Below are 72,089 nucleotides of genomic sequence, written 5' to 3' on the forward strand. Positions count from 1 at the left end.
TTTTGAAAATATCCGAAATAGTTAAAAAGTACAACAAAAACATATATTAATTTCTTAGAAACCAGTTCCAAACTTCTAGGGATTAACACATATTACATTTTTCTTGGGAATCCCTAGCATCCCAACCATGGTTTTAAATCTCGTCCGGGAATGAGATGACTCGTTCGTGATCGAGACGACTCGTCCAATTTGTCTTGGTATCTCCCACCAACAATACGGATAGACAAGTCATCTCAAAACTGATGTGTTTCTCAAAAGTCAGTTCATTGTCTCATTGCTGAAGGAGACGACTCAGTCTTGTTTATGGGCGAGACACCAAAACGAGTTTTATAACCATGATCCCAACAAGTGATGGAGAGCTCAACCCATGTGTTTCGAATGTGTACTAGCTATCCCCGTGATGATTTCATCGCATGTTTTTGTAATAACTCACCCTTTCGTTTATCATTTAAACATATTAATCTATAAGGGAAACAATGTCTTGGGCATCACTTGCATCATTAGTTTATGTCTTTAGTTACCTTTGGTGAAGGAATCAGAGCAAACAGTTGATGCTAATAGGGATTTGATTTCAATAACATGATGGCTCTTCATTGTCCCTCGCCCTCGCCCACCGTAGGCGTAAGCTTTGTGCAAACAGCAGGAATGAAACAAAAGGAGTGAAAAGAAGAGGAAATGTAAACAATGGAAGAAGGAGGAACCCATAACGGCCATATGAGTCTGCCCTATCAAGCCACTTCAGTCCCCTTGGTCTTGATTCCTGAAAATTATACATAGTTTCATTTATATATGGGTGAAGTGAGGGCATGGAGAGGAAGGCGTCATAGTTGCATTTATTTCAGCTTTGCATTTCTTTCCGCGTAGGGCCAAGATAGAAAGAAACAATATTCAATTATAGAAGACTTATGTGTTCATGAAGACTAAGATCATAAAACTGATATTCATGATTTGTCCCAATTATAGGATGACTTTGGAGGTATTAAAACTGGTATTAGCCAAGTCTTTGTGGACCCTTCTTGGGCACACTTAACACCACATCCACATATATGAGGGCTCCGCTCTAGACTATATTTAACACCAGTTAAAAGGAATCTTTTCTTAAATAAATAGGCTGCAACTTGTATTCGAGTTTACACCGTGTGATCGAGTCTACACCGTGTGAGACCCGCCAAATGATAGAGAATATAAAGTGCCGTGCAATTAGTGTCATTTGCGTAGTTTTAATTGGTTGTTTGTGTCTTCTACACCACGTTATTGGTTGCTTTTCATATGTTTCACGCATGCATGTGTTTCTGTTTCATATGGAGGGCTATCATTGGCTGCATGGTTTCCATCCAAGAGGACTTGTTAGGGATGCAATTGGGACAGACCAGACCCGATACATGCCAGGCCATGTAGGGCCTTCACAGCATGGTTTTAAATCCCGTCCGACACTGAGATGGCTCGCCCGAGTCATCTTGGTCTCATTAAGCAACGATACGGATTTGCACAGTGTCTCAACATTCACATCATCTTGCAAGATATCTCAGACGATATTTTGAAAATCTTGACCGAGTCAGTAAAACTTGATTGAGTCAACCAGGATTTTTGTAGATTTTGATTATAATATTTTAGATTTTAAAATTGTATGACTTTAAATACATGATTTTATGACTAAAAATTTGCTAATCTATGTTATTTTATTACAAAATTATAATTATTTTAATTTAAATATATGTAAATTAATCAATGTAAACCAAGTTTAATAGGTTGTCTTGTCTGAGACAACTCGGTATCAAAATTACATACTTTTGATGACCGAAAGACCCAATAAATTTCCCATAAAAGATTTTAGAACTATGAAAGAGATTCTCTACAGATTCAAACTAAGAAGATAAAGAGGAATTGGACGTCTTGTTTGCCAAATCGTTCATAACTCCGTTACTTTCTCAAAAGACATGACGGATTTACACAGTTGCACCACTCACATATATCATTTGCACAACTTAGCCTAAAAAGATATTATCTAAATGTAAATAAAAAATGATAAACAAATTTACACTTTTTCATTCATTTTCTATTGGAGTAACTAATAATAGTATCTAAATATATTTGTTTCATTTCTTCGGCCATGGTATCAATCCTTCAAATTCATGCAGTACCATTTGTCACAGATTACCACAATAACTAATAGAGAACAAAATAATAAAACCTTGACAAGCAAGGTGTCGATCCACAGGGAAAACGTTGATTTTAACTTTTAACTAAAAATGATTAAGATCTAACGTAACCAATAAAACATGTTTTAGTAAAGATTAAGGACTAAGTAAATATAATGAAAATAGTAAAAAAAGAAAGATTGTAATGTAAAAATTTAGATCAGTCGAATCCACCAAAAATAAACTATCTTATCAGTTTATCTATATTTGCTTTTATCTCGATTCAATCGACAATCTAATGTTGTTGGATCGGAAAGTTAATCCTACCAAGCACAAATAATAATAACTCAGAAATTTGTGATTAAACTTTAATAAGATGAAATACAAAGACTATATATGATATTTTTTAATAGGGCATGATTTAACGTGAACTTGTCCATGCCTAAATCATCAAAATCATAATATTATAAATTAAATCTAATGATCTATACTTAACAAATTATCATCACATGAAAATAATGAAACACAGATGCAAAATAAATAAATTGATTAAGATAATCTTGCTTGTGATTTTATTGAACTCTCTAATGGAGGTCTAGCCACAGATCATTACAAGAAATATAAAATAAGACAAAAGAGAAAATATAGAGGATAAGAGATAAGAGAAAGGAGAAAATGTCTTCTTTTATTAACATTGGTATGAACTATGGCAATACTACTTTGGTTAAAAAGTTGGAATACAAAGCAAAACTAAAAGCCTAAAACCAAAAAATATAGAAGAGAAGTAGAGAGAGATATTTTTCTGGCTTTGGTTTGGTCTTTATTTATAAAGCTGGATTAAAGTTTCTTAAATTGAAAATTTCATGTAAATAAAAAGGAGTCCAACTCTAATCCACTTCGTGTGTGATTATGTTGTCAATGCACAATACAAATCTTGAGACAAGTTAAATCGATTTCACTAGGCCGTTGTACCCCTTCATCACGCTGCCATACCCATTCACCTCATCGCAGCTATGGTGGGCCCCATGGGCCTGGATCATTATTTCGGGTCTCCAAGTGCAGTGAGCTTTAGCAATTATATAAGTTTATTCCTTTATTCCTCGTGCCTTTGATCTATCACAAATAATTAATCAAAATAAATTCGAAAATAACAAGTAACATGGACTATGAATGCATCATCTCTAATTAGGAGATTTAGTGTGTGTTATATGCTCAAAATACTCCAATACATTTTGTGTTCTTCAACTCTGGTAATCGTCTAACGGTGTTTCACTATGCTAAAAATTCAATACACAGTTGATTAGAAAATCACAGATTTATGGTTTTGTGCATATGCCATGCTAAGAGTGTCAGTTTTGCGAGTCAATTTATCATTAGTCTTTGTAGAAATCAACAAGATTTTAATACGCAATTATTCAGTATTCCTTAACAACGAATTAATTGGAAGATTGTTCTTCTCACTGCACCAATAACATATTTTAATTTACATTATGCCAATCTTGATCATCTAGTTAGAATTTATAAAATGGGAGGTCCCACACCCACAACCTAAATCTTGATTTGAAGTCCATATATATATATATATGATGTTTAATAATATTCTAGAATATTTTTAAACAAATTTTATTCTTTAAATAATTTAACTAAATTACTTCTTACGGTTGTACCCGAAAATGGTTGAAATTGTGGGTCAAATGCATTAAGTGTCAATTAATACTTTGTAAATTATGTGTTACGAGACGACTCAGGTCGGTTTTTGAAAGCAACTTCATTTTTATCTAGGGAATGCTTCAAACATCGTAGCTGAGTTCTCGACTCTGTTACGTGGCTTATTTATTATATGTGCATTTGGAAGGGAAAATTAATGATAGAATTTGAGTCTAGTTTTACTGGTCAATGCTTTAAAATGAGGAATTTTTCCATGGAGAATGGACAACTTAATAGCCAAAAGCCCACAAATTCTGAAGAATGTACAATGGGATGGCGTCAGACATATTTTTAGAAAGGCTAACAATTTGGCGGATTCATTGGCTTCCTTCGCTTCCATCCAATACTAAAAGTAAAAGGGGATTTTCATGTCTTTAGATATCTTCCTTTAATGTTTCGAAAAGCATCTACGGGCCTCTGGTTAAAGGAAAATTTATCAAAATGGTATAGTTTTTTAACTTATTTACCAAAATGAAATATTGTATATCTTATTTCTGAAAACGATAATTTATCATTTTTAAAAATATTTTATTTTATCAAAATAATAAAAATAATAACATTGAAAGAATCTTTTGACATTATATAAAATAAATTTTGATATCATATCAAAAGAATCCTTTTGACATTATTGTCTTTATCATTTTGATAAAATAAAATATTTTTGAAAACGATAAATTATTGTTTTGAAAAATATGATGTATAATATATCATTTTTGTAAATAAGTTAAAAAATTGTATTGTTTTGGTAAATTTTCCTTGGTTAAATTTACGAATCCCAAGATGAATGTAATTTTTGCATTTTTTTCATACCTTTATAATTAATAAAATCACTTGCTTGCTTTAGAAAAGAAATTTGTATAAATAGAATTTGATCAATAAACTTGTAGAAGTCAAAGTTATTAAAGAGTAAAAAGGGAATATTCTAGTTACTATCATGCTTATAATTACCATTACCGAAACACTGACTAAAAATCTTTGGATAGAGGTGAGAAAAATCAAACACAAGTAACTCAAAATACTTCAAAAAATGTGTTGGTCCCATTTTGTGTGCATTTGGCATAATTAACAAGATCCAACTACTTTATAATGGTATGACATTTGGCATTCTTAATTTTTAATAAAATATATTTTTATATTTAAATAACATCTTCGTTTGAGTAGTTTCGATTATTATTTATTTTCATTATAGTTTAAAATTAAGTTCATAAATAATATATCATTTGAATTCCTAATATTATTTGCAATGAATGATGATCAATTTGACGGTTCAACTCAAAATCAATTGGCAATGAGTGACAAGACAATGAGTGTCCAATGTGGGATTAAACTCAACAGGCTCCCACACGTGTGAGTTGGCTGGGCCAAAGCACATGGATATATGAACCAAGTGATGTGGGAGATAAAAAGACTCACTCTGATATTATGATAAATTTGGGGGTCCAACTCAAAACCAATTGACTATAATTAAAGAAGTCCAAGAACTTATAAAGAGAGACTTCAATGAGTGTCTGATGTAGGACTAAACTCAACAAATGTCAATATTGTTCCATATCTCCCATAATACCCCCCAAGAGTTGATGCTGAAAATTATATTGTGATCACCACCCAATATTCAATAATCCTGTCTTGAGTTGACTAGCACCATTGGATCAAGAGATTACAAACCCAAGATGATGTCACTATTTGGTTTTCAAGACACACATGATTGATATATATCCAAGAAATAGAACGACCTAACATAATGTTAAATGAGATTGTTCATGAAGAGCAAGCTTCCAAACAAATTTTAAGATTTTAAATGTTTGTATAATTAATACAAAGTCGGATTTTATAATAAATAATTATTTTTAAACACATACACATTTATTTATTTTACTTATGTTAAAACCTTTTGAACGAGTTTGGAAGGGTTTTAATTGCACTAGTCGAATCTGATCGACCAAGTCAAGACAAATGAAAATACATATCTGGTCCATTATGATCGAATTGGATTGATATCTCCAGCCATTTAACATCTTTTTTCTTTACTTTTTTTTTTGTTAATTATTATATTATTCTATTTTATTGGCCAAGATCCATGGAAAAAAGCACATGATGCCAACTTTTTAAACCCAAAATTCAATGGTTGCGATTTATCCTTAGAATAAACATCTCTTAGATTTGTGTTATCAAGATACACATAAATCTTAGCTGTTGGATTTTATATTTAAAGCATGGGGATCATGTGTTTTCTCACGAGTCAAGGGATCTCAATCCTGTTGAAAAAATTTGAAAATATTTTCAAAGTAATATATCATTCCGAACTAGGTGGACATAAGGATGAATATGTATAAGATTTGATTCTGCTTTAGATCAAGGGACATCAAATCTTATTCGACTCATTTTTCGGTTCAGATCCACTCGAGGTGTCCAAACCCATTAAATTCGGATATCAGATCACCCGACCCATGCGCTATATCTGTCACAAATTCTGAGGGCATTTTCGTCTAACGCTCTACAGTACTGGAACTGTATAAACAATGGAAAGACAAGAAAAAGAACGGAAAAATAAAAATGGCGGAACTTCCTCTCATCGACTTGTGCTCTTCTGATCGCGTCTCGACAGCTAAATCGATTCGTCAGGTTTCTTCTTGAAACCCTAGATTTCTGGATTTATTAGTTTGTGCTCTTCGATTAGTTGAATTTTGAAGTAAGTTTTCTTGAAGAGGCGGTTAGATTGTGTTTAAATGATTTAATGTGTAAATGTATATTTCAGGCATGTGTGGACTATGGTTTCTTTTACCTTGTGAATCATGGGATTGAGGAGGAGTTGCAAAAGAAAGTGTTTGATGGGAGTAAGAAGTTTTTCTTGCTTCCACTGCAAGAGAAGATGAAATTGATGCGTAAAGATCAGAGGTTACACGCCCTTGTATGCTGAGAACCTCAATTTTTCGGTGAAATCTAGAGGTTTGTTTTTGTAATCCATACTACTGCTACACTAAAGTCTCTCATTTGTCATTTATGGCTTCTGTTTTTTTTTTAATTTTTTTATTTTAGGTTTAAGTTTGAAGGCGGTGTTTTGATCCCAATTTTCTACTTATGGCTCCTGAAAAGGATTTATATGTCTTTGCCTTTTTATATACAAGCCATTGTTCTCTATTTTTTTTTTCATTGGATGGGTAAGATGGATTTGAACCCTTGAACTCAAAGTTGCTTTGCAATGTGTCAAACCAACTGAGCTATCGGTCTTGGCCCATTTTCTTGTCTTGTAGCGTACAAGTGTATCAATCATGACCGTCCAATTGATGGCTCTAATCTAGATGAGATCAACGCAATGAAAATCACATTTATGCACTTTAGTCCCCCTTCCCACCAATTCTGATGATCTGGATGAGACCCATCAATTGGATACTTTGGATTGACCGAAATGTGTGTCATGTAGTAATTTAAAAAGCCATTTCTATTGTAGTTTCAAGAAAATTCATGTAACTTTATGTAGCATTCGTATTTCAGAATCATGTGTTTGTTTCTTTTAAGCTAAAGTTTAGTTCTTTGTTCTTTATTTCTTTTATGTTTTTTACTATATACAAATTTGTAGTTATGCATTGATTTATTGATCACTAACCTCTTGAAGGTTAAGCATGCTATATCCCTTGTGTTGCATCTGTATTTGGTCACTTTCTTTTTTCTTCATGAGAGTACTTCACTTGTGTTTTTTCCATAGCTGAAGTCAATATTACTTAACTGCCTGAAATGAATTCTTTCTTCTTTACTCTATCACTTTGCCTAACTGGGTCTAGCTGATCAATATGAAGATGGAAGAAATTGCCTCACCTCTACTTTTGGTATTTTCGAGAGCTTTATCCTATCAGCCACCTTTATCAATTAGGGAATCACAACTTTCGAAACTTAGTTTGGAGATGAAGGATTTCATAAAAGGACAAGGCTTTTTGATTCTGAAGCTTGTCAATCCCAACATTGATGCGGAAGAGATTCCTGAGAGAAAACTGAAATAAAGGTAGTGAAGTCTTGGGATAAATGATTTCGGTTACACTCCCTTGGCATGATAGTACCACCGATCGGTAAGAAGTTCATGGAGAAGGCAGTGGAGGGTTGGTGACCTAGTAATCGGGTGGTACGGGGAGTAATATTGGACATTCATTCAACATATATAGTAGGGATTCGGATAGGTTGTTTTATCGGCTCTTGAGAGAAAGTAGTTTATTAATATATTGAAAAGGATAGTAAAACTCCTCCCTAGCCTCTCCTCTTTCGCCGTTTCATTCAACTACTTATCTAGAATGATTTCTAATAAAGAACAAACATAAAGAAATTGATCACTCTTAGTACAAGGGGAATTGTTGATAGGTGGGATTCTTGGCATTGTTTTCTTTCGTGAGATGAAACAAATATGTATTGCATTACCATGTAAGGAAAGTTACAGAAATAGGGAAAAAATTCCCCAAAGTACCAGGAAATTGCACGTTCAACGTTAGGCTCCAATACGATTACTTACATTGTCTCCTCAATACTTCATTACTTCTTTTAGCAAATAGTTGTTCACCATTAGCTAAAGATGAGAACTAGTATTGCAAACTTGCCAACACCACACCAGGCATCCTCCCAATAGTGTTTTATTTATTTATTTATATTTTTATTTATCAGTAAACTTGTTTTTAATGAATTCAGTAATTCGGTGTTAGCAGAATTTGAACCAAGGTCTCTGGTATCATCACCCAAAGACTTTACCACCTAAAATTTCCATTGCTTCTTACCTTAAATTTGGTACCCACAATTAATTCATCATGAATCTCCAAAGAAGTGTCACTTAGCTAAGTGTTAAGACGTGTGGAGAGTTGTTCCCACATCCCTGGTTCAAACCCACTTGAACCCATACTTCTTATGCTTACCACTAACCATTAACCAAGCATTTACCTATCAAAAAAATTCATCATGAATCTCCACAACCCTTTTCCAGACTTTCACACCATTCATCGTTGTGACCACTTGACTATTCAAAATTTTGATTGGGAACATCAAACTTATGTTCAATGTTGCACATTCTTTTCTTCAACAATCATTTACCAATAAGAGCATTGTTAATAATCAATCTTTTCAACCCATATGCCATATCCATAAAAAAATTATGTCTTTGTTGAGCTTCAAATCTCAAAATATGATTTCTTCACTAACTACCATTCCATAGAATTCTCTTTCAAGCATTTAAATATGCACAATAATTTTACATGCAACTTTGGGAGGATGACCATTTCTTTTATATATATTATAGATTCTCTTTTTTTTCTTTTGCATTATTAGAATCCATCAAATAATTTCTCTCTCTCTCTCTCTCTCTCTCACTCACACACACACACACACACACACACACACACACACACACATGCATGGGCACACACATAGTATTTCATTAACTATTTTTGGTCCATTTTTAGTAAGTTCAACGAAAATGGAGGGAGTAGTCAGACTTGATTGTCCTCTCTTGTGATTGTAAAATAGGTGATTTAAAGGAGGGTTTCTACATTGGTCCAATTGAAGGCGCAAAACAGAGTAATCTGAATCAATGGCCCTCTGAAGGTATTATTTGTACTTATCCTCATTACCTTACATAGTTGTCAAGATATACAAAAACTCCTTTGCATGGAGAGAACCATACTCTCAATTTGTAAACCGTTATATCTTTTCTCACCCTCAAGAATTTTCAGAAGCGTTTATGCATATGAATACATGATCAGCTTTGCATTTATAATTTTTTTGGGCAATTCTCGAGTGAAGAAAATATTCAATAATATGGCTTGTATGCTTGATTTTCTCGGCTCAATTAATCTTTTTAAACTATATTCCTTACCACTTTTATACATTTAGAATGCTAATATTATATTAACTGTATTTTATGTGAACCAGTTTTTTTTCTTAGGAAATTTTTATGTTCTTCATCCATTTACTTGTTGCGTTGCTTGATATTCAATCGAGAATGTTTGTTTAATTTGTAATACATATTTATGGATTCAGTAGCTAATTTTCCCGAGCTCAATGTTTGATGCTGTTTTGGCTATGAAATTTCTAGAAGCTTTACCATCTTGGAGATCAACAATGGAATCTTATTATGAGAAAGTCTTGTAAGTTGGATGTTCCCTTAGTTTTTCCTGTTTCTTTATTGTTGTATGTTTTGCAAGTGTAGATGAAAATTAACCAACATTCTTCTATTCACTTTGGAGTATTTCATTCTTGGTGATATCTGTTCAAACTTTAATAAACTTATGCAACAATGGTTCGAAGGTATAGTTGCTAAATCTTCATAACTCGCTCTTCATGTATAGTAACCTGATGCCTTAGAGAGGTCTGCTTCTATTTTGGTTCTTATACATGTTGCTACTATGGTAGCAGTGGGGATTTTTTTTATAGCGCGGCTTTTCCTTTTTTCATAATCGTACCTTACATGATGAATTTAATGTATTTGATTGGTATAATAACAATACTATTAAGAGCTACTTTGGCTCTTTTCATGGAGACATTAAGAAAGTTTAGCCTATTATACAGTGTCTCAATTGTACCTATGTTAGATTTTGGTATGGGGTTGTATAAAGTAGCATTGTTTCATTCGATCATTCATACCTATTTGAAAGGATCCGGATCCATTATTCATTCAATGGAAATCATTCTTGGATATTCTCAAGATAAAAGTCAAAACATGGCTCTTATGAATGGTTTAACAAAGTGTCAATTACACTCTCGAGGGTAAGTGAAATGAAACATTCGGGGTTTGTTTGAATATGTCTGTATTTTCATTGCCATTGTCTCGGTTTTCCTCATACCATTTTGGTCGATATATCTCATTTTTTTCAACTAGTGGAGACTTACCTCAAGACTGGGCCATTAATTTCTTCATTTGAGAGTTCTTTGCGATTTTCTTATTTTTATTCATTGTTGACTTTATTAGCCATCTTTTTTTATCTTTATGATTCATTTACTCCTATCTTTGAGCATAGGAAATTATTTTGGTTAAACTTATTTTTAGGTAATATGGTCGAAAGACTCATATTGTATCTATTACCTACATATTTGGATAGTTCATCTAAATAGTTTATCTAGGATAAGTTGTGAGTAGTATTTAAGCCCAAGACCACTTATATCACTTTCTAGATATCATCAGACTGAGATAAAAATACTGTTTATGCAAATGGTTCCTTCATTTGAGAAGATGAAACTTTTGTGTGTTAACAAGGTTATGGAAATAACAACTATTGGGTCTTTCTTCCTCAGATCTATTGGGAAAAGGCTAATCTCTTTGATTGCTTTGGCTTTGAACTTGGACGAAAGCTTCTTTGAGAAATTAGGGGCATTTCATGAAGCAATGGGATTTGTCCGTCTATTACGCTATCCAGGTTAGAGAGCATTATTTTGCCTCATTTCTGTTTGTTCGCCTATTACAATTTCTTTCCATACAACCATTTTGTATGAGTACAAAACAGTTTCTTGAACTTGTGTAAGATGTTATTTTGTGGAAAGCTAGTTTATTTTTTACACCCTTCTTTGTCACTTATATTGAGTCTATCTTATTAGCCTCATACTAGATGATAACTTATTAGCCTTGTACTAGAAGTATGGGCCATCTAACTTATCCTTTGTTGTCGTATATTTTTGTTCTCCTGGTTATAATATTTGATTCTTTTACCGATAAAAAAAATACCATACTTGATTATCTTATAGCCTAGATTTTCTTCCTAACAAGAAACGTTGAAAAATTTAAGTATCGTCTTTTATACCAAATGTAACTGTTTCCTTCTCCACTGCTAAACTAGCATTAAATTCCTAAACCATGAAGCAATAATTATTTCAGTGCCCAAAGACAGTAAACCATCGAGGTGTCAGCTTGCCCATAAATACACATGAAAGTAGGTGTTTCCTTTTGCATAAGTCACTTTGGAGCCACATGGTTAACATTTTTACACATTGATCCCATGTAAGTTTTTCCCTTCTTTTGTTCAACCCACCCACACACCAGATATCAAATCGTAGCCTTCGATTTGAGTGTTTTTTTTATATAAATAACCTTTGATTTGAGTGTTATCTCCCCATGAGCCTGGGTCCGATGCTTTTCATCTGTTTGTTGATCGCAAAGCTCATGAGGAAAAAAGATCAAATCTAACAATCAGCCCACTTTATAGGGATGTTATATTGCCATATGGCGGATTAAATACTTACAGGATCGGTGGGACCAAATGAATCAAGTTTCTATGACATTTTTTTTTTATTTTTTTGTTGATGACCAAAAAAAATTCCATAGAAGGACAGCAGCTCTCAACCCACAACTGAGCTGTGAACTCCATGAAAACTGGTAGAAACTTGTGTGTGGTGCTTGACTCGTCAACTTAGCTCATTAACACAATCTTTAATAGGGAACCCAGCCCTTATAACACTATCTTAAAGTTGACAGGTATTTCTTTTTCAAAAAAATGTTCCTAATTTTTGTTGACTTGTGACCTGACAAATTGAAGTTTAGGACTAAGATTGTGGTAAATTGTACTGATCAGATTCAAAACTTTATAGCATATTAAATATTTTCGCACATTTTTACTCCCATTTTCTTCAATGTTTTCTTGCTTTGGGAGGATTTAGGTTGCAAAACAAAAATTCTCTGTAGGGGTTTGAGTAAAAAAATTGTAATGGTTAAAAACAATTTTTTAAAAAAAAACCCTTATTGTGTATTTTGAAGTTGCATTTTGGTAAAACCTTTTTGTCTTTAATCTGATATTCCTTTTGTACATATAGGTTTTTTTACTATTGTAAATGCATCTTATATACAGTATTATAATGCTTTTACTGAAGATTAATTTGTTGTTATTATTAACTTGTTTTTTTTTTTGCCTTTTAGTGTGAAAATCACAGAATTTTTTAATACCCCAATTTCCTTACTTTTCACCCTAAGTACATTTAGGATCATATCAGTGCTTTATTTGATTTTTATTACTTAAATGACACAAGGCTTATTTAGCTTAACTTTGATGAATGTAGAAGTGACATGAACAGTGCATGTTGAACAGGTAGAGTCTCCATCAGTCATTGCAAATAGAGGTGTTAAAAACTAGTGTAAGGATGCCTACTCTGTTTCAACCCATATGATGAACCAAGGTGTTGAGTTTCCTATCGAGGAAAATTTCTATGTAATTGAGGATGATGAAAACATCCCTCACGGGCTTCTGAGTATTTTATTTGATGACATTACATGTAATTATTCTCGTTAGCTTATTTTGATAAAAAGGGAGGGACCCTTTAAACCCCAGCTTACCCGATAAAGGAAAAAAAAAGGTGTTGAGTTTCCTATACTTATATCTGGGTTTCAATTCCTCCCACCCCCCAAACATCAATCTCTTACTTAAGAAGCCCTGTTGACTAGCACCATTGGAGAGGTTTTAATTAGTAGACGCCAGTTCAAGCAAGTTGTAATCTGTTGATGGCAGGTTTGCATCTTAATTTTCATTTCAGGTGAACTACCTGCTTTGAACGAGGAAACATTTGGTGCTTCTGCTCACTCAGATTATGGAATGATCACTCTTCTGGCAACTGATGGAGTCGGCGGACTTCAGGCATGTCTGGCTTCATAACAATGTGATCATTTATCCCTTTAAATGTCGATGGTAGAGTCCATCTTTCATCTCTTTTTTTAACAGATTTGCAAGGAAAAGGATAAGCAACCGCATATCTGGGAGGATGTGCATCATGTCAATGGGTGAGTCCCTAACTACAAGATTTTTATGTAAATCAGTTAATGAAAATATTACTGCTGTTTGGATTTCAATAAGCGTTAAAACTAGGTTCCACTCTTACTTACCATGATCATGGACTCCAAATGTTTGAAACCTTTTAATACTAAAGGCCTGATCCGATGGGGAATCCTCCCATTTTCTCTGTGTGTGTGTAGGGAGATTAATAGTCATGTTGTTTTGGCTTTTCTAGTTCTTGTATCTTATCCTGTTGTAGGTAATCTCATTCTAGTGTAGGGCTTTCTTCTTGTTTTTTCTTCTTTTCGAAATGAAGTTATGTTTATCAGGGGAAAAAAACTATTTCCCTATGTTGGGGACTTAAGTCATACTTTTCATAAATTATTTGAAAGCCGAAGAAATATTATGATGAAGAATCAAAATTTTTGGAATATAATTTTTAAAACTAAACAATGAGATAGAAAAACTCTTTCTTATAGCATAATAGACTGCAAGGAGTGGAAAACTCGTCTAGATGGGTCCCTCCTCCGCTATGACATTGGTTATGCGTAAAATTTGATCTAATCGACGCTTCTCACATCTTTGACTTCCCATTTATAATTTTTCAAGATCAAGGATCAACTTTGAGTCCTTATTTGTTCGCTTAGTAATAATGAAATAATTGATCATGTTCAAGAGCATGTACTTTAGTGTCTATTGTTTTCAAATGATGTAGTGGAGAGGGAATCAACACAAAACTAATATTGTGGAGAGATGTCGGACCCAAGGGCTTTAGAATAAGTAGAACCAAGATTGAGTATACGAAGTATAAATTTAGTATTGACTCCCAATAGTGGGAATGTTCAACAAAACTTGATGGTTTAGAAACACCCGGAGTGACCAGTTTCATTATCTCGAGTCTATTATGCATAAAGATGGACAGATTGAAGAAAATGTTGCTTATAAAATCAGAGTTGGATGGTTAATTTGGAGGTATGGTGTGTGACAGATACATACCAATCAAATTAAAAGAATTTTTTTACCATACAGTTTTAAGACCAACAATGTTTAATGTTGAACGGTTAAGAACCATTATGTTAATAAATTGAACATAGCAAAGATGAGGATGTCAAGATGAATGAGTGGAAAGATTAGGAAAGAAAGATAAAATTAGAAACAAATGCATTCGAGAAAATGTCAGAGTAGCTTCAATGGGTGATGAACTAAAAGAAAGTCGACTAAGATGGTTAAGGAATGTTTAATGAAAGCCGATTACATGCTTAGTTAGAACTAAAAGAATATATGAAGAATGTTGCTGGAGATAGTAAAAGTAAATATGAACTCACTTTCAATAACATAAAACTTGGCTTTGGACAGAGTAGAATGGAGGAACATGATTCGTTTAGCCGAATTCAAATCTTGGGGATAAGGCTTTTTGTTGTTGTTGTTGTTGAAGGATGAGGAATAATAAGAATTGTCCAAATATCTATATGGTATAAGTTACTGTGGAGGCAAATTTGAGTTTTACCTCAATCTACTTTGCTCTGCTGTTCTGAAGGTGCTCCTTGCTCACTCCTGTTAGCACCGGTGTGGTACCTGCCAAATTCTCCGACGACCAAGTTAGAGTTGCAGAAAAGATGTTATCCTTGTTAACTCTAATCTCCAGGGCTCGGAAAAAGAATCCCCTTACCTTGGATCCTCCCTCTATTATATAGGATATCTCTCAAGATCACGGTTTCCCCCTTATTCGAGATCTGATCCTGGGGGATCCCATGATCACGGGGATCTTAAACTAAAAATGGAACCCTTTTTATCATGCTCCAAGAGTCTTGATGTTTTTCCTAGAATTTCGGAGCTTGATAAGTGAGGCAAATAATCATGCAAATGTTCTGATTTGGTCTGCCCTGTCAATCAGGGCAGATTTCGATCTATGCCCTGCCCTCCTACTGAGCAGAGCTGAATTATTGACTTCTCCTGAGTGCCTTTCGCAATCATTTTTCTACTCTCCAATTCATGTCTTCATCAGGACACGTGTGGGGTTTTGATGAAATACCGATTTTACCCTTTACAGTTACTATCTTCAGATTGTGTTGGGTTTCGATGTACGAAACATGGTCATGTTTTCTTTCACATGCATTGCAGGTACATATATGCCCTTTATAGAATCTATTTGCAGTCGATATGGCTCAGATATAACCTTCATTAATAATGTAGGACATGTGCCACTATGCACTTTCTTTTTCAATACATGTTTTTATTAGTTTATTTATGGCTCTAATGCTCTATATTAAATAGCAAGTCCAACCAACTGATGTTATGGTCATCTCTATGAGGAAAAAAAAAATTAGCATTTTATATGAAGTGTATTGCATATCCTTGGCATTGAAGCACACATTTCTTCAGGCTAAACTGCATATATGAAATTTCCAGATATATTTTTAGAGGATTTTGGATTTAGTGGGAACATATGATGTATGGGGAAAGGATTATCTCTTTTGTTTTTTCTTTTCTTTGTTTTGGGTTGGTCTCCTCGACCCCCCTTCTTGGCTCTTCTAATAAAATTATCTTTACCGATCAAAAAAAAAAAAAAATATTAGTTTCACTATTTTCTGTTTGGGCCTGTGGGCGCCCTTGAAGGCTCCTTTATATCCATTTTGTGTAGCCTTATTCTGCTTTTGAATAAGCTCTATATCAGTACTTGTCAATAAGGGAGCTTTGCTTATTTTAGTGTGTAAATGCTATTTTGTCTGACCATGACATTTCTTGTGTAAAAATATGAATCTGCAGGGCTATCATTGTTAACATTGGGGATATGATGGAGAGATGGACTAATTGTTTGTTCCGGTAATTCATCAGTCTGGAATTTTCATGTTCTCTCTGTGAGCTTTGATGCATGTGTCTTTTTAGGACAAGGTTTCTGATTTCTAAGTTTCTAATATTAATTTGCTTTCCCAATTTTGTAGGTCAACGTTACACAGAGTCATATCAACTGGACAAGAACGCTTTTCTGTATTCTCTGATTGCCACCCTACTTTACTTTTTCCTGTCTAAATTCTGAATTACTACTCTTTTATGATTTGTGCATTTTATTTAGAAAAGCTTTTGAAGCTTGGCTTAATCTATTATGTATCCACTGATTCCCATATGGGCCAGGCTATTTGCATCTGCCATTTGTGCTCACTGCACCCACCTAAGGAATATTTTGGGCTGCGTGTACTGAGCATAAAGGTGGGTGCAAATAGAACGGCCCTTCCCATATTTGGTCTTGAAGCTTGAATAAAGGATATGTATGAAAGAGCACATATTCTCATTGCTGTTTGTTATTTGGAAATCTTTAACTCCAAGCCATATAGTTCATAATATGTGATGGGTCACACTTAAATATTCGATGCAATAATTAATATTCTCTAATGATCATAAGCATCAGGTATATTGGATTGTGGATGGGGCAGAAAAACTTATGATACTTGGAACAAAACAATAACCTTTAAAATAGATGATTAAAACCATCTGACCAGATTTTCTTTGTTGCCATAGAGATCAAGGTGCACATAATAAAAAATTTCCAGTTTTAATATATCGAAATAAATAATTCAGTATTCTAGCATTCTTTCATCAAGTATTTTGTTTCACTGCAATATATTTCAGGTGGTCTTCTTTTTGGATCCAAACTATGATTGCATGGTTGAGTGCTTGGAAAGTTGCTGTAGTGAAACATCCCCACCAAGGTAAGCAATATACATCAACATAATCTTCCATCTTGCTTCACCCATTTGTGGTCATTACATGAATCATGTTAAGCCACTATTTAATCCAGAGTTGAAAATCTTCTGTTATTTAATCTCCTATTGGGGCTACTCTGACATCACCTTATAGGTACTTGTTTCTGTTCTTGTCTTCAGAATCTTACCACTTTTAACTATCTTAACATCTTTATCTTTTCCATGCTCCTTCTATGTGCTTCATTTTCAAAATTCTGCTCCTAAAAGCATAAACCACTCTTTAACATTTTCCCATTAATCTGATTGTTGTGCATTGGTTGCAAAGCATTCTGGAAGCGTGGCTTCACTTCAGCCACCCTTGCTCTAGTTTTGTGGCCAACATACTCCACCACCTCTCCGTCTTTATAGATGCTAATTCTTAAGTGATGTCTTATGTGCCTTTCTTCTCTCTGTGTTTATTTAATAGTAAAGATATGTTTTGTGTTGTTCATGCAGGTTTCCTCCAATTCGTAGTGGGGACTACCTACAAGAGCGTTTGAGGCTTACATATTCTTCTTAGGAAGGATGTACAGATGATTGTAGGGTTACATACGCTTCATGTGAAGGATACAATGTAAGGAATGTACTCTTACATTGTTGTCATTATATCAGAAACTAAGAGCCTACAATGTTCTGTGATTTCAAAGTATTATGAATCTCTAAAGTAGCTGGGACAGGTTTTCTGGACCTGCACTATAGGATTCTTTGGTGCCGTGTTTCATTTTATCCTGCTCATGAAAGCTTGTGTAGTTCCGTGGATGGATCAGTGTTCGAATTGAACTATTCCAATAAAGTTGGACAGGGTCAACCTGATATTAGATTGGCCAGATCAGATCCAATCTGATAAACACAATATCGTTATTGTTTAATATAAATCTCCATCACTTTTACACAAAATTATGTGTACAAGATGTGTGGTATTATTTTTCATATATTTACACAATACTGTTTGTCATTTTGATACATCTGATTGCATGTTGGAATAGAGCACAACCAACTAAGCCATTCTGGACAGTACGGTGATTCCTTCCCTACACTGCTGCATCATGGGGCAAGGATCGAGCACGGCTATGGGCACATTTTTTTATTTTTTAGAGTTTTCACACTTGCAGGACCAATTTGTGTAAAGATTTTCAATGAAAATGGGTGTTTCAAAGTGTTTGAGACATTTGAGCTAGTAGTTGAGACATGTCCTACCATAGACATTATGGTTTGTGATTTCCTACTAAAGAGGCAAATTTTTAATCTGAAAGTGGTTTTCAGGGAGTGGAATATTTTCCAGAACGTACAAAAACAATCTTGAATCGTACAATATGCTTTTAGAACATTGCTCGCTCATGATGATCGAAAATCTGCTACAATAGAAAGACGAGTTAATAGATCAAGCAAAAATAAAATGAGGTGTCGTATGTATAAGAGGGTTAGTTTTTGTAGAGGGTAATAATAGTACATCATCTAGACCATACACGTGTCCTAATCAAGTAAGTGGTATTTGGAATGAGCCAATAAATCCAATCCTGCCCAGTAGCAGGATAGACCAAGGTAGTAGCGTCTAGCTTGATTGATACGGTATGATAGCAAAAAGAGAGACCTGGCCTATTTAGTGGGGCAAGCCTAGTCCAAATATCTGCATAATTCTAGATTACGCATGTCAAGTCCGGAGATCTCTTAAAGATTCAAATTCCATTTAAGATCCTTCCAATCAGGGGATTCATCGTAATCGAATCTCAATTAAAAGAGAAATCCTGATCTGAAGGAATAACCTATAAATAGAGGAATTAATGAAGGAGAAATGATTTTTTGGTTAGGAGAACAAAGGTTGAAACTGTTTTTCTTTAATATTGTTATCTCTGCAACTCTAACTTGGATGTCGGAGGATTACTGACATGTACCACACCGATGCTTATAGGAGGAATTTATGAGTTATTTCGAATCAATAGAGTAGAGTCGATCAAGGTAAAATTCGATTCCGCCTTTACAATTTTAAATCTAATTAGATTAGGATTCATAATTATTGATTTTCTTTAATATGAATTACACGAGAAGACCAGCGGGCCTTTTGGACTATCGTCCAACAAAAATGGTATAATGTTTTTAACTTCGAAGAACATAATGCACGAAGGAGTTGCAGCGAGTCATTTCATAAAGCTCTGGACATCACAAAAATATTCTGGAATTAAATATCAAATCTCAAAAATCTTTTGGAATTTAATATTATATTTTCCAATTTGCAATTTTAGAAAGAGCTGACGCACAAAAAATCTTTTGGCGTGAAGTATCCTATTTTCTTGTTTATTATTTCAAGAAAGAGAAATATTTTCCTTACTTACTTAGTAAGATTTAATTCTTACTAAAGGTCGTTGAGCTCAAATGTATTATCAAATTGGAAATCCAACACCACCGCCCTCTATATTTCATGGAAAATCTTAGATCTAACCAACAAAAAAATAAAGTTTTTTGGACTTGATCCAAATTTTTAAAATGGACACCTATTAAACTCTCAAATTTAAAAGTAAATTTTAATGGTGAAAAAATAATCTTTCTGATTTAAAAAAAAATTAAAAATAAAATTTCATATAATTTTGTCCTCTACATCCCTGTGGCATTGGATTATGTTTTTGAATGCTACATGGTAAGCTCAATGACCTTTAGTAAGATTTGAAATCTTACTAAGTTAGTAAGGCCAGACTTACTCTTCAATAAATACAATGGTGATGTGAGATGATCTTTTGACACGGGGCATTACATTTTTGTTTAATGACAAACTTTTCTATATAAACTCTCTGACCATTGTAGCATTTTCTATAATCATCTGAATTGAACAAGTTTTTTTTTTTTTTTTCCATTCTTATCTTTGAAGATGGGGAAATAATATTCTCCACTTTTTCATTTCTTTAGTTTTATTTTCATGCAAATTAATGACTCATTTGATCGTTGCTCATGGCATTTCATAAGCCTTTTCAAAATTATTCGACATCTAAAAGTCCATATATGTCACAATGGGGAGAGCATAGAGTGTTGTCGATCCTCTTATGTTTGACACATATGGGTAGCAGCAGATTGGTGCTGATTGCAGCTTGATGCTGTTCAAGAGGGTTATATGCCTCGAATTCTTCTCAATGTAAGTATGTGTAGGCAATTGGTAAATTCTAGTGGTAAATAATAAATTGATTCTTTAGATGAATAATTTTATCATTTAAATCAGGTGTAGTGGTTAGGTTCTCCTTCTAAGAAGGGAAAGGTCTTGAGTTCAAGACCCTTCATTGGCCACTCACAAGGATTTATCCTGATTTACCTAGTAAAGCTTTTGATCTAGAATTATGTTTAGCTATTATCATATATGTTTTTGAGTAGATTAGAAATAAATGCCCCCAAAATTAAATTAAATGGGTCCTCTGATCAAAAGTGATGCTTCATTTTAGAAGTGTGGAGTTCTCCAAGGGAGCACTTTGAAATCTAAAATACAACATCTGAATTAGAACAAGGCATATTCACGGTGAAAAACAAGTTCAGTTGACTCAATAAATGACACAAAATCTAACGAAAGAAAATTATCCTCGAGATAAGTATCATCGGGATATATATGGTTGAGATACAAATTTTTTTTTTAAAAAAATCAGCAATTTGTATCTTTATTATAATAAATTATAACTAAGTTAATAATTTTGTTAATAATATTATAATTTTTTGAAAGGAAAAAAGATTTATAAAGATTTGAAATACTTTTTTTCTAGTTCGATTCTTGAGAACCAGAACCAATGGGTACCCGTGATTTTTCGCAGTTTCGATATCAATTCAATTTATTTTGAAACCAGATCAAAAATCGACGAGAACCGGAACTAAACTAAATATAATGGTTATGGTTCTAAGTTCCTTCGGAACAAATCCATTGACATCGCTATTCAAGACACTTTTTCCAATATTTAAGGATGGCTGAGATGAGAGGAAAAATACAAATTTTTTTTTTTTTCATATATACAGATATCGATTAGGATTTTTTAATGGATCAGTTCAGGATTCATAGGAATATCCCAATGGTTCATAATTACCTGAAGGGCATTTATGTAATTACATTCGTTTGAAATATACCGTTCCCAAGACATCTCTTCCGGCCATTCTCTTCTTCCTTCCAAAAGGTTACAACCCTTCCTTTCACAACGTTTCCACCCAAAAGCCATGTTACAAGAGTCACCAAAAGGTCCAATCATTCTCTATATAAAATGCAATCGAACAGCCCAAACATACTCATCATCTTTTTTCTATAGTTAATATTAATATATAAAGTAAATTGTAAAATTTATCAACCATGGCATCCATTAGCACCATTGATCTTCTTCGTTTTCACCTTATGGAACGCCACTTGTTTAATCGACTGGTGCAGGATATGGGCAAAGATCCCAAAACTGCAAAATTTGTCATCGCTCTTTGGCTATGGCTCGAAGAAATTGGTCATTATGACCTAATTAGGAATATTTTTGCTGACAATGATGGAACAATTGATGCCATATTCAATGAGCTGGTACTGGCTCTCAATTTTATGTCACCCAATGCACCACAGCCAACGGATGATGACGATATGCCAATTCATGCTCGACTAATTAACGAGACTATCAACAGTAGATTTTTTTGGTACTATCGAATCTTCGCATCTCAAGGGGTTGTACGTGTAATGGAAAACATTTGTAATGTAATTTTCGGAGAAAACATTGCACGTGAAATTGATGATCTTGCAATCCAACCTGTTATCCGTCCATATGGTGAAGGATCGAGTAATCAAGGGGCGGCATTGGGTGAACCAGGTGCGACATATGTGGCAAGTGGTGCTGCTGCAACTACTCGGGCTCCCCTTCGCTCGATACTTATTCCAATTGCAACGCCATTTCCATATCTGCGACCAACTAAGAAACAAATGCTTAGAGATAAAAGGACATTGTTTATAACTTTGTCGAGGGGATACCCGTTGTCAAAGGATGAAATAATCAACTTCTTTACGTCGTAAGTACCCTCTCTTTTACACCTACAACCTCTTCTCTTCTAGGAAATGAAGTATTTGATTCATTTTTTTTCTTTTTTTTTGAGGACAGGAGATGGGGTCCAGTGGTGGAGAGCTTGGGAATGGAAGTCAGGCCAGGAGGAAGGGATCCTCTATATGGTGTGATGATCATGGGATCTAAATCTGTCATTCCATTGGTTCTGAATGGGCAAACTAAAGCTATGTTCAAAGTGAGAAATCACAATTTGTGGGCACACAGATTTGTGCGTAACTAATATCAAACTGAATCTGTCTTTCCTTCTTGAGTAGTAATTTCTTTGATAAAAAATCTTAGTGTGTGATCATGTACAATATGTTGTAAGTCTAGTCCGTTTAATGAAATATATGAACCTCAATCGTAATTCTCAGTTCTTATTGGAATTAATTGTATGTTGAAAAGGATTCTTCTAAAAAGGGTATACTAGATAGTAGTGGACCCTATACCTATCATATCATATCATATGATCAAAGTCATTAATTAGATATTATTGCTTGAGATTTTTTTTCCCTTTTTGGTACTCTAAATAAATAACTTGTTACGTATAGCGCTTCAAAATTTTCCTAAAGAGTACTAATAATTTGACTTAGGCACGTGGCAATTCAATCGACTTATTCATATCATATCATATGATCAAAGTCATTAATTAGATATTATTGCTTGAGATTTTTTGTTTCCTTTTGGTACTCTAAATAAATAATTTGTGTAAAGAGTGCTGCTAATTTCACTTAGGCACGTGGCAACTCTATGACGTAATAGGCTCGAAAATCATAGATGTGTTCTCCTCGGGATATAAAATTACGGCTCCCCATAAAAAGATGCAGTTTTGTATCTTAAGGAGAGTAGATCTATGATTTCCCAACTTGTCACATTAAGTTAGTCGATTCCTAAGTCAGATTAGCACGACTCTTTGTTAAAAACCTCTCCTTTGGAGTACATGTGGTGTTTCGAACGAGGTGTCTCAAATATTAACAGATTTAAAGTCGGATTCAAAACGTAAGGAAAAATGTTGCATGGAAAAGTTTTATTGAAGAGTCGTGATAAAATAAACTGCGACCCGAAAAATGCCACTTAAAGTCACATTTGAGTGGGACTTTAATCAAGTCATTTTATCATGATTTTTTTTTTTTGAAAGGGAAGGGGTTTGATAAAGTGTTATAGTGTTCATGTATGACCCACCCTCAATTATTATGAAAACCAAATGAGTTTAAGAAGAAAGATCCCTCTGGCCACCTTCTCAATTAACATCACTATTACCCCTTGTGTATCCAAGTTAATGACATATATGCCCCTCTGACTTTATGAATAAGATCCCAGTAGTTCACTAAATTCCTATGCACAATACAATTTCTGTTATGTGAGCCCGCTTAGCTCAGAGGTTAGAGCATCGCATTTGTAATGCGATGGTCATCGGTTCGATTCCGATAGCCGGCTTTTTTTTTTCTTTGGTCTATGGTCTATTTTTTACTTTTACATGAGTAGTAATAGTAATAAATTTTTAGATGATGTAGAATACCTTTGTAATGCTCTATGTACTCTCGTTTGTAAGATCTTTCTTCTTAAACTCCTTTGGTTTTCATATTAATTGAGGTCATACATGAACACTAAACACTTTATCGAACCCCTTCCCCTCACATTTGAGTGGCTTTTATTTAGTCATAGTTTATCACGACTCTTCTGACTTTAAAAGTGTAGTTTGCCCCCCGACAAAGGTCCCCAATTTTTATTTTTTTTTTCAAAAATAATATATAAAAAATATTAAATTGCACTATTAAGATGAAAAATAGTGGTTGATAATTCTATCCCTGCTAAAAAGTAGTTATCTCAACCATCCACCCCTACTCATTGGCCCCGTAAGCCACAAATCAGGTGGACCGATGGGATGGTATTTGATAGAAATATGATCATATTTTTTCTTCTTTTAACTCTAGAATTAAGGATATGATTAAAAGAATTTCCTCACATCAAATTGTGGATGCCTGGTGACAAGACAGTGAGACATGACCAGACACAAACACATGTTTTAAAACTCGGTTTGACGTCACATCTTGTCCATGAACAACTCATCTCGTTCAACAATGAGCACCATCTCGTCTTATTGGAAAAACACATCAGATTTGAGATGACTTGCCTGTCTGTCTCTCATTGGTGAATGATACCAAGAGAACGAGCGCTACATTTATAATTGTAGACTGACAACATTATAAACCAGGAATATATAGTCACACTCTTTTTTCATAGAAAGTTAATTACTTAGATAAACTAGCACTCTACTAAGTAAGCAAACGCCCAAGCAATAAGGCTAAGCGATAAGGACTCGATAGAAAACTTTCTGACCAATAATCCTAAACAATGAACTCCTATTACATATTGTGATCACACTAACAATTTTGATAATAGTAATAATTATTACTCAACGAAACACGTACAAATCTGCATGGGGTTTCTATGAAAGAATTCACTAAATATTATTATTATCACCTCTCATAATCAATTATGACAAGGGTATGATCTATGTCAAGAATGGTTTCAAACGACCCCTAACAAGTGAAGGATACCGCAAGATGACAACATGTGAGCTAATTCTTTGTTGAATTACAATTGAGGTGGTGTTAACAACAGTTGGTGTGGCAATAGGATCTCTCTATTTGTAATTCCATAAACAAATAAGGGTATTTTTAGAAAAAAAAATCTGGAGTGATGTGATAGGAAACTAAACAAATACCAACAACACACCGTTCTCCTTTCACACGAACCACCAAGCTTCGTATTAAAATCTAAAAGAATCTCTACCGTTAGATTTTATACTTACCAACGATCGAGATCTAAAGTTATCTTCCTTCTCCTCTTTCTTAAAGAGACCGTCAACAAAGGCGGAAACCCTCTTTCGAAGAAACAAGGCGAGACGGTAAGAGTCTCTTCGTCTTCGTCCTCGTCCTCGTCCTCGTCCTCGATAAGATTCGATCTCCTCCTCGATTTTGTTGATCGTCTCTTCGTCTCTCTCTGAAACCCAGTAAGATTCGATCTCGTCCTCGATTTTATTTATTTTTGTTCTTTCGATTTGTTAGAAACAATCTCGAAACCGGGTTAATATTAGGTTTTTGTTTTGTGTTGTTTGCTGTTGATCTTAAAGCGTGAAGATTTTATCTTCTTTGATTTTATTCGATTTGGTTCGTGTTCTTTGAGAGGTTTTTGTAAGCTTGTGATCTGAAGGTTTGCTTAAATTATTAATGTCTTTATACATTTTGTTTGCTATAATTTGTACTTTGAATGGGATTGTTGAGATCTGCTCTGCTCCTTTTTGTTGATTTTAGTGAAAAAAAAATATGATCCAATTATGTGTTCTTCGAAATAAAGAAGGGGGTTTTATTTTTCTTTTGAAAAAAATCAACTTTTTATTGATTTGATTTCTAGAGAGTTTCGATGATCCGACGCATCTGCGGTGGTCTTATGAATTATTGTTTGATTTGTTCGCTTGAACACCTGTTTGAATTCTAGGTTATTTTTCTAATTAGAGTTGTGGGTGGTGGTGTTTATTTGATTTTGGTCTATGTAGCTCAATTTAATTGCTTTGATCCATGGATGGATTATATTCCCTTTAGACTTAGTCATGTGTTAAAGGTGGATACTTTGCTTTCTTTAAAGAAATTTGTGTACTGGGTTCTTTTTTTGAAAGGTTTTCCAATTGGCTCACCATGTTATACTACTATCTGTAATTTATTCAATAATATGTGTAGATATTGGATGGCAAAGATTAGAGGAGAATTCTTTTTTATATTGTTTTGTAATTTTTTTAAGAAGCGATAACTTTTATTATTGGGGAGTTAAGGCTTTATTTCTTGTTCATTCAGGATCCCCCTTTATTCAAGACTCAGGGTCTAAATCAATAACTTCTAATCATGTTTGGTCGAGCTCCAAAGAAGAGTGACAACACCAAATACTACGAGGTTCTTGGTGTTTCAAAAAGTGCAAGTCAAGATGAGTTAAAGAGGGCTTATAGAAAAGCTGCCATAAAAAATCACCCAGACAAGGGTGGAGACCCTGAGAAGGTGAGCTCGTTGCCTCTCTTCTAAATCTTGGTTTGTGTTGCTTTTTGTATATTGTCATGTCTGTGAGCCTGATCTTTTGATCAAACATTAACTAAAATGAATGGAGATTATGTAATGCTGAAGTATTGGCTTAATAGAATTTAATGATGGAAGTGCTTGCACCATAGATAATTTTTATTTATTCATAGTAAAGAATTATTCCAATTTTTCTCTTTCTTTTTTTATACTTGTATCTAGTAGGGCCATTAACTTTTTATGACTATTGGCCATATAATCCATGGAAAATGTGATCGTCAAAGTCATGATGATTTGCTGATTAGTTGTGTTTAAATGTGGAAGTAACAAGTTTGCTTGAGATGTAAGTCAAGGAATGTTCACACTATTTTGGAATGATAATATAATTTTAAGATTATCTGAAGACTTTTTAACCCCCCCCCCCCCCCCCCCTTTCTTCTTCTTCTTTTGGATGCCTAAGTTTCACCATGGTGGTCAAGATTTGTATTCACGCCTCAATTCATGTGGAACAAAGTTCAAAATGTCATTTGAATGTAGACTATGAGGTTTTAAATACATCCGTGGAGCACATTAATGATATTATTCATTCAAGTGAAGCCATGAAGGTGCAAAAGTTTGTTTGTGGTGGTAACACAGAGACCTGTGATCAAAACCTTCTTCATACTAATGTCTATCCAATAATATAAAGAATTCATTCGAATGTTAAATTTTGCTTCAATTCATTCAATTTGTTTATTACTATAATTAGATTGAATGAGAGAACAACAAGCACTTGCCGTGTGGGTTATACAAATCTGGGATCAAATGAGGATTATCACTTACAATTGCTGATTTTCTAGACTATTGAGAATTGTTCAAGATAAACTCCTCCCTTTCTGAGCACAAAATTCTCCTACTGCACATTTCAATACTATGGTGTGATCGAAGACTGATTATAAAAAGATGGATCTTCTTGTTCCTCTTTTTTGTATTCTACAACAAATGACGTGGAGGGAGCCAGAGTCCAGAACAATCTAGCTTTTTTTGGAAAGTGATTCTCCATAACCTCTAGCATATTCTTGAAGATACCCAAAATATCTCAAACTTTTGGAGGAACCAATTCTATAGCTCAAAAGACAAGTGAGAAATCAAAATATGAACACACTACATGGGCTCCATCTTTGATGCAAGTCTTAACTTAACTTTAAAAGTATTATATAAAATAAATTGGAGGGCTGAAACACACAAAGAAGCACCAAAAAGGCAAACATCCAAGGTCAACAACTAAAATAGACCTCTATATCTTTTCGTTTGGCTATGATAAAGAGATTACACACTTACCAAATCTTCAATGAGAGGACCATGATGCAAGAGAAATGATGCCTACTAAGAGAAATAGGGTGGTTTTGATACAAAATCAGAAAAAAGCGCAAGAAAATTGAAAATAGTATTCTAAGTCAAAAGACACGGAAATTGCTTTGCATATGAATCTTGAGGAACAACAATTATAATAAGGCTTCAAAAGTTATCCAAATTTTGTAGTCAGTCAAAGTCTCCGTCTACATATTCTCATAACAAACTATGTATAGGAAAATAACCCTAGAATCCAACTTAAGACCTAAGAAAAAAATCTTGGCCATTCATCTAAAATAGCATAAAATATTTTTCTAATGATATAAGAGAACTTCTATTGCCACCAACTTTTGCTAATGCCACCCCAAGATGTGTGCTAATTCTCGGTGAATTACATATGGATTAGGCTGGCATTAGTAAAAGTTGGTGTGGCAATAGAATCTCTCTACTTAAAATACCTCTAGTTTTGTTACTTCTAATGTACGAATTGACATCTACTTATAAAAAAAAAATGTTTTTGACATCCAGAACATTACAATCTTCCCAAAAGTCATGACATAGTTCTTGAAATTCTTTGAACAAGCTTTCCAGTACATCTGATGGCTTCCCAATCAGATGTATGAGTAAAAAGTTATGATCATTACAAGTAAACAACTTATGGGCTCAGTGTGGTTCGAGAAAAATGGCCCTCTTTACCTGGTTTCATCCACTAAGGCTTCAAAAAACTATCGATCTTTGATCTTCGCACGATATTTAGATTTCAACTGCATCAATAACCCAATCATTCTGGTCAAGGCCTATGTTTCATGAGATACTCTCCTAATTGATGATACAAGCTCCACTTGTTTCCTTAGATCTAATGTAAGTATAAGTTATAGGAAATTTGTCTTCAACATGGTATCACCACACCATGAGTCATCCCAAAAGCTTGCCAAAGTCTAAAGAGCCCTTGCAAATACCTCATACTGGTTCTCCTCTGAAAGGTCAATGGGATTTTTTATTGGCCTTTGTGAATCCTCTCTTTTGTAAGAGAGAAGGTCTAATAAATACATGAATATATATTTAAAAAATGATGTCCAGTACTAGCCATCCAATATCCTATATGACAAGGCCTCTTTTATGTTTAGAAAGTGGTCGCCTTGGATGCACTTCATTGAACTTGCTTGGAAAAACACTCCTACTTTCTGCCCATCTTTAATTTGTATTACTTTAAGTAATCTCTATACTAGTTATGAAACAACATGGATGTCTCTGTCTGTGTTAGGCTTCACTCGAAGGATGTTTGTGTTAAAATGTTTGTCCACTTCAAATTTTCATGTTATCATATTGGCCTACCCGCATTTTGGTTCTTTCTGTCTTATCTGTTGGTTTTGGATTTCGGATCAGTTCAAGGAGTTGGCCCAGGCTTATGAAGTTCTAAGTGATCCTGAGAAAAGAGAAATTTACGACCAATATGGAGAAGATGCACTTAAAGAGGGAATGGGAGGAGGTGGTGGTGCTCACAATCCTTTTGACATATTTGAGTCATTTTTCGGTGGTGGAGCAGCTTTCGGTGGTGAGAGATTGCTAAATTCCTTCTCATTTTTTTTCATTTATATGCATACTTGATGTGCCGTTTCTGATTATTCTAATGGCTGTAGGTGGCGGTAGCTCTAGAGGACGAAGAAAGAAACAAGGTGATGATGTGGTGCACAGCCTGAAGGTTTCTCTTGAGGACTTGTATAATGGAACATCAAAGAAGCTCTCATTGTCTAGAAATGTACTGTGCCCTAAATGTAAAGGGTATGTCTTCTGTTCTATATTATCTCTCCCCAATAATCCTTTTCTGGCTCATTTGACATATCACTTGGTTTTTGTGGGTGCATCATTGTCTTATAGTCAGATGAGCTATGAAACTGGTTTATGGTTTCTAATTGAAGCCATTTCATCTATTTTGAGCTTCAGCTATACTGTCTATATAATAAATTGGCATGAGTTATGGTTTTAGAAGCATGGACTTCTAAAATGAAAAAAAGTTGTTCAAATTTGAGGTGAATTCCCCTTATTTACAATAGACACGAGTGGGTTGCAGCATCTGTGTCTGTACAGTATATCTATGATGGGAAGGAGCTGACTTTGAGGTTTTCTACTTCAGCGTTTGTTATTAAGTTTTGAAGGCTTCCTGGAATGTTTTCTTTATGTAGGTAAGTGGGTGAAGGTGGGGTTTCGATCCCATGTTTGCTATTACCACCTGCGGACTTTTCCAACTTGCAGAGTTGACACCTTGTTAAAAAATATTTTGATGTTTCACTTGGTTGTGTTTTTGTTTTTCAAGTGAGGTGGGTGTACACTTTGGATACTTTCAGCCTTAAGTTGTCTACAATATGACTAGGAAGTTTGTTAGCCCTAATATTGAAATTCATGAATTGAAACATTTTAGCAAAGTTTTGACTTTAATTGTCTACAGACTAATATCACAAGGTCCTTCGGTTTGAAGGCCATGGTGAGACCTGTGTTCTGCGCATGCTTTCTTTTTTATTTTTTTTGTTTCAGTTTTAATTTGATCCATTCTTTCTGATAATTAATTTTTACTAATTGATATTTAAGTATATACATTTACCATATACATGAATCACTCAGTTGTTCATGTTGATTTGTCAAAATTCTCATGGCTTACTTATTAATGTACATTTTAAAGATCCTTTTTTTCCTTATATTCTGTACTAGTTACCTTCTAAAATGCGTTTTCACTGTTCAGTTTACCAAAAAAGTGAATTACTCTGGCTTACTCTTTGCATATGGAATGTGCTTTTAAATTGTATCTGTAACTATTTCAGGAAAGGGTCAAAGAGTGGAGCTTCTGGTAGATGTTTTGGATGCCAAGGTTCGGGAATGAAGATTACTACTAGGCAGATTGGACCGGGCATGATCCAACAAATGCAACATGTCTGTCCGGATTGCAAAGGCTCAGGTACCTAATTGCAGCCGAGATTTGTTTCAGTTATCATTGGGATAGAAGTTTCTCAATTTTTCCCTCGATTGTGTCTCTTATTGATATAGGTGAGGTCATCAGTGAAAAAGACAAGTGTCCTCAGTGCAAGGGAAATAAGGTTACTCAGGAGAAGAAGGTGTTGGAGGTTCATGTTGAGAAAGGAATGCAGCATGGCCAGAAGATAGTATTCCAGGGCGAAGCTGACGAAGCTGTAAGTAAAGTCATACTAATTTAGGGGGGGCAATGGGTCGGGTCGTGTTGAGGTAAGGGTATTATGAAAATTTACCAAACCCAAACCTGACCCATTTAATAATCGTATCAAGAACTTAAACCCAAATCCAACCCATTTATAAATAGGTATACCTGACCCAACCCATATATAACCTGTTTAATAAAATTCTAGTCTTTATTAGAAAAAATAAGTTCCATTTCCAACACCTCAACGAAAAATACCATTACTAAAAATAAAGTCACACAACCTAAACCAATATCTACTAATAACATAAATTAAGTATCACAAAACACAAACTAAGTTTTATAACAAAAAAATGTATCACAACCAATTAAAGGGACGAGAAATAAAGAAAAAGAATGTGTCCATAGCCTAGTACAAAAACTACATGTCTCTACCTATAACAAAAAAAATAATAATTAAAGCACACATTATGATCTATCTTCATCGTTGTCACCATCACAATCTTTCTACGTGTTGTTGGAACCGCATGGATTACCACATTTGTAACCCATCACCATTGCCTTCTAAATTTCAAGGAAAAACTCAAATTAAAAAAATTGAGCTTGATCAAAGGTTTTGAAAAGGGACGGCTACCAAACTCCCAGAATTTAAAATTACAATTCAATGGTGAAAATAACTTTCCCATTGAGTTTTTTTTTTCAAAGTTCATAGAATTTTGTCCTTTACAACCCATGGCATCATATCATGTTTTTGGATACCATGAGGTGATGTGGCTTGAAAACTTTCCTTACTAATTTTTTGGCTAAGCAAAGTGTATTTCATTATCACATGAGACATACTAGCCTTGTTTAGTAATATCTTAAATCTTACTAAGGGTCGTTTCATTTTGCCCCCATACATCACCATATTAGGAATCAAGCACTACATGCCCTCTAGATTTCAATGAAAGAATATGTTAAAAAAAACATAAATATAAATAAATAAATAACTTAGTAAGTAAAGTGTTTTGTCTTTCTGAAAGTAAGCTTAGTCATTAATTATTTGAAAAAAATCTTTAAACACCCCCTATATTTTATAGTCTGAATATAATATATTATGAAAATGTTTTAGGAAATTATAGCAAAAAAATTGGTAATTTAAAAAATTCTTAAATAATTGACGCCCTGAACCCGAACCCGACTCATTTAATAATCGTGTTAGACTTGTTGACACTATTATGACCCAAACCTACTAATTTCGTGTTGTGTTAAGATTGTCACCCCTACATAATTTCATTTGAACTTATTCTATTTGATAGTGTGTTAGAGGTTCGGGAAGAAGTCTGCAAGGGGAAAATTCGATAAAATTGGGAATATCAGGAAAAAAATCAAGTTAGGGTTAGGGCCATATAATTGTTCCTACTAGAGGGTGTTCTCATATTATAACATCAAGTCCCATATTAAACTACAATGATAAATCACTAAGTTCCATGGATAATCATGAGTACAAGTTAGGATTCATTAACCGATCAAAAACATCTAATTAATGTTATCTTCATTTGCATCCTTACTATCTTACGCATTATTTGTGATTTAATCGCGAAGTTCATAAAAGTCGTGCCTTATTAAAAAGAAGTCGTGATTAAAACAGTGAAAGAAAAAGTCTTCATGTAATAATGATTATTTCAGTAGCTCAGAGACTTTGGTGACTATGGTCCCACACTTTTCAAAATAATAGTATTTGTTGCTGAAATACTCGTTCCTGTTCCTTTGTGTGCAGCCTGATACGATTACAGGGGACATTGTTTTTGTATTGCAACTGAAGGAGCACCCAAAGTTTAAGCGCAAGTTCGATGATCTCTATGTAGAGCACACACTCAGCTTGACAGAGGCTCTCTGTGGCTTCCAGTTTGCCCTAACGCATCTCGATGGCAGACAACTTCTAATAAAATCAAATCCTGGGGAGATCATCAAGCCTGGTACTATTTTGGGATCCACTTATGTGGGACTTTTTTTTTTTTCTTGGTTCTTCCAAGTAGAATACCCATTTTGTTTATAGCTCTGATTATATCATTTTGATCTAGGTCAATACAAGGCAATTAATGATGAGGGGATGCCACAGTATCAGAGGCCTATCATCAAAGGTCGACTGTACATCCACTTCAATGTGGATTTCCCAGACTCAGGGGTTCTTTCCCCGGACCAGTGCAGTACATTGGAGACAATTCTGCCTCCGAGGGCAGGCAACCACTTGTCAGACATGGAGATAGATGAGTGCGAAGAGACTACCATGACTGATGTCAACATTGAGGAGGAGATGAGGAGGAAGCAGCAACAGCAGCAGCAAGAGGCATATGATGAGGATGATGAACAATCATCAATGCCACGGGTGCAGTGTGCCCAACAATAAAGGAAAATGTGGGTTGCGTTGTCTCTCTTGCTCTATAATGTCATAGAAGGTATCATCTTTTGGGATCAAGTTAAATAACCTCTAGAGTGATATATATATATGTTTTTGGTTATCAGGAAGAACACCTTTTTATTTTGGTACTAGTGTGGCGTTTAGATAGTATATTAAATTTGATTTTCTTGCAGTTATGTACTATGTCTTGGTCAAGATTTAAGAACATAAATGAATTATTATTTGAGGTAGTTCTCATTGTGTGATGCTCCCTTCATAAAACCTTAACTGCTTGGTTGTGTAGATCGTATTTTACTCAATTGTTATTTGAAGTAGGTCTCATTCTGCGACGTAACCTTTATGTTTTTTTTTTTTTTTTTCTTTGGGTTCAATTCTTTTTGTTTTTGGCGTTTAGATAGGGGTATTATTTCTTCTCATTTTTGTTCAATTCTTTTCATTTAGTGAAACACTAACGTGGACGGACCTTAAAAAAAAAAAGACCTTTAGATCCAAAACTAGAACAAAATGTCGTTGCATTTTACAGAATCTTTAATAATTCATGTTGTAAAATGCATAATTGCAGTTTGGACATCAACCTTATAAACCACAATAATGATTGATCAACAGTCTAAATGTTGGTGCTATACCAATGTTGATATCCCGTTGACTAGTGTAATGTGTAAATGACAATTTTGAATATTATGTCGAGATCATTCAGTTTCGAAAGTGTTCAAATCTATTAATAAGAGTTTTCAATATACATAATTTATAAAAGTTCGATCTAACATCATCTTCAAAAATATGGATTTAAAATTGTCAATATCGAAATTTTTTAGATGTCAATCACATTTAAATAGATTGTTCGAGGGCAACTTCAACAAGCGTCAATGTCAATGTTGTCAATGCTTTCACTAGAGTTCAAACTTCACATATTTCCATAAACATTCTCAATCCAAAGGGTGGATATCAAGAGTTGATCTCCACGCTAAAACGAGATAAAATTAAAGAGAGGATTTTCGTTAGATCCACAAAAGAGTGAGAGAGATACTGGGTTGGGTTCGGGCCGTTGATATATTCATATCCAAATTTTTTATTCGGATCTAAATTTGAATCTATCTTGGATCTTATTAATTAAAATTATATCCGAACCATTATGTTGTTACCCATCTTCGGATAAGGGAGGTCACTAGTCAAACCCATATTCGGATCCAATCTGACTGAATCAATTGATTTGAATAATTTTGAATCATTCAAGATAATTTTAAGAAAATCATTAAAGGTGTGACTTAAACTCAAAATCTCTTCGTTTTTGTTGGGAAACCTTAATCATTATGTCCAAGACCAGTTATCCAGTATTATCCGACTATTTTCTCGTCTTTTTTTCTTGTTTCTTATTAGAAAAAGAAGATCTGTTTCTAACGAAGTGGAATACCCCATTCCTAGTGCAGATCAACTTCAAGAAGAAATTGCGACATTTCTGGAAAAAGATTTTGAGGATTTGGGTTTGACTTTAGCTCCGCCGCACACATGGCAGGGCCTTGCTTCACTTGTTTATGAAGGTTCACAAGAACCTTCATTTGTTGGTTGAAAAAAAATATCTTAAAAAATATAACTTACAAAATAATATATTATTTGAATTTAGATGAATACAGGAATGGATCCTCATCCGACCCTGATTCAACTTGGGTTAAGGGACATCAACCTATATCCGACTCATTTTTTAATTCGGATACACTTAAAAGAATCAAATCAATTAAATTCGGATTCACAACACTCAAATTTCGAATAAAATTCAACCCATTATAAAACTATGGAAAGGGATTAAAAAAAAAGAGAAAAAATCCAGAGGATTTCCCTCAAGGAAAAAGGTAGAAAGATAAATATCATTTTAAATTTTATAAATAAATAAAATTAGGAATTGGAAGAATCACAACTTTATATAAAAGATGCATCGATTTTAATCACTAGTTAATGGGTCATAAACCACTACCGACCCACCCGGCACCCACCACCCACCACCCATCATCAACTTTCTCTTCAGTGTTGATGTTTGTCTTGTACTACATTTCATCTACTTCACTCACCAATCCCTTTAGAAGATATTCTTAAAATCCAAAATTCATGCATCTTTGGTTACATGAATTGTTGTCTGAATGTGTCACCATCCTTTTTCTTTTCTTCTTTTTTTCCATTCATGTAATTTGATGGTGAGAAGAAGCCCATGTCCCATTAATAGTCGAGTTTTGGTCTTTTCTGTCTCTTTTACATTTCTCTCTAAAACTCAAACAAAGCCTCATTAATCAATCGGGTAAATATTTGTTTATTAAGAAAGACCGAAAAGAAATTTAAATTAAATGGCAAAGAGGTTTCCATTACAATTTACGTCTAAAGCATTGTAACAAAAAGGTTTCAAATTTAGGAAAAAGTCTACAAATCAATTAATAAGTCAACTCGAGATTGTCCAAGGTTTGAAACCATGTTTAGATAAGCTAAATCCCGAGTCTTGGTTGACACGTAGAGCTTCCAAGGTATGAAATCATGTTTATATATTAATATATAATCTTTTAATATTCTAATCCTATGGTACTGGCCTAATATGTATACTAATGGACACTTAACCAACTGTGTTACATATATTTATATATATCTGACATAAATTTGTTTCAATTTGTAAAGGAGAAACTAAGCTCAAAGCACCACAACTTTTTGTTTTTTAGTGGATTTATTCTCTTTGTTGGCAAACCAAGAAAGAAGTACATTATTCTCCTTTCTGGACATAGAGGCTAAAGGTTATTCCCAAAATTTTCATTTTAACTATTGGCTTTCAACATTTGCTCATTATGGACTTGTTAAGGACATCCATCATGGGAAAATATAAAATCTAATAATAAAAAAATAATCATTTACATTATATTCAAAACTAATTTGATTGTCAAACTATAATCGCAAATAATCCATTAAAATTAACAATAGGAGTTTTGACCTCATCATCTAGCATTATGAGTCTTGAGGTATGATGTAGGAAATTTCCCCTATGATATATATAGTTCATTAATTGTTAAAAATATATTATATATTTATTTTGTATTGATTCAAAAAAATTAATTTATTTTATTTTATTTTAAAATAGCAATTTGAAAGTTACTTTAAGGACGTGTTTGATTGGAGGGAAAATACTTACTTGGCAAATCCATTTCCACTGTTTGAGCACATCATGAAAAATCATGCCGAAAACTTGATAATTTTTTTTATTTAAATATTTAATATATGAAATATGTATTTGTACATTCAAAAAATAACATTTAAAAAATACTTAGATTTATTGAACGGGTTCTTAGTGGTTCCAAGAGGTGCATATTGTATTTCTATGTAAAGGGTGTCTCCTAACATGGTTTATCCAAAGGACACCTTCTAATAGGTTTCATACTTATAGAGTTTCTTTTGTCTATTTTCGAATAGATGTGACTTTTGAAATTGTTCTCTATATATAAACATCAATTACGTCCAGAAAAACTTAATCTCTCTCTTTCTAATTTTCTTTTTATTTAAACTCTTTTCTATTTTCTACAAAAAAGAGGCGTTCCTATATCAAAGATTATGTGTGACCGAATCTCTCAAAGTTAGTGCAAACTTTGAGGGAATATATTGACAAAATTGAATTATGTTGTATCCTGAAGACAAATTCGCTAGCAATTCAATTGCAAATTCGATTTCAAACGAAGTGGGGCGTCTGTTGTTTATAAGACAACAGAGATTACTACGTACTTCAGAGCAATTTCCATTATTCGGATTTTCTCCACCTTCCTCCACTTAAAATTTAACATTAATCACATACCACATATAGTAAGTCCTTTCATTAAAGTTATCAAATCAAAATGAATTGGCAAGATGACCAGGACCATGTCCCATGAAGCAGAAGTTTTGAGTTCGAATCATCCCTTAGGGATTTATTCCGGAAATTACCCAATGTGTGTGATGGGAGGGGAGCCGAAAGATTAGTTGGATGCTCTTGATTTTTCAGAGCTCTAGAATATAGAATTAAAAAAAAATTCAGATTGTTGGAAAATAAACATGTCAGTTGGACAAACAATGAAATCTATATTTTGTGAGGATGGCCAGCATGGATGACCAAACAGTGAAATAGCCAGTTGGACAGGCCTGCCTTCCAAAGAGATAATGGAAATCAAATTTGTTGGGTAACATGAGAGAGGAATGGAAACCTGTGCTTGGCCGATAGAGATCCTGCTGATTGGATGGCATAGAAAATTCCGAACGACACTGCATTCCACACTATGCTGATGTGAAGGTGTGCTCGGAACCATAGGTGCTTTTCCTTGAGATTAGAGTGAAAAATATATATGGTTATGAGCACACCTCACATAGTGCAGTGTCGAACGCAGCGTTCTGTGCAGTCACTCTAACATTGTTCTTTTAAATATTCCTTGTAAAATTCCCTAGTGTTGAGGCTGATTTCCATGCAATATTCACTGTGATTAAATATATATATATATATTATGTATTTTTTATTTCTTAAATAGATATTAGTCATGTAAGTAATCCTGAAAATATATATATATATATATATATATATATTGTTGAGTATTACAAGTGAGTCGTGATAACCTGACTCCCCCACATGGCCACTCAAAATACTCTCTTGACATAGCATGTGCAAGAACCATATATTTTGCCTCGGGATACACATTTTACATCCCCGTAAATATATGCAATTGTGTATTCCAATGAAAAAAAAAAGACCTATGGTTCTAACATATGCCACGTGGGGGAGTCGAAAATCATTACTCATTACAACTACTAATGAGTAGGACAAAAAAAAATGATTTTATTATTATTAATTGGAGTTGATGAGTAGCATAGTACATTAGTGATACTTATATTATATATAGGCAGTATGAAAAATGCAACCTAGCCATGGACATGGGACAAGTAAAAATATAATTGAACTGTGGATCATACTGGAGCTATGGTTATATTTTTATTAATTAAATAAAGTGTGTGTACTTTCTTAAAAATATCAATTCCAAATTGTAAACAAGCGTGTTTTTTTTTTCATGAAATAGTAAGTGATGATGGAGTATATAAAGAAAATGAAGTATATAACAACAAAATTGATATTTAAGAATAAGTGCCTTAAAAAGGTATCCTTATAATTTTAAGTTACCGAACAACCGAATAATTGTCTTGATTATCATAAATAAAAATTGACATTTGATCATCTATTCCATCGTGTTGCGGGCAATCATCGCTTGTAGGAATGGGTTCCATTTGCTTACTTGCAAGTCATAAACCTTCAAGTGCCACACAATTGGCTTAGTAAAGGACACGACCGCGATGCCCCACCTGCACTAGCTTCTATTGGTAACCCCTACAAATTACTACTATTTTTGTTTTCAAATAGTAAATTAAAATGTGAATTCTACAAATAAAATATGAATCTTTATCAAATATGAAGAATTAATTAATGCAGCATATTATGAAAAATTGGGAACCATAAAGTCATCACCTTAAATATTCGAGAGTACAAACTGATAATGAAATTTAGCATTAAAAAAGTGCACAATTTCTCAAAGCCAACGTGCTACTGTGGAGTCTTTGCCACCACACAAGCGTTGAGTTTGGTAAACATGGACATTTTTCTAACGTAAGACAGAGAATTCTAGGCCTACCCACCCTATCTTAACCTCATGTTATAAAGTTTGAACACAAATTACAATAATTATATACTCTTAAAGGGTGTTTGGTTGCAAGTGTAGATTGATCCTGGAAATCTCACATACTTCATGAACACAACAGATTATAAATACTAATAGGTAACCAATCTCGTAATTAATGAATTATGAGATCAATAATTGATTATTAACTACATAACTGAATATGAGGGATATTAATGGCCTTTGTAATTACCATGGTTTTAAATCTCATAAAAATGTCTTGTCTCATTAATGAACAATACCAAGATGACTCGTACGATTCTTGACAAGAAAAGGGTGATTTTTAGATCGGTGAACCATAAATAAGAAGAAGAGGGAGAAACTTGGTCTTCTTGTCTTGTTTTGTTCACAAATGATACTGAGTCATCTTCGCCTGCCTTCGACGTTTTTCAAATCGATTCTTTTTTGTTTTACACTGATTTACTGTTGTTATTTATAGTTAAACCAAAAAATAATGCTAAAGTGATCTCAAGATTGGACTTCACATCGCACACCCTGACGTAAAAGTGTCTGAGAACCATAGATGCTTTTCCTCTAGATATGAGTGAAAAAGCATCAATGATTCCTATCCATTTTCACGTCAAGATGTGCAATATGAGATCCAATCTTGAGGTCACTACAGCACGAGTCGAAATCAAATAAGTCATTTTGAAAACTAAACTGACCTAGAAAAAGAGTACCAAAATATGTTTGGAAAATAGATTTTCCTTGGTTGATGACCAGAGCCAATTTTTGTACCAAAAAGATATTTTTATCCATTGTTAGCTAAACGAAAATGACAACCACTAGAAAGAGTTCCAATCTTAGATGAAAATGACAACTGCTACTGTTTTTATCTTAAGCATTATTGTTAGAGTACCTCCAAATATTACTACAAATCGCAAAGATAATGCCAAAGTCTTGTGATATTTAGTGGTAATGGAAGCACAAGAAAGAATAATTATTGTATTATATGAGAGACCCTTTAAATCATCTTAAGAAATACTGACTGCTTAACCACTTATTAATCATTTACTTTAAGATAATAGGACAAGGACAGTGGTTAATATCGAATCGAATTAATGTGCCCATGGGGCTCTGCATATCGCATTATGATAATTACGCTAATTGGCAACAATGGGACGGATGGTAGACCCAAAAAAATTGATTATGGTCATATAAGCCAAAGAGAGAAGTTCTTATCAGATACCCATGTAGGGCAAGCAATTAATGAAATTAACATTTATTAGGATGGAAATCATGTGGTCTTTAAAGATAAACAAAGCAAGATTTAAAGTATTGGGTCCTATGGCCAAGGCATAGAAAAGTATGGGAGAGACTTAGCTTATCCATATTATTTGTCTAATTACCCTAGATGATAAATTTAGAATTTATGGTAAAGTTCTTACATAAATCACTAGAAAACTTCAGACACACATGCATTCGAATTGGCATGGAATTAATGTAAGGGTGGGACTTAGCTTAACCTATATTATTTGTTTTAGTCGTGATTTTCTGACTCCGCCCCTCTAACATACTCTTCCATGCTCTCCTGACATGGCATATGTTAGAACCATAGATTTTTTCCTCAGGATACACAATTACACATCCACATATCTATGTTCAATTGTGTATTCTAAGGAAAAAAAAACTTTGGTTCTAGCACATGCCACGTCAGGAGAGTATGGGGGAATATGTCGGGGGGTGGGGAGGAGTCAACAAATCATTATTCTATTTGTTTAGTTATTATCGATACCAAAATTGTAAAACTTACCATGACATTCTTACATCGCTTATAAATCACAAGAAAAATTAAAAGTCACTTATCCCACACATTAAATTGAGTGATCAATTAGGAATGAGCCTTCCATGGCAAGAGTATGTGTTTTGACTAGGACAACAATTTGGGCAAGTTGGCCTTGATGGGCGAGCCTAACTAAGTTATATAGAAAATGAGTTGAGAAATAACTCAACACAAGCTTAGGATTCGTGCAAGCCAGCTAAACCCTACTCTAACCTTAAATAATAATATATAAATATTTTTATATTAATCATATATTTTTATTTATCCTAAAGTATTCGGTGCTTAAATATAAACTTTCTATGCTAATCAATACAAAATTTGGCTAGTTAAAGGAGTCCAACCCACACCCAAGTTTAGAAGTTCAAGTTCGAGTTAAGCTTGGGTCAATGAGTTCAAATTCAGTTCTTGGATTAAGTTAAGCTTGAGTTAGGACTCTTCCACTTGAGTTGCACCTGGGTCTAGGGGTGGAGCCATGATTTTCTTTTTTAGTTGTGGCAAACTACTTAGGGTATGTTTGATTGCATGGAAAGTGACTTTTCATAGAATTTGAAATCCATGAAAAAATAATTGTAGAAAATAGATAGAATTAAAAAATAAATTCCATTATTTGATTTTACTTAAACAAAATAATAGGAAAAATATCTAAGGAAGATAAAGAAGAAAAAGAAGAAGAAGGAGAGGGGGGAAAAAAAAGAGACTTGAGAAATATAAGAGGGAGGGGGGAGGACGTGGTGGTGGTGGCGGCGGAGGTGAGGGAAGGAGAAGGAGAAGAAGAAGAAGAAGACAAAGATAGAGAGAAGATGGTCGGAGATGGTGACGATGTCAAGGTCAGTGTGATGGTAGTTATGGTAGTGGTAGTAGTGATATGGAAGAAAAAGATATGAGTAGGGAAGAACAAGATGATATTTTGGGGATGGAAAAAAATAATTAAACACATGAAAAATGTCATTTTCCATGAAAATTAATTTTTCACTCTATTTTTCATGTACAATCAAATGCACCCTTAGGTTTTTTGTTAAAAGTTGAAGAAAATGATATTTGAGTTATTTTCAATTAGTCCATGAGAGGGGTCTCAGTCAAGATGCAAATATCATTTTCAAAACATGGAAGGGGGGGCTTTTCAAAAATTGGAGGGAGGTAAGGGAGTGAGGTAAATGGGGCATGTAATTAGTTGAAAGCATAGGGATGTCTCAAAATTTCGATGGGAGCAAATATCGGAAGGGGTAAGGGAGTGGGGGCAAATAGGGAGAGAAGTGCAAGAGTTAGGGCATGTAATTAGTGAAAAATACAGGGTATCTCAAAGGTATGTGAGGATAATTGCCCCCCACAGACTCCTTACTAGCTCCACCCCTGCCTGGGTTTACTCTTCAATCCATCTAAGGCGCCCAAATTGTAGTCGTAGCTAGTTTTGACAAATAAAATATACATGGTTTGAACATATGCATGTTCAAGTGATTCGAACTAGATCCATGTTACATATGCGCTCCTATTAAAATGGATTAACCTATAATATTTAGACTAGCAAATCCATCAAAAATAGGTCAACCAAGGACTAAATATCCTTATTGTGGATCCCACAGCTTTGAAAATGAATAATTAACAAAAATCAATCAAGTTGAATATAAGGGAGTAGTAGGGTCTAGCAGTGAAAATAGCATCTATTAGGGTATGAATCTGTGATCAAATATTAAAACAAGATAAGGCCCCATGGCTTGGGCATGGAAGTAAGAGTTGGTTGATATGGGGTTCTGATATAGGTTGGTCCAAGGTTACATTCTACTCTTGAGAAAGTTAGGGTTTAGATGATGTCAGATCCAAGGAGGATCTTTGCCATTATTTTGCTGAATAGGACAGGAAATCTCCTCTCAATATCTATCATTTTTTAGGGAAAAAAACAGGCCCATCACAATCCCCACTTGGAAATAAGATGGCTTACAGTTGGGAAAAGGGAAATTGTGGTGTGTTAATCACTAATACCTATCCCATGTCTTTTCATGCTATAAAATTAATTCCATGCTGTATGATCAGTGATCACACACATATAAAAGATTTTATTGAGAGATGGTTCTTCAAATCCATTGGATTTTAATATTTTTTATAATAGCTAGGATAAGGTAATTAGCAATGAATTGTAAGTCCATAAAAACAAAAAAGTTTTAAATCCAATGATCAGAAGTTATATATCTATCTAGATTTTTTGAATGATGGTGAACCATTTGTGGGTCGATCGATGACTAAAAAAATGTTGCACGATGGCTTATTTAGGACAATGAATATGTGTGGCATATATTTGTATCCAACACCAAAGTTTTTTTTTCGATGAGAAATATTCAATCTAATAATATATGATCCCTACAGGCGACCATCTAATTAAATGAAAATGTCCACATGGGTCCTATTAAAAAATTGGAGAGAGATAAAGAGAGAGAGAGAGAGAGAGAGAGAATTAATCGCTCTCGTTTGATATGCCAAAGGTGATGAAAATGCTAATTTATATGACTAATTGCATTATTTAACTTGTCAAATGGGGAATTTTGATCAAATTACTAAATCAGTAAAGATTGATCATATATCCGATTTTGTAATTTTCTTTGAAAAATTGTTATATGAGGACGTCTATTGCACGGATGATTTGACGAATTTGCATTTATGCCTTGATGAATTGATTGTAGGTTCACATGAAGGACAAATGAATAAATAGCAAATGCGTGAGGACAATATAAGGAACAATTTTGGTAAAAACAAATAATTATGAAATTGAGTGTATATGATAATTTTGTAAATATTAAAAAAATGACTGATTCTCTAAGGCAAAATATGTAACTTTTTCATTGAAAAGAAAACTTAGTAGTCAATATAGCCGTTGGAGACTCTAGTATTTGATATTTTACCTATATTATCGTTGTGGCATTGGATACCCTTCTAGAATTTCTTAAGAAAAGTTATATTTTTTAATTTTTTAGATGCATATTTAAATGGGCATTAATACAACTATGTAAAACCATAAAGATATGTTCTTGTGTATCTCGAAGAAGAGGATCTACGGTTTGTGAAAGGATCGAACAAAAAAGTGAGTCAGATTATCATGACTCTATCAAAATAAGTCAATATGTTAGATTTATGGGTAACTCAATGTGAAAAAATAATCCAACAACTCGTAATTTTTTTCCATTAGGATCGTTCTTTAATGTTCATACCTTACATCTCATACCATTGTATGGTAATTGCACTCTAATACTCAAGAATCAAAATTTTAATTTTAAGTATAAAGCAAATTGACAATCATACACTAAAAACATATCAATAATTACTGAACTCTTTTTGAACTAGTTTTTTTTTTTTTTCCTCTGTATTGTCCATCTATGGGTTTCTTGTAAGAGACTTTCCCACATTTCTCTATTGATATTCTTCATGTGTTGTAAGGGATTTTTTTTTTCCTCTTAGACAATATTTGTCATCATCACCGAAGTAGACTAATCATCGTATAGAATCGTGGATTATACTCATCCTATTTCCTTAGGTCCAAGTTCTCGGATTATGTATATTTTAGGGTAAAATGTTGTTGTTTGAGGGGAAAAAATTATTTTAATCTCGAGTCCCATTACTTGGATCTCTCATTGATTTGATGTCTACTGTAGATGTAAAAATTTGCTCTACCTCGTGATCCTCATTGATAAAAAAAACTCTCATTTTTCAGTGTTCCTAGGAAGACCTGTAATAACATTATTCCGACGCCCAAATTAGAATTTTTAGCACAAATAGTATAGTGTATTTTCATAGAAGAATTTTGCATACCTTTTTGGCATGATGCAGCCTTGTATTTATAGGGGTTTCTACCCTTAGATTTTCTTGGATTTTCTCCATGATTCTCGTCTAAGTGGTTACGTTTGTTTAAGGATTTGCCTTGATTTCCGTAAAAACTGTTACACCCCATATTCCATATTTTACAGGCTATGTGTCGAACTGTGGGGGAAAATTCTTGAGCACGGACACGTGGCTCGAATAAGGGCCAGGATTAATGATTTTAAGGTCGGACGAACTGCGGCTCTTACTCGGTCTATTAACCCCGACGAATGCGTGTATTCGCAGCTCGGAACTAAGCCATCAGCCGGTGAAGTGGTCCGGGCAACTGCCTCATAGGTCGGTAGGACAGATTTGACAGGTGTGCCAGTGATAGATAGTCAGTCCTGACAACCCACGTCATGTCAGACCAACTCCGATTTTCTCAAAAGTGATAGGGCAGTTGCAACAACTCCTGCAGCTGACATGTCAGAGAGTAGGCTAACTACCCTAGGTCACCTCAAAGGATGGCACAGAAACCGAACCAAATAAACGCCTATATAAGGAAGAAAACTATGGGTAAAAGGGGTTCAATCTCTTCTTCTCTAAACAAGTTACTTAAATTATACTGATCAATTTGTCTAACTTGATCGTCGGAGTGGGCTGATTTGCAGGTCCCCCGAGCTTAGAGAGAAGGAAAGTGTAGAGCAACTTCGTGCATCTACACGAACTATACATAATTGAAACATGATAAGTCGACTTCACTGGTAGATCGAACGATTGGTTAGATTATCACATAGTTCGATTCTTTGACTAAATCACCTTGAAATTGCCACGTGTCGCTTGCTCAAAAAATATCCTCCACATCTACAATAATGGATTTTATGGAATTAATCAACTTATGATTGGTCAATTCACTTGGTCGTTCCCCATATTTTAGCCAATAAACATATTTTCATCCGACCGTTTGTAAAATAATGACTTCTATAAAAACAAATACACATGACCCAGGCCTTCGTAAGAGCCACATCAACAATCGAAGGGAAAATTTATGGCAACCATGAGAGGGACCCATGCCAGCTTTCATGTGAATTTCCTTATTTGAATAGGTCGTTGGATTCTTGAGTAATATTTAGAAAATTTTGGCCAAAAAAGACTTCTAAGAGCCGCCTTGTCATCCTTGCAGACACAAGAAAAGGCCAACACAAGTAATGAAGGAAGGTAAAAGATGACATCAAAGCATTCATTATTTAAAAGATATTGGTGTCATCAACCCGTAGTACTTCACAACCATCACTTAATCTTGATCATTTCATTTAAGGAAAAAAGGGATAAAATTATGACATTATTACCCTCAAATCCAAGGGTTTTTAATTCTACCATCTTATATTAAATTTTTTGTCATCAAATTAATGATGATCTCATTAAACATGCAAGTTTGCTAAAATTGTTAAAATCTATGAGTATTGATATCATGACTTAGATTCAAAATTCGCTTCACCTACTAATTACTGACCATTAATCTCACTCGTCTTCAGAAAAACAAAATGTGAGATCCTATCAGGTGTCTTTGAGGTGAACTTAGTGGGGTAACCACACACGTGTCTCATTATACCATAACCACATAACCCGATTATGAGATATAATTTTGTCCAATGAAAACAGCAAGCAAGGACACCTTACCCTAAATCCCCACTAAAGACGTCACTACTAAATACAACAGCCCTTGGTGCCCAGGGCCCATGTCCTTAATTTCTTTTTCCTCTGTACTAATTTATGGAAGAATCATAAAAGCCCATCCCTCCCTTTCTAAGTACCACTCTCACATTCTTTCCTATCAAACTAAGATCTCTCTGCCATGGAAGAAACACTCATTTTAGAGTCCAAGACTCAATCCTCCTTCCCTTCTTCTACCTCCACTTCCACAACCACCAGCAACTCCTCTCCTTCGACGACCTCGGGAATTTTTGTAGATATAAAATCCTTTTTGGAGCCGAAGATCTTGACGGAATCTAATACCAAGAAAGATAATAAGAGAGTTCTAGAAGCGAAAGATGTCAATGAGACTAAGAGGCGGAACAAGAGTGGCAAAGATAGCAAGCACCCAACCTATCGTGGAGTACGGATGCGTAATTGGGGAAAATGGGTGTCAGAAATCCGTGAACCAAGGAAGAAATCGAGAATTTGGCTTGGGACATTCCCGACACCTGAAATGGCGGCTCGAGCCCATGACGTAGCTTCTCTTACAATTAAAGGTCATTCCGCTTACTTAAATTTCCCCGAGCTAGCTTCAGAGCTCCCTCGTCCCGCAAGCTCGGCACCTAAAGACATCCAAGCTGCCGCTTCGAAAGCTGCCACATTCCAGCCGAGCCAAGCTGAGCTCTCAATGTCGCATTCCCCAACTCCGACTACAACATCTGATGACACCCAAGAGTCGTCTTCAATTTCTCCATCAATCAACGACGATGAGACTCTATTCGACCTGCCTGATCTAGTCATCGACCTCAGGGATCCAATTAATGGGTTTTGCTACTCATCGGCTTGGCTTCCAGCTGGAGCTGACATTGGATTCCGACTTGAAGAACCATTCTTATGGGAGAATTACTAGGCAATATGTCCATGTACACTACTAACGGTCAAAATTCACCACATTTGCTTACAAAAGTTACTTCTTTCCCTGAAAACAAAGATACCCAAATCAAGAAACATTATGTTCGAATCTTTACATTAGATTTGGTTTCTTGGTACTTGGATCAAGTTCAATTCAGGGATTAAAAGGGGGATTTCTCTATGGGCATTCGCTAACATGCGCCTCCAAGGTGAAATGTACCTTAACCTCCACCCACCTTCTTAATATATGAATATATGTATAAATGATTGATAATGAAATGAAATCTAATGTTTTTAATTTATTTTTACAGTAGAATTCTTGTGGGTTTTAGTGTACTCTGATTTGTTTTTGTTGTAAAGGAGCATCTTTTACTAAATTAGGAAACCCTATAATGATGGCATCAAACGTTCCTTTTTTGTATTAAATTGCAAAGCTAATCTTGCATCTAAAAATAGTATCTAGCTCAGAATTTTATTTTCTTTTTTTTTTTTTTTTATCTTCTATGCCTACATCACTATTCTACCATAATTTATTAAATATAATAAGGAGAAGGACATTGTATGGTATCATCCCAATCATTGAATAGTCCTCGAGATTCGCAGCGCATGAATCTTGACAGTCATCCAACAGTTTGGAACTTGGGATGAAGATGGGCCGGGTAACAGTATTAATTTTCTTATAAGAGAAAAAAAATAAATAAAGGTGAAGAATAGCTTCTTTGTACTGAAGCGAGTTAAAGAACTATGTATTATTAGACAAATAGAGACCACTGAGCAATGAGTGGTAGGGGACCCCATCATGATTATGCCCATTCTTCTCTCTTACCCTATTTTCACCAACCCTCAGAGGCCATAAAGGCAAAAGTACTCTCTTCTTACCCTAAAATTTCAAGAAACACTAAAACCCTAAAGAAGGTAGGTTCTCTAAATGTTAAGGTCACCTACATCCCTTGTACAAACTATCTCATTTTGGAACTTGAAAATGACTAATTGAAGGTCCGAGTAACATGCATGGTAACAACATTTTTGGGCCTAGGGATCGAGATTTGATTTAGTATTTAAGGTTTCGAGTTGTTATTTGAAAATATACTAACAATAATATGTTCAATATTACTATTTGAATAATGTTGAAGAGACCTCAAGATTGGACCTCACATCGCACACCCTAACATGAAAATTATGAGAACCATAGATGTTTCCCGAGATATAAGTGAAAAAAGCATCTATAGTTCCTATCCACTTTCACGTCAAGATGTGCTATATGAGGTCCAATCTTTAGGTCACTCTAGCACGATTTAGGATTTAGGGTTTAAGGATTCAAGTCGTTATTTGATAAGAAAATTAGAGCAAACTGGGGCCCGAGATTCAGGGTTATTTTAATTATATAAGTACTTGGGCTGTTTAGTAGTTAGTACTTGAGTCTTCACCATTCTAATTGTTGCAAGTGGTATAAAAACTAAATAAAGTTCAGAATTTTTATTTTGTTATACTTTCTAAAATTATTTTTTATGTGAAAGATTCTATTGGCACACCAATTTTTACTAAGAATATACCTAGCTAGTTATGAACATGGAATTGGTGTATTATAAGTACAACCCGCATCAAAAGCAGTAAATCCCACTGTCAACCGAGCACGACTCTTTAGATATAGAGATCACATTCACGCTTGAGATTGAGAAAATAGTTTTCTCCCCAAAAGAGAAATAATTTCTCTCATAATCCTAAATTTAGTATCGTTTCTATTGGTATTTCTTCATATTTTTCTCTTTAATTATTTTTCTTCTTGTTAAATCAGGTATGTTTTCTCAAAATTTTGTTTTTTTATCATGTATATATCGTTAAATCTAGAGATTTTCACTCACACTTCAGATCAAAGAAAAGAGTTTTCTTCACAAAAGAGAAGAAATTTCTCTTATATATAATTCTCCTACAAGTATCGATTTTGTTGGTATTTCTTCAATTTTCTTTTGTTTTTACTATTCTTTTTGGTTCATAAACAACTTAGATCCACACAAACAAGACAAGGAAAAGATAATAATAGATGATTGAATAATTTGCAATATGTTAACTACTTTTGGCTTGATCTAGGCGTGCTCTCAAGCATTTTCTAGTCAATAAATGTTTTGAAAAATAATCTTGATGTTATCTTGTTTAAGCCAATCAGTTCGACGGAACTTTTTTTTGCTTTATGAGATTTATAATAAGGTTAGAACAAGTAAATAATGTTAGATAACGACTTATGCGAGAACGACATTAGTGCCTCATGATGAAAAATAGATCAATTAATTAATTAATCAACAAATAAGATTTTGAGGAGAATAATTTTGGGACCCCAATAAGAAAAAAATTAGATGGTACAACTGAATACAAGTGTTAGATGTTAAAATGTTAAAAATAAAGTTACAAAAAAGAGTGACCACATTGAATAGAAAAAGGAAAAGAGCAAAGAAGCTTGTGTTCCCTTTTCTTTTAAGGTGGAAAGAAGTTCAGCAAATTTCCCTCACCAAATTATGAGATATTTAGTTGTATGCTTTTGATGCATGCCTTCTCTTTTACTTGAGTGCTTTTGGAGACAAAAATGTGTGTGTGTGTGTGTGTGTGTGTGTGTGAGAGAGAGAGAGAGAGAGTGATGTGTGTGTGTGTGTGAGAGAGAGAGAGAGAGATCACTTGCTCTCCAATTTACCCTCCCCCGTGTGTGTGTGTGTGAGAGTGTGTGTGTGTGTGAGAGAGAGATCACTTGCTCTCTAATTTACTTTTTTTGATTGATTTAACCCACGCGAGTCTATGGACCAAAACACCTGCATCAGATTCAATCATTGAGATGATCATCATTACTATTATTATTAATATTTTGTGGAAGTTTTGTCATGTGGTGACCAATTTTTTTAAAACTGTTTGAGATGTAAAGTAGGTCTTGTAAGGAACAATTAAAATGTGGTCTTTATAAAGAAGCACTTTCTTTTTTGAGCTACAATGGATTATTTTATTGTTAACCATATAAACTTGTAGTTATATCTAAAATATATGTAGGGTTAGGAACGTGGGGCATGTCAGTTAGGATAATTTCAATGTAAATATGTTATTTTCTTTCCCTCACAATTAATTTAAATCTTAGATGGTATATATATATATATGTATGGGTGGGGTTCCGTCTCCACACATATCTACTCATATATTTATAACGTGTTTTATCCTAGTAGCTAAAAGTTTCGGATTGAGTTGATTTTTTGTGAGGATGATCTCTATGATGAGGAGATCATCCTCACCAAAAATCAGTTCAATCAGAAACTTTTAACTCATATGAGACAAAATATGTTGTAGATATATGAGTAGATATGTGTGTACATAGAACCTGATATATATATATATATATAGGGTCCCGTTCAGCAACAAACATTTTGGCAAAACATGGGTTAGAGGTTTGGAATGGGCTGATTTTTGGTGAGGAGATCATCCTCACCAAAAATCAGCCTATTCCAAAGCTTCTAGCCCCAGTTTACAAGTTAAAAAATCGTGGACCGTCCATTTCTTATAAACCATTTTTGATGGGGTTAGAAGTTTTGGAATGAGCTGATTTTTGGTGATGATGATCTCCTCACCGTAAAGATCATCCTCACCAAAAATCAGCCCATTCCAAAACCTCTAAGCCATGTTTTGAAAAATGTTTTGCCAAAATGTTTGGTGCTGAACATTTCCCATATATATATATATATAATATATATATGGGAAATGTTCACCCTAAGTTTTACCACACACTTTAACAAACGTTTTTTGTCCTACATGGGTTAGAAGTTTTGGAATGGGCTGATTTTTGGTGAGGATGATCTCTATGATTAGAAGATCATCCTCCCCAAAAATCAGCCCATTCCAAAATGTTTAGCCCCATATTTACACGTTGAAAAATCATGGACTGTCCATATTTTGTAAATCATTTTTGATGGGGTTAGAAGTTTTGGAATGAGCTGATTTTTGATGAGGATGATCTCCTCACCATATAGATCATCATCACCAAAAATCAGCCCATTCCAAAACTTCTAACCCATGTAAGACAAAACACGTTTGTTAAAGTTTGTGGTAAAACTTAGGGTGCTGAACGGGACCCTATATATATATATATATGGGTCCCGTTCCCCACCCTAAGCTTTACCCTACACTTTAACAAACGTGTTTTGTCCTACATGGGTTAGAAGTTTTGGAATGGGCTGATTTTTGGTGAGGATGATCTCTATGGTGAGGAGATCATCCTCACCAAAAATCAGCTCATTCCAAAACTTTTAACCCCATAAAAAATGATTATAAAAAATGGACGGTCCATGATTTTTCAACTTGTAAACATGGGGCTAAAAATTTCGGAATGGGCTGATTTTTGGTGAGGATGATCTTCTAATCATAGAGATCATCATCACCAAAAATCAGCCCATTCCAAAACTTCTAACCCATGTAGGACAAAACACATTTGTTAAAGTGTAGGGTAAAGCTTAGGGTGTTGAACATTTCCCTATATATATATATATATATATGGGAAATGTTCAGCAACAAACATTTTGGCAAAACATTTTTCAAAACATGGCTTAGAGGCTTTGGAATGGGCTGATTTTTGGTGAGGATGATCTTTACGGTGAGGAGATCATCATCACCAAAAATCAGCCCATTCCAAAACTTCTAACCCCATCAAAAATGGTTTACAAGAAATGGACGGTCCACGATTTTTCAACTTGTAAACTTGGGCTAGAAGTTTTGGAATGGGCTGATTTTTGGTGAGGATGATCTCCTCACCGTAGAGATCATCTTCACCAAAAATCAGCCTATTCCAAAACCTCTAACCCATGTTTTGAAAATGTTTGTCAAAATGTTTGTTGTTGAACGGGACCCATATTTATATATATATATATATATGGGTCGGGTTCCGTAAACACATAAAACTACAACGTTTTTGTCTTATATGATTAAAAAGGTTCGGAATGGATTGATTTTTTGTGAGGATGATCTCTGTGGTGAGGGGATCATCCTTGCAAAAAATCATTACATTCCAAAACTTTTAACCCCATTAAAAGTGATTTACAAAAATTGGATAGTCTAAAATTTTTCAACTTATAAACATGGGACTAGAAGTTTCGTAATGGGCTAATTTTTGGCAAGGATGATCTCCTCACCATAGAGATTATCCTCACAAAGAATCAGTCCATTCCAAATATTTTTGCCCATATAAGACAAAACACATTGTAACTTTATGAGTAACTTTATGTGTATATGGATCCTAATACATAGATATGTATAGGATGGCATTCGGATGCCATAAAGTATGCCAAACATTGTGTCAAAGATTTTTTCAACGTATGGGTTAGAAGTTTTGGAATCAGCTGATTTTTTATAACAATTATCTGTAAGATGAGGAGATCATTCTCACAAAAAATTAGTTTATTTCAAAACTTCTAACCCCATCAAAAGTTACTTGTAAAAATCAGACGTTCTATGATTCTTCAACTTATAAATTAGGGTTAGAAATATCGAAATGAACTTATTTTTGGTGAGGATGATCTTCACCATAGAGATCATTCTCATCAAAAATCAGTTCATTTTGAAACTTAAAGATCATTCTCACAAAAAATCAGTTCATTCCAAAATTTCTAATCCTTATTTTGAAAAATATTTGACACAATGTTTGACTCTTTTTAGGGCCTTCGAAAGTTTTCTGTCAATTATTTAATCTACATGAAAATAATAAAATTTTATTTATTATCTTTTTTTTTAATTGACTTTAAAAATAAATATATTCTCCTCATCACCTAACTTTGAATCCGTATGGGCACGTTGGCAACGAGTTAGAGACAAAGGTTAGTTGGGATAAAGCTACACTTGCAAAGACAAGACCCCTTATTTAAATATAACGCTCTTGGAGGTCCTACTACGTAATTATAAAATATATTTTTATTGGGGTTAGTTGTGTGGTTAAAAATGTTAGGAGGCATTGAAGATAAGAAACCTCTTACGTGTCATATATTCCATCAAAAACGAAAGAACAAAAAAGGGGGGGAACTCAAGAAAATTAAAATAAAATAAATAAATAAATAAAACAATAAAAGGCTGACCAGGACAGGGTGGACCATGTGACAAAACTTGGAACTTAAGACAGAATAAGAACTTTAATATACATATAAATTGACTTTTCTAGGGATTTTTTTTTTTTTTATGTAAATATATACAGAATTGCGACCGACCGGGTCGGGTTGGAGGGTTATACCGAGCTCAACTCAAGTGGTAGAGTTCGCAGCCCGAGCATTGAGATTAGTTGAAACGTGATTCGAGTTTGAGCTTCTAAACTTGGAGTGAGCTCAGTTAGCACGAACTGAGTAGTTTTGGACGGGTTGGGATTATTGAACAAACAGCAATAGACTCATAGGCTACAATAGAAAGAAAAGTAATGTTAAGGGAAAAAAATCTAAATTTATGTAATAAGAAATAATTTAATAGGTATGATTAACATAGTCGCCTCTCAACCGAGTTGAGCGTGCGCCAATCCATCCAAGTTGTCGCCTTAGTCTAAAATGCCAATTTTGACAAACTTGAACTAGCCAATTGATAGAAGTAGGAAAAAGGGTGGGGGATTTCAATAGATCGAATTTGGACTGGATTGGGATCAATTAGGAAAGACCCAGAACCAATCTAAAAATAATTGGATTGACCCTTGTTAGATCGGACTTTTTGTGATCTAAATTAGATCCAAAAACAATTGAATTTTGGTCCAGATCAAATCAAATCGAATTTGATATACGAAATAAAAATAAAGTTCATGCATTTAAACAAAACATATAACATAATCTACATAATTTCCCAAATTTTATTATGTCGGGATGTAGTTTATTCAATACATTTTTTTGTTTTTTTTTTGGGTTCTTGATTGCTAAGCCTATTTTTATTGAGTCTGGTAACTCAGTGCTAGCGGGATTGAACCCAGGTCTCTAGTATCATCATCCAAAGACTTTACCAACTGAGCTACCAAAACCAGATCCTTATCAGAATCTAAAACTTCGATCCAGAACCAAAGTTATCATGTGAGAATATACTGGATTTTGGGTTTGATATGATGCAACCCTATGCATTCATATTAGTATTGTTTATTTATTTTAAGACTTTAAGGTTAAGTTTGATTGCAAGGAAAATTAAGTAGAAAGTGATTTATCATGGCAAAAGGGTATTTTCACATGTTTGACACAACAAACAAAAAAATTTGCCGGAAAAGTGATTTGTCCGTGCGAAAGATTTTTCACGATCGTAGACAAATCCAATTCTTATCATGGCAATAGGGTATTTTCATGAATTTTGTTGTTTTTTTTTAAATGCAACTCAAAAAATAAAAATATTTGTCCATGATGTGTTCAAACAATAGAAAATGACTTGTCTAATAAATTATTTTCCAGACAATATTTTTTCTACAATCAAACACGTCCTGACGTCTTCAAAATAGTAAATGTAAGAACTACATAAACAATAGTTATATTATATATATATATATATATATATATATATATATAATACGTAATTATAATTGTAACACCCCGGATTTTCAACTCATATCTCGAGGAAAGTAAATGGTGAGATTTGGAGGAAATATCGAATGAAAGACTTAGAGTAAAATACTCGAATATTGCTATGATTAATTTTGAGAAAAATCGACTTCGCCATTAGATTCAAAAGGATCGAAATATATATATTAGCCTGTAAGCAAGTTTGAATTCGAGTTCGGAGGAAAAAGTTATAAAATCCTCGAATTTCGCATTAAGTGGGACCCAAAACAGTGGAATTTCGTTAGAGCGAGAATCGAAAAGATTTGATGATACCATTAGATCCGTAGTGAAAAATTATTCGAGATGGTATATTCGTTTGTCGTTTTCCGAGTCCGAATAGTTAAGTTATGATCGAAACTAGAAATAAGGGGGAAATTACAAGTATGCCCCTCAGCTTTATTATAAAAAGGAATTTGATTTCTTTTATTTCATTCTTTCCTCTTCTTCTCTAAAGAACTCAACTCAGCCATTTTTTTAGACCTAGGGTTTGAACCCATTCCTATCAAGATCTATCCCAATCAAGCCCGAGTTGAACCTCGACGAAGAAGGCAAAGTCGTCGGCGTTGTCGAGCTCTACGTCCTCACCCCATCCAACCTCCATTTCCTCTTCTTTTCTCTTGGTCTCCCACAAGGATCAGCAAGTGGATTTTGTATAATCACTTGGAACTTCATCCAAATCATAGGAGAGTCGTTGTTGGTCATTAGGAAGCGGGGAGAACACCTTCAAAGAGGGTTTCACAACCAACCACTCATTGGCACCCGAGTTCAACCACGTTCGGAACTTTGAGCCACCTAACATTGATCCTTGGTGTTGATTCATCACCATTGGCGTCCACAACCAAGTAAGGGACTTCCGATTCCTATTGGTAACTTTAGATTTCCAAAATGTGCATTTAGGTTATTTTAACAAAACTTATTGTTTGCTTTTGAATCGTAGACGGTTGTAGTTTGATTTAAAATTCATGATAGAAGTAGGTGTTTTAATTATGTTTTATCGAATTTTGATAACCAAATCGTGGGTGGGTTGAATGATTCGAAGAATGGAAGAAGAATCCGAAACATGGATCGAAAACTCGAAGGTTCGAGTAGGTTCAGGCTGTAGGTGGGTAGGGTCGGTGCCACCGGCACCTACCGAAAGCATTCTGTCGGTCCCACCGACAGAATGAGGTTTCTGCCACCGACGAAACCAAATAACGCGAGAAAATTTTATGCTGTCGGCAGGACCGTCGGTCCCACCGACATCTGCCGAAGACCAATCTGTTGGTTCCACCGACAGAATCCTGGATCTGCCACCGACAGACACAGTTTTGATCAGAACAGTGTTCTGACTCTTGCCTAAGTAAATGTCCTCTTTAATTTTTACTTTCCATTTACTTTAAGTTCTTTAATGAAATTAAGGTTTTACCCCCCATTTCGGAACAATGGGAATGGTTTTAAGATCCAAATCTCAAAGGATCAAAATCCGAATTTTGGTTTCAAGAACAAAACGTAATTTTCGACGTTTTCGGCAAGTTTTCAAAATGAAATAACTTTCGTGTTTCTTTGAATTAGATTACAAAAACTATATGGTGTCGAATCTCATGATCGAGACTTTCATTTCGAAAAACCCGTTTTCAATTTCGAAAACTTTGAAAAATTGAGTTTCCGACACTTAGCCAAATTTTCACCAGCTTTCTCTATTTTTAACAGCCTTGGTCCCGAGCATCGCTGGGACCTTGTTTTTTGAATAAACTTCGGTGGTTTTCAATGGAAAGACCAAAAGAATGACTTTGAAAGATTGAAAATGAATGGTTGATTTGAAAGGATGAAAAATGAGAATGTTGAGAGAATGGGAAAAAGGGAATGAACGGTAAAATGTCAGAATCACACCCGAGGGGTGATGTCTGCATTTTACATTGTATGTTGTGTGTAGGTTGGTGAAAGGATATCCAGGTTATTAATGAAAGGGTTGCATGTTTATTTCCGATTATGTTAGCGCTTGCGCTGAGTACTGTTATTTATTTTAGGCCGCGTGGCCACGGTTGCATGGTAAGAACTGGATATCCGTTCTCAACCCTGTTCTGTTAATTTCTCTTTTGTTTTAAATGAAAAATCATATATGTACGTAGCTATTTTGTGAGCTGTTAAAGGGTTTGTGAATGCCTGAAGGGATAGTGTGTCACATCATCCGGAGGGGTGCACTATCCTGGGATGTACGGTAGGGACCACCAAACTCATACGTGGTATGGGACGCGTATGAGAGTGGAGTCACAACTGGAATCCGGGTCCATTCCTTTCTTATCTTTACCAGTGAACGTGTTTTGTAAAGGTGGTCGTATACGAGTGGAGTGTCTTTTGGGAATCACATGCACGCCTGATAGGCATAGACGAAGATGATTAGTCAGTGATCACTAACAATCTAGTAGTAGTCGAACGTTCTGACACATCGAAAAGAGACCCATTGCTTACGGTCACGTCAAACGGCCAGCCTGAGCCGGATAAATGGTTCCATAAGCGTGGTAGACACGACCAGCCACAAAATCAGGAACTACGATGTTATTGGGGAATATCATGTCCTGACTGGGAGCGATCCAGTCGTGATCCCAACTCTTTAATTCCAATACTCCACCACTTGTATTATGTATCTGTTGTTATATTTCGAATTATAAACTGAAAAGCATGTCTATCGTTTTAATGTTGTCAACGGTATTTGCATAGAATGGAAAATGTATAATGAGTATGGATGATTGATGCCATGTGTAATCTTTAAACTGTTTAGTTGCTCATCCCCGGGCTATATGTACCAGTTGATCGTATTTTATCTTGTAAAACCTTGCATGTATTAAAATGTTCAGTATGCTTTATTCGATCATGCTTAGGAAGGGTTATTAGTAGGAATTGGCTGTGGACTTGCTGGGTAACTTTCGTTACTCACCCTTTCCCTCCTATTTTTTTTAGTTTCAGCACATGCACTTGCTACGAGTCAGGCGTAGAGTCAGTATTTGAGGAGTATCTGGTCGGTCAGATCGACGATCAGAGTTTATTGCCTGGTGAGCAGTAAGGCCATCCGTTAGAATTGCCAGTTTCATCCAGGATGTATGTAGTTTTTGGATTGAGAGTTTAGGCCTATGTTAGAGTGAGAGTATTTTGTAAATCTGTATATGATAGATCTTCCGCACTCTGATCTACTTACATGTTAGATGTAATTAGTCTTCCGCTGTTATTTTTCTGTATCTACGTTTTTATATACAGGTTTTGTCATAAATTGGTTTATCAGGTTTGAGTTCCGTGAAACGTTAACATAAATAGAGGAGACCATGCCGAAATTTCGAGGTGCCACCTAGTACCTCGGGATTGGCCTTGGGATTTCTGTTAGCGTTTGGCGGGGCGTCACAATAATATTATTGTATTATCTCAACTACTAAAGTTCTCTAATAATACGATGTTTATCGAAAATTAACTTATACCTTTAAAAGTTATAAAATGTTAACCAATTCTACTATTATACACAATTTATGGTGTGGACTAGGTGTGTCAATGGATAGTCGAAAATTCAAATTTGATTCGAATTTGAATTCAAAAAATCAGATATTATTCGAAATTTTTGGATATTGGATTTGAATTCGGACAGTTTTATATATTCAAATCCTTATCGGATACAGATACAGATTTAGATATTAACATTTTGAATCCGATAATATCCAATTCGAAATAATATATAATATATATTATTTTATTTGATTTATTTATTATATACATAGTATAATATATAATAGATTTTTTAAATAATAAAAATCAATTGGATATGAAAAAAAAAAATTTTTTTTTAATATACAAATTATTCAAATTCTAATCGGATATTATCCAATATCTCATAGGACAATCAATTCAAATTCGGATAGAGTTTTAGAACCTCCATCGGATTCGAATTTGAATTCAGATATCAGATAAAAATTTTGGATTCAAATTCGAATTTGGATACTGCTATATCTGAATCAATAAGCATCCGTTGACATCCCTAGTATGGACTCCATATGTCAACAAATGCATTTTCCTACATATTATTACTTTAAGTTGGTTAAACACATCCTACAGTATTTGAAGGTACTATTTTTTGTAAGTATTCATAATATATCTAACTTTCCCATTTTCTTTGGTTGTATTATCATATTGTGGAGTGAATAAATAAAAATATCTTACTAACGTTTAGCTATACCTACCGAGACTTAAAGCCAAGGCTGAACACATTACTCAATTTCTTTCGTCCTTGATAGGGACACTATTTTATCACCTAAGCCAATTTGTTATGCATAAGGATGATGCCATCTAATTTGAACTCAAATCTAGTCAAAGTTTCATAATGGGTTGTTTTTATTTTTATTTTTATTTTTATTTTTATTTTTATTTTTATTTTTATTTTTATTTTTTGTGAGGATGGTCTCTATAATGAGGAGATCATCCTCACAAAAAATCATCCCATTCTAAAACTTCTAACCTCATGAAAAGTGATTACAAATTAACGATAAAATTTGATGATCCATGATTCTTCAACTTGGAAATTGGGGCTAAAAATTTTAGAATGGGCTGAATTTTTGTGAGGATGATCCCCTCATCAAAGAGATCATCGTCACAAAAAAGCAGTCCATTCTGAAACTTTTAACTCATATAAGACAAAACAGTTTCTCTAGAATTTTGTTTCTTGAACTCGGGTGGTTTTCAGAGGCCCTAAAAAGAGCCAAATATTTTTTCAATGTATGGGTTAAAGGTTTCAGAATGGACTGATTTTTTGTGACAATGATCTCTATGATGAGGAAATCATCCTCACAAAAAATCGGCACATTCCGAAACTTTTAACCTCATCAAAAGTGATTTATAAAAATCGAACTATTCACGATTCTTCAACTTGTAAACTAGGGTTAGAAGTTTCACAATGAGCTGATTTTTGGTGAAGATCAGCCTATTCTAAAACTTCTAACCCCTATTTTCAAAAATGTTTGGCACAATGTTTGACTCACTTTTGGGCCTCCGAGCGCTTCCCTATATGTATATATGAGCTAATCCTAAGGGATTCACCTAGTAACAAGTCAAGCCTTGATAAGTTCCTAGGGAAGGGTAGGTCTAGTGTTCGAACCCCCATGATGCAATGAATTCCTTGGGGTCACCCTCTAGGGTCCGGTTGACCCTTGACTCAACAAATTGCACAAAACACTTTTCGAAGGGACAATGCATGTTATATATATATCCAATACCTCATAGGGACGTTAATATTCTCCACCACATTTTTTTTCAATAATACTCCTCTCATTTTTGTCTTTTAATGATAAAGGTAAGGGTTTATTAGTCTTTTACATAATAAATACATATATCATCCCCTTAATAAATACATTTATTATCAAAGTAATTACTACAAAAAAAAAAAAAACATTTAAATCAAAATACCAAAATACCCTTAGAATTTATTATGTAAACAAACATTACTATGTAAAAGGCCAATATACCCATGTCTTTTTCACTAAAAGATAAAATTGTGAAGGGTATTTATTGGAAAGTGATTGTGATGAATAATGTTAATGTCCTCATGAGTTCTTAGACATTAATATTTTTTATATCATGTATAGTATAAAAAAAATTATATAAAAAAATAAAACAATCTCAAGTACCTAGGGGTATCCAATGGATAAAGTCTAACGGTTCCAATTCCACTTCCGTTCTCATTAAATGGATGTCCATTGACACCCCTAATAATAGTATAGACAAAATTAAATATAATTACTTTTAATATTATTGATATTCAATTTGGTCTAAACTGATTTTGAGAGTTTGTCTAAATGGAACCATGGATAGAAGGACCACCTATCTATATCAACTACACGTCCATATGGTACCCAAAGATATAATTAGGCACCACATGGCCGTATAGAGCAAAATTTTAAGAGTTCTAAAAATAAACTAAAAAATAGGTTATATTGTAACCAACCGATTTGGATTTTTACATTTGGTTGTGTATTTATTAGTTGTTCATTTTCAAAGCCTTTAATTAGTTAAACAATTATTATTTTATAATTTTTTTTTTTTTTTTTTAATCTAACCTATTTTTAAAAAGACCGAACTAGACCATAGACACTAAAGGGATGTGGTGCTAACATGGACCGAATGCGGTACTACATATCCCATTAATAGTTATCCCAAGGATAAATCTCAACTATTGGATTTTAAATTTACATGATCAAGATCTTGTGTTATTCTTGATACTCGGCAAACAGACTGGTAATATGAATTGAATAAATCCAAGTTTGCTAGGGATCATTTTCTATTAAATCTGTCAGAAATGTCTTTCCATTTCAACCGATTCAATTGAAGTCGAAACCATTTGAGCCAATTCCAAAGGGTTTGACTCGGTTAATATTTTTGTCATTTACAACTTAGAATTGACAATTTTAAGAAACTAAACAAACTTAAGTTAATAAATTATATTGAAAATTAAATCATGGCTTCACTATGCTACCAACTACCTCCAATTAGTTACAATGAAATTCTTATTGATCAAATATTATTATTTTTTAAACATTCAATCTGTGTTTCAAATGATTGAAGTTCCTTCTGCTTTGAAGATTTCATGTCACTATTGCAATTATAGTAATATTTTAATTTTTTTCCATCATCTCAATATTGTTGTAATATTTATTGTTGAGGACATACATAATCAATATATATTTAATAAATTAAAAAGAAAATATTTAATATGATGGATGGAATGAGATTCTTCGTGAAGAACTGGTTTTCAACATTTCGAGAACAGGTTCCTATATTTTTTTTCAAATAGGTACAGGATCGTATTAGAAAATGATTAGCTCCCAAAATGCGCAAAATTGAGGTTTGAGAGGAGTGGCATCCATGACAGAAGGGACTCAACATCGATCAATTTGATCCAATCTCAAAACCGGTTGCGATGGATGGTTTATGTACGCCCGATAGGATGGGTCGATGTGAATCATACTAAATCCAACAGTTGAAAACTGCAGTTGTTGTGTTGATGATGGTGGACAAGATATGTCCAACTTGGCTTTTTAAAGATATTTATGCTACAAATGAAATCATATCAAGATTTGAATCCCAATATCATGTTGTGTAAAAGTGACACAATTTTTCAAATGGTGCACCATAAATAGAGGGTCCTACCCACCATTATATATCATTCGAATAACCTTGCCACAATTTGAACCTTCTATATGATGCAATCGTTTTCATTGATACTTCACCATTAAATTTCCTTTTAAATTTTATTATTAAATCCAATGTTTTTTACCCATGGGCCCAATCATAGAGTCCACGAGGAAAATACTCCAATTTCATTAACTACATTGCCATGTGGCATTATTTGAAGCCCCTATTAGGAGCCAAAGCCCAACAAACTCACATACGCCGGAAGGATGGGCCAAGTTATGTTCCCCGAACGTTTCCCTACTTTGAGAGTTGCTATTGTCACACCAACGCTTGCTAATGCCACACCAATTCTTTTGTAAACCATAGTCACTAAGTCGGAGTATAAGTTTAAAACCATGGTTTTCGAAAACTTCAAAAGCATAGCAAATGAGAAATAAAATGATGAAACCTAAAATATAAAAAATATTTTAAAATTTGTGACAAAATTTATATATCTAATAATACAAAAGATTTTTATTTATATTTATTACATATTTCTAATGTAATATGTTCTCAGACATAATTATACATGTTATGATGCTAAAAGAAGTTTACATATCAACATATTTTTTGTTCAAAATAATAAACTATTGAAAATAAATGAAAAATCATAACATCAAGATATTATCATCAAATCCCATACTTCTACATTTATGAATCACCAAAGGGTCAAGTTCAAGGGACATATGAAAAAACATATGTAAAAAGAATGTAACATTAATAAATTTTCAAAATATAGGTTAAAAGTTTCGGATTGAGCTGATTTTTTGTGAGGATGATCTCTATGATGGGAAGATCTTCCGAAAAGAAAAAATGAGTCCAATCTGAAACTTCTAACCCCATTAAAAGTGATTTAGAATATGGACCGTCGATTTTTTGTCAATTTTTTCAATAATTTGTAAATCATTTTTGATGGATTTAGAAGTTTTCGATTGAGCTGATTTTTTGTAAGGATGATCTTCTCATCATAGTGACCATCCTCACAAAAAATCAGCTCAATCCAAAACCTCTAACCCATATTTTGAAAAACCATTGTTTTTACATATGTTCCTTGAACCGCCCCATCACCAAATTCTATTATGTATCAAATCCTACATTTAAAAATAATAAATTAATAAAAAGTTTAGTTTAAAATAAATAAATAAATAAATTTGAAAAAAAAACTAGATTAAAACGTAAAAAATAAAGCGTTTTAAATGGGGGGAAAAAACGTGACTTTAATTCTACTTTTTGAAAATTTTGTCGTTTTAATCGCCAAACGTACAAGACACTAATTTGATGAAAGTGTGGCGTTGGCAAAATTTTATGTGGCAATAGCAGCTCTCTTTTAAAAATTTAAAAAAAAAAAAACCAAGAAATTGACTAGAGGAAGAAGATTTGTTCAGCTGATACCAAAATTTTGAAATAAGGCTTTTGATAATAAGGGGTTAAACTTACCAAAATGGGACTTAAAAAGAATCCAGAGTTCTTAATTGCAGTGTACGCGGTGCTAATGATGTGGAATCCACCTGGTTCAGAGCAGTCCACACCCTTTCATTGTTTTGGCTTTTTTCCCAAGTGGAAACTTTCAACCAATTGACATATTGAGACATCACCATTTGGCACTCCAATTCATAACTACGACACCAAAAACAATTCACACCCCAAAAATGAGGTGTTCTAAGTAAAATTTGGTGTGGTAATAGAATCTTGATCTCTAAACTTTTGTAATTAAGGTTAACTAATATTAAACTAGTTTTGTAAATTGGTTATAGTAAACTAGTTTTGTAAATAAAACAAAATAAAAACTTGAAAAGTAAAGGATATGCAAAGAAGATTTCACCATATTGCAGTTGTAGTTTAAAGAAGATGAAAGAGTGTATCATTGAATTAAGTGAAATAATTTAGACCAATTTTTCCCATTTATATTAAAAGGAAGAAATTTTATCAATCACGAAAGTTCGAGACCCTTTATCCTTAACAAAGAGGCCCATTATCACATGAAGTTCTTGTTTCAATAATTCAAAAGTGGTTGCAATTTCATGACAGCCACGTATACGATGGAAGTACTTTTAAATTGTGATGATCATGTTTATAACAACAACGACCATGATACTAGTGATGGCGATGTTGATGCGAGTGATGGTGATGTGCATGAACCTTAAATAAAGAGCCATGTTGGAGTGACCTCAAGATTGTACCTTATATCGCACATCCAAATGTGAAAATGTGTAAGAATCATAGATGTTTTCATGATATGAGGAAGCATATGTGGTTCTTACACACTTTCACATCAAGATGTGCGATATGAAGTACGATCTTGATGTCACTTCGGTATTATTCTAAATAAAAATGTCCATACTCCTTGAAAACTTAGCAAACCCCAAATATTTCTAGTTTGTAAACTCCTTTGTCCTTCACCCAACAAAAAAAAAAACAAAAAAAAAAGTGCCAATAAAGCAAAATTAGACAAAGGAGATGTCAAATGCCATTTTGTAGTCTAATGTAAAAGCAACTCCTATGGTTTCTATAACCTTGGAATATGAGGATTATTTTGGGCTTGGGCTACATAAGCTTAATATGTATCAATATGTCCTAGAATCAATTTAGCTCAAGCCCAATTTCTTTTGGACCAAAAAATACACAACAGAGAGAAAAAAAAAAATTAGTTCAATTATTCGGATTTTCATTAAATAAATTAGACACATCAATGATTCTAAAGTGTGATTCAAGCTATAATGGAATTGTCCATCATCTGAAATACTAACAAATTTCTGGGTTTCATTGTATTCTGAAAATTATTTGTCCAAAAGGTGTACTTGAGGGGGACGGTATTTGCTTTAAAGATATCATCGCTTGATCAAATCTTGAGATCCATCAATCAATCAAAACAAAGTGGTTCTTGTCTACCATCATCCTAATCACATTTTCCAATTATTTTTTCAACAATGCCCCCCCACCCCCACACCCCACTACTTTTATTTATTAAAAATAGCAAAAGACAATTCCTATGCTTGTTTGTCTTTTCAAAAATCCCACCATAGAACCAAAAGGGGAGAAACAAAGAGAATCTAAATTCAGAATAAAAGCTATCAATAATATTTCAGTTGTGACATACCTTTCCATTGAAAACCCTCTCTCCAAGTACAAATATTATATATATATATATATAATAATGCTGCCGTGGCCTCAAGATTGGACCTCACATCGCATACCTTGACGAAAAAGTGTATGGGAAACATAGATGTTTTTTCTCGAGATACGAATGAAAAAGCATTTATGATTCCTATCCACTTTCACGTCAAGATGTTTGATATGAGGTCCAATCTTAAGGTCACTCCAGCACGACTCACATATATATATAGGGTCCCTATCCGTGGCCAACAATTTGGCAAACATTTTGGCAAACACTTTTTCAAAACATGGGTTAGAGGTCTTGGAATGGGCTGATTTTTGGTGAGGATGATCTCTACGGTGAGGAGATCATCCTCACCAAAAATCAGCTCATTCCAAAACTTCTAGCCCCATTTTACAAGTTGAAAATCGTGAACCGTCCATTTTTGTAAACCATTTTTTATGAGGTTAAAAGTTTTGGAATGGGCTGATTTTTGGTGATGATGATCTCCTCAAATCAGCCCATTCCAAGACCTCTAACCCATGTTTTGAAAAATGTGTTTGCCAAAATGTTTTGCCAAACTGTTGGCCATTGAACGCTACTCATATATATATATATATATATATATATATATATATATATATATATAAGGTCCCGTTCAATGGCTAACTTTTTGGCAAAACATTTTTCAAAGCATGAGTTAGAAATTTTGGAATGGGCTGATTTTTGGTGAGGATGATCTCTATGGTGAGGAGATCATCATCACCAAAAATCAGTCCATTCCAAAACTTCTAACCCCATCAAAAATAGTTTACAAAAATGGACGGTCCACGATTTTTCAACTTGTAAACATGGGTTAGAAGTTTTGGAATGGGCTGATTTTTATGAGGATGATCTCCTCACCGTAGAGATCATCCTCACCAAAAATGAGCCCATTCCAAAACTTCTAACTCATGTTTTGAAAAATGTTTTGCCAAAAAGTTAGCCATTGAACGCTACCCATATATATATATATATATGAATCCATCGACGTAACAAAGATTGAATAGAAAGCACTAGGATTGCCTTTGTACTAGGAAAAAGAGAAAATATTGATGGTCTATACGGCCACTGTCCAATAGGGTAAATAAGAATTCAATGAAACTAAGAGGGGGACTTGTCTGTCTTACAGTGAATATAAATAGGGTTTCATGTAGAACAAAAAGAGGACAAGGAAAACTAAAGTGAGTGTTATTCTTTCATAAATTATATATCTGTTTTGCCCATTATTACAAATTGTTTCAATGGATTTTTCAAGACCATATGTTGGAGGAGCTTTATAAAAGTTTAATGATGATTAACACTTAAAAGTCTCATTGGGGTATAGTTTTTTTGTTTTTTTTTTTTTTTGGTGAGGATGATGTGATAGATGATTGAAATGGCATTAAAGAGAATCTTCGGAAAAGTAATGGATGCAATTCCATGCTAATTATATACCTTTTTATTTTAGACTTAGATATTTAACACGAGGAAATTTCTAATAGCTATGTGTTTTTATGAAAATACTAAACCATATATCAACTTTTTTAATGTTTATGAAAATGGTCCTATATCCAACTTTATAATTATATTTCGTACAAAACCAGTTATCTGACAATTTGATAAATTATTGATTTATGTCATTGTGTTGAATGTAAGTTCACAAGGATAAATAACTAAATAGCAATTGTAAATGTACAATATACATAACTGTTTTGATAAAAATAAAAAATTATGAAATTATATGAACATTTTTGCAAACCTTGAGGAAATAGCTGATTCAATCATTTTACTCGATCCTTTTTTATAAAACATAGTATTAACGTTTTTAACAAAAATGAAGTTACTTTATTGGAAGATCAAACATAAGTTGTGTCCAATTGATGTGGTTAGAATGAATAACAAAAATCATTTGGCTTCTAGATGAGTACTTTGTGCACGAGGAATTGAATCGGTGGATCATCCATTATTCGGTTGCTGCTTCTCTTCGTCCATTTAGAAATCAGTTTTAAATTGGTTCCCTCGGTTTTCTCCTCAAATGTTCTCTTCTTTTATGGTTGGTGGTTTGGTGTTCATCTTGGAAGATCCCCTTGTTGCCTTTTAGTTAAAGCCATGCCATGGATTGTTTGTTGGGTGTTATGGATTATTAGGAATAAGGCCATCTTTGAGAGTTTGAAACCATCCAAAGATAGAGCTTTGAAAACTGTGGGGGGAAATTCTTGAGCACCGACACGTGGCTCGGATAAAGGGCCAAGGATAATGATTTTGAGGTCGGACAAACCACGACTCTTGTTCGGTTTATTAACTCCGACGAATGCATGTATTTCAAGCTCGGAGCTGTGCCATCAGCTCGTAGGTCGGTATGACAGGTCTGACAGATAAGCCTGCAATAGACAGCCAGTTCTAACCACCACGTCATGTCAGACCAAATCTGACTTTCTCAGAAGCGATAGGGCAGTTGCAACAACTCCTGCAGCTGACATGTCAGGGAGTAAGCTAACTACCTCAAGTCACCTCAAGGGGTGGCGCAGAAAACGATCAAGTTGAACGCCTATATAAGGAAGAAAACTATGAGTAAAAGAGGTTCGAATGCTCCTTCTCTAAAACACACTACACTGATCAATTTTGCTAACTTGATCGTCGGAGTGGGCTGTTTTGCAGGTCCCCCGAGCTTAAAGAGAAGGAAAGTGTAGAGCCATTTCGTGCATCTACAAAAACCATTGGAGCTTGGTTAAAGGAGATTAACTTCATGTGTAAGCCAAAAACTCCGAACTCTAGAAATGAGTTATCGGCTTTAAATGAGTTGGGAATTTTTCCATCTAACCGAAGCATCTTGCAGGATGGATAAAACTGAATGTGGACGAATCAAGTTTATCGAACCCAATGGAGGCTAGAGGTGGGATTATAGTACGAGACAATAAAGGTATGATGGTGCTCGCTAATTTCTTTCATTGGGTATGTTCAAATATTGTTGTTGAGTTTATTGCATTAGCGAAAGACTTATTAGTCGGAGATTGGAATGGGAAGAATGTGATGTTCGAATCAGACTATCTCTTGTTCCTTAAGCCTCTAATTAGTGTGTCAAATAATTTAAGAAATTGGGGTGCAATGCTTATAAGTTGGCATTGGAGTTGCTTTACAAGACTTGATTTTATACTTAAACAAAGAACATTTCCTCCTAAGAATATGATCTTCTTACGATGTTCATGAACTTTTTTTCTTCAATGTTATACACGATTTTTTGTTCTCATCAATGACATTCCTTGAGATGCTGGACAACCATGATGATTAATTGTAAACTTTAGAAGCTTACTGAGCCTCTAAATGAAAACCACCAATAAGTAACTCAACTAAATGGTATGCTAGCTAATATGCGAGAACTATCGAGCTCCCTCTTAGACAATTGTGGGACAAAATCTAACATTTTAAAGGCCTAAAAAGACACAGGCAAAAATGCCCTTTACAAAGATTTTTTATAACTACCTAATTACAATATACAGGACATTGAAGGAAACATATAAGAAACCCATGAATCATGTACTAAAAAAAAGTGTCACATAAGTGTTATTGAAATTTACTTAACCGTCCAAGTAAATTACTTTACAAACACTCCCAGTAACTTTTATAAAGTTATTGTCGAGGTTTTTGAGTGAATTCCTATTCTTGAAGTAAACGAATTAAAACCCCATAAATACAACAATTGTCTTTTGAAAAAAATAAATAATAAAAGAAAGACACCATGATGAATGATTACCTTTAATCAATTTTTCCCAACATCTCAATCTTATTTTAATTTTTCAAAACAAAGTGCATAAATTAGTTATAAATGGGTCATTCCAATTTCTCCTCGAACAAAAACTCTCTTTAAAATGAAAAATGCTTAACGTGATAAAATCAAAGAAATTTATAAAATATTTCTATTAAAATAAAAGTGATAATTTTAAAACTAATAAGTTAAATATGTTTACCATGAAAATGATACAAAAGTCACATGATTTTTCCAAGTATGCAAATCGATTGAATAAATCCAACTCTTTAATGTTACGGAAATTTATTCCCAAGTTAAATATGAAAAATAAAGTAAAATAACTATTTCCTTTTATAAACGGGACTATGATATTGAAGAGACCCAATTCTAGTGATTGGTTTCATCCTCATATCAAACGCATTTGGTCACACGGTAACTGTTATAGTTGCTCGAAGGCAATGTATGTGTGATTCAAGGAGAACCCCCAATAAATGGCATGCTTTGGTTCCACATGGTACATATTAAGGCCCATTCAAATCATTTGTGGATTTAATCATCAAAGCATCAAAATCTTGTCAAGAGGAGAATTTAATTACCTATCTGGGCCAAACATATATTGCATCCACTGGTCCATTAACCCATTCTGACCCACTTGAAAAAAATCAAGGGTTAGGGCCATTTTTTTCAGTGTGCAAATGTAAAACCGAGTTCAAAATTTCCCAACACATTAATTCTGGGCCTAGCTAAGGTAAATCTCATTTCATGTAGTCCTGGCTGTTAGTATATTATATATAATATTTAGTTAAATGTACATTTTTATAACACAAAATAAATTAAAGCACAAGTTTTCTATCATCTTTTACCTTCTTTTTTTTCAATTTGGATGAAAATTGGACTCTTAATTACTTTGATGAAAAAACTATAACAAAAAATTCCAAATGATTTAAAAAGGTCATGGATTTAATATTTTTACAACAAGAGAAAATTAGGTCTGGATTTGGGTTTAGCCGATTTGGGCTTGATAGGGAATAAATTTGTTATGGTGTCGTTATTTTCACATCAAAGGCTTGAGGTGATACTCTATCAAGTTACAACATAGATTTTGAAATCATTGACTAAGTCTAAAATTCCAGTCAAGTAATGCTGGCCGTTGGCTTTGAAACCCTTATTCAAGGGAAGCATCGACTATGTTTCAAGAGCGTCAGCAGCCTTGTATATATAAATAAATTTTTTTTTTCTATTTAAGTAGATCAATATACGTGCAATAACAAAATATTATTCTGTAATAAATACAATCATTTTTATTTTTTGTTGATAACCGGGTATCCTGTAGACAACTGATCGGGCCTCATCTGAGCTTTGTCCAGTCCATAGACCATGGTCTTGTCCAAGGACTATCCTAGGGCGTATGCGTTGCTCGCACATCACACGCACCAGGTAAGTGAGGGTGCACCCTCGCGGGTGGCCCCTGAGGAATTAATAAATTAATTCTAACAATAATTTATTTTATTCAAAGATTACCATAACAGATTGGTCGGCCAAGATTTAAAAAATCTCGGTCACATCATTTAGAGTGGGTCATTAAGATGGAACAAAGATTTGTTGTTTAGAATTTTATGTACTAAGCTGATGAACCAATGGTATGCCATCACGTGTATTGTTAAAAAGCAATAGTGATCGGTTAAACTCTATTGGATTGTCAATTGACTTGATCATCAAAGTTGAACAAGAAAGCATGCAATGGAGTCAAACGGAGAAGACTTGACCCCATTGTTCAACACCACACACCTTGAAATGTGAAGGCTAAGACTTCCCTCATAATAAAGCATTTCTTGTTGATTACTTGGTGAATCCTGCCAATGAAATGATTGAGTGCCAAAAAAACAAATTTCAAACTCTTAACAACATGAGATTTGAAGTAGAGAAAATGAGAAAATTTATACAACTTAAATACAAAGGTACGCACTGGTGATAATTTTGTGCATCCCAAAGAGTATAGATCTACAGTTCCCAAGCATGTCATGTCAAGGGAGTCAATTGAGTATGCCACGTGGGTAGTCATTTTAGCATGATTCAAAACGTCATGAAATGCGATATGAGGTTCTAGCTTGAGGTCACCCCAGCACGACTCGATTTATATTCCTGTCTCACCCTCGGTCTTGAGTTGCATGTCAGGCCATGGATCATGGGCCGGTTCCCAAACCCGGTCGGAACGTGAAAATTTTACATCCAATCCATTAGATGAATTTTGATGGGTTGAAGTCTAATGATGTGTTTAGGATAATTTAGGACCCTTTGTTAAGTTTTCGTTGGATGAGACTTATGTTATCCAATTTGTTGTTACTAGCTAGTTTGAAGCAAGAACGGTACGAAGTGAACCATATCATGGTACGATTCATACTGGGTTCATAAAATCAAACGAGCCATGAACCCACCAAATTCTAATTGAGTTTGACGAACCAAAGCATTAAGTTCGGCAAACCAAATAATCTTGAAATTGTTTCAACAAACCACACCAATTTATTATATTTTTAGAGAAAATTACTATAATAAGGTTAATTTTATTGTTTATTACCGAAAGCATGATAATTTTTTTAAAATTACTAAAAGAGATTTACCAATCTGGACTATCCAACATTTTAACTTAATCTTCTTCTTTTGTTAGAGTTACATTTTAATTTGAGTAAGTCTAGTCTTACTTAGTAATATTTTAAATCTTCGGAAGGGTCATTGAATTGAACTCAAATGGATTATCAAATTGGCAATCCAATGACATGGCCCTCTAGACTTCTTGGAAAAACTCGGATCCTAAAAATAAATATTTAAAAAATGTAATTTTATTTGGGTTTGATCTAAGATTTTGAAAATGAACATCTATTGAACTCCCATCGAACACCCAAATTAAAATTTACCTATGAAAAATAATCTTTTTAATTTTTATTGTTGAAGTTCAGAGAATTTTGTCCTCCATATTCATGTGGCACCAGATCATGTTTTTGGCTTCCATGAGATCACAAGACCCTTAGTAAGACTAGACTTACTCACGTAATAACGTGAGTTTCTAAAATACGATAAGATAAGTTTAAAAAAATATATTAAAACGTTGGACAATCCAACGATTTTAGAAAACATTGGAGTTGGACAATCAAGCATTTTAAATCTATTTCAGTAATTTTCAAAAAATTATCTCATTTTTTATAATAAACAACAAAAAACATGTTGTTTTAGTAAGTTTCCCTATTTTTTCATTGTTCATAATTAAAATATGGATTATTTTATTATTTTATTTCTGTTTAAGTTA

General features: G+C 34.0%; 3 protein-coding genes, 1 non-coding gene and 1 pseudogene across 5 annotated transcripts; all 5 read left to right on the forward strand.

Annotated features, from left to right (window-relative positions):
* Nucleotides 1-6,378: 6,378 nt before the first annotated feature.
* LOC147380574 (kihadalactone A synthase LFS-like) lies at nt 6,379-18,232 on the forward strand (annotated as a pseudogene). Its single transcript, XR_015175235.1, has 11 exons — nt 6,379-6,467; nt 6,601-6,791; nt 9,342-9,419; nt 9,910-9,961; nt 11,106-11,227; nt 13,329-13,429; nt 13,514-13,572; nt 16,331-16,387; nt 16,507-16,552; nt 17,192-17,271; nt 17,761-18,232. The product of XR_015175235.1 is annotated as a kihadalactone A synthase LFS-like (transcript).
* Nucleotides 18,233-21,341: 3,109 nt separating this feature from the next.
* Nucleotides 21,342-22,721, forward strand: LOC147380575 (uncharacterized). Its single transcript, XM_086431490.1, has 2 exons — nt 21,342-22,299; nt 22,389-22,721. Exons 1-2 carry the CDS (start codon nt 21,611-21,613, stop codon nt 22,570-22,572), a joined length of 873 nt encoding a protein of 290 aa, XP_086287616.1. The 5' UTR covers nt 21,342-21,610; the 3' UTR covers nt 22,573-22,721.
* Nucleotides 22,722-23,695: 974 nt separating this feature from the next.
* TRNAT-UGU (transfer RNA threonine (anticodon UGU)) lies at nt 23,696-23,768 on the forward strand. Its single transcript has one exon. It is a non-coding gene; the product is annotated as a tRNA-Thr (tRNA).
* A 1,421-nt stretch (nt 23,769-25,189) lies between these two features.
* LOC147380577 (dnaJ protein homolog 2-like) lies at nt 25,190-33,527 on the forward strand. Its single transcript, XM_086431469.1, has 8 exons — nt 25,190-25,347; nt 26,186-26,383; nt 29,117-29,285; nt 29,371-29,512; nt 30,547-30,680; nt 30,770-30,912; nt 32,656-32,854; nt 32,960-33,527. Exons 2-8 carry the CDS (start codon nt 26,234-26,236, stop codon nt 33,283-33,285), a joined length of 1,263 nt encoding a protein of 420 aa, XP_086287595.1. The 5' UTR covers nt 25,190-25,347; nt 26,186-26,233; the 3' UTR covers nt 33,286-33,527.
* A 12,690-nt stretch (nt 33,528-46,217) lies between these two features.
* LOC147380578 (ethylene-responsive transcription factor ERF039-like) lies at nt 46,218-47,565 on the forward strand. Its single transcript, XM_086431478.1, has one exon. It carries the CDS (start codon nt 46,430-46,432, stop codon nt 47,177-47,179), a length of 750 nt encoding a protein of 249 aa, XP_086287604.1. The 5' UTR covers nt 46,218-46,429; the 3' UTR covers nt 47,180-47,565.
* The last annotated feature ends 24,524 nt before the right edge of the window (nt 47,566-72,089 follow it).

Source organism: Akebia trifoliata, unplaced genomic scaffold (assembly GCF_017979445.1).
Source record: "Akebia trifoliata isolate Shusen 1 unplaced genomic scaffold, ASM1797944v1 Contig01285_ERROPOS320191, whole genome shotgun sequence".
In the NCBI taxonomy this organism is placed as follows: domain Eukaryota; kingdom Viridiplantae; phylum Streptophyta; class Magnoliopsida; order Ranunculales; family Lardizabalaceae; genus Akebia; species Akebia trifoliata.

What these genes read in the sequence shown, in the direction of transcription:
- LOC147380575 (XM_086431490.1), top strand. Translation starts at nt 21,611, where the DNA reads ATGGCATCCATTAGCACCATTGATCTTCTTCGTTTTCACCTTATGGAA. An exon ending in ATAATCAACTTCTTTACGTC is followed by an intron (nt 22,300 to 22,388) that starts GTAAGTACCCTC and finishes TTTTGAGGACAG; the next exon opens with GAGATGGGGTCCAGTGGTGG.
- LOC147380577 (XM_086431469.1), top strand. Translation starts at nt 26,234, where the DNA reads ATGTTTGGTCGAGCTCCAAAGAAGAGTGACAACACCAAATACTACGAG. An exon ending in AGGGTGGAGACCCTGAGAAG is followed by an intron (nt 26,384 to 29,116) that starts GTGAGCTCGTTG and finishes ATTTCGGATCAG; the next exon opens with TTCAAGGAGTTGGCCCAGGC. An exon ending in TGGTGGAGCAGCTTTCGGTG is followed by an intron (nt 29,286 to 29,370) that starts GTGAGAGATTGC and finishes TAATGGCTGTAG; the next exon opens with GTGGCGGTAGCTCTAGAGGA.
- LOC147380578 (XM_086431478.1), top strand. Translation starts at nt 46,430, where the DNA reads ATGGAAGAAACACTCATTTTAGAGTCCAAGACTCAATCCTCCTTCCCT.